The sequence below is a fragment of the Danio rerio genome, chromosome 2, assembly GCF_049306965.1.
Source record: "Danio rerio strain Tuebingen ecotype United States chromosome 2, GRCz12tu, whole genome shotgun sequence".
Taxonomy (NCBI): domain Eukaryota; kingdom Metazoa; phylum Chordata; class Actinopteri; order Cypriniformes; family Danionidae; genus Danio; species Danio rerio.
In genome coordinates this window covers 14,258,936-14,331,024 of record NC_133177.1, presented here as the reverse complement: position 1 = coordinate 14,331,024, position 72,089 = coordinate 14,258,936, and the positions used below count along the sequence as shown (strand labels likewise).

General features: G+C 37.5%; 2 long non-coding RNA genes across 3 annotated transcripts; both read right to left on the bottom strand.

Moving 5' to 3' along the window:
- Nucleotides 1-31,119: 31,119 nt before the first annotated feature.
- LOC137496807 (uncharacterized) lies at nucleotides 31,120-34,620 on the bottom strand. The gene is made up of 3 exons (XR_011017404.2): nucleotides 34,368-34,620; nucleotides 33,889-33,993; nucleotides 31,120-31,701 (listed from the first exon to the last, which is right to left on the bottom strand). It is a non-coding gene; the product is annotated as an uncharacterized lncRNA (long non-coding RNA).
- A 15,036-nt stretch (nucleotides 34,621-49,656) lies between these two features.
- Nucleotides 49,657-50,910, bottom strand: LOC137489878 (uncharacterized). 2 transcript variants are annotated; one of them, XR_011009241.2, is made up of 3 exons: nucleotides 50,837-50,910; nucleotides 50,630-50,762; nucleotides 49,657-50,560 (listed from the first exon to the last, which is right to left on the bottom strand). It is a non-coding gene; the product is annotated as an uncharacterized lncRNA (long non-coding RNA). The 2 variants fall into 2 exon arrangements; XR_012391006.1 differs by having other exon boundaries at nucleotides 49,657-49,963.
- Between the last annotated feature and the right edge of the window lie 21,179 nt (nucleotides 50,911-72,089).

The window sequence follows — 72,089 nt, the reverse complement described above, 5'->3', positions numbered from 1 at the left end:
AGAGACATAGATTTTCACTTGCAACTTGCTTTAACAAGTTTAACAGTGCATGAAATGTTGTCTAAAACAAAAAAGAATGATGCATTTTATGGCTGGATCTGTTTTTATCACTTTCTGAATTGGACGTTGAAAATGAGCTTATCTCAGCCAGCAGAGAGGTCAAATCACAGTAATGCAAACTCAGTCAGAGACATAGATTTTCACTTGCAACTTGCTTTAACATGTTTAACAGTGCATGAAATGTTGTCTAAAACAAAAAAGAATGATGCATTTTATAGCTGGATCTGGTTTTATTACATTCTGAATTGGACGTTGAAAATGAGCTTATCTCAGCCAGCAGAGAGGTCAAATCACAGTAATGCAAACTCAGTCAGAGACATAGATTTTCACTTGCAACTTGCTTTAACATGTTTAACAGTGCATGAAATGTTGTCTAAAACAAAAAAGAATGATGCATTTTATGTCTGGATCTATTTTTATCACTTTCTGAATTGGACGTTGAAAATGAGCTTATCTCAGCCAGCAGAGAGGTCAAATCACAGTAATGCAAACTCAGTCAGAGACATAGATTTTCACTTGCAACTTGCTTTAACATGTTTAACAGTGTATGAAATGTTGTCTAAAACAAAAAAGAATGATGCATTTTATGGCTGGATCTGGTTTTATCACATTCTGAATTGGACGTTGAAAATGAGCTTATCTCAGCCAGCAGAGAGGTCAAATCACAGTAATGCAAACTCAGTCAGAGACATAGATTTTCACTTGCAACTTGCTTTAACATGTTTAACAGTGCAGGAAATGTTGTCTAAAATAAAAAAGAATGATGCATTTTATAGCTGGATCTGGTTTTATTACAGTCTGAATTGGACGTTGAAAATGAGCTTATCTCAGCCAGCAGAGAGGTCAAATCACAGTAATGCAAACTCAGTCAGAGACATAGATTTTCACTTGCAACTTGCTTTAACATGTTTAACAGTGCATGAAATGTTGTCTAAAACAAAAAAGAATGATGCATTTTATGGCTGGATCTGTTTTTATCACTTTCTGAATTGGACGTTGAAAATGAGCTTATCTCAGCCAGCAGAGAGGTCAAATCACAGTAATGCAAACTCAGTCAGAGACATAGATTTTCACTTGCAACTTGCTTTAACATGTTTAACAGTGCATGAAATGTTGTCTAAAACAAAAAAGAATGATCCATTTTATGGCTGGATCTGTTTTTATCACTTTCTGAATTGGACCTTGAAAATGAGCTTATCTCAGCCAGCAGAGAGGTCAAATCAAAGTAATGCAAACTCAGTCAGGGACATAGATTTTCTCTTGCAACTTGCTTTAACATGTTTAACAGTGCGTGAAATGTTGTCTAAAACAAAAAAGAATGATGCATTTTATGTCTGGATCTATTTTTATCACTTTCTGAATTGGACGTTGAAAATGAGCTTATCTCAGCCAGCAGAGAGGTCAAATCACAGTAATGCAAACTCAGTCAGAGACATAGATTTTCACTTGCAACTTGCTTTAACATGTTTAACAGTGCATGAAATGTTGTCTAAAACAAAAAAGAATGATGCATTTTATAGCTGGATCTGGTTTTATTAATTCTGAATTGGACGTTGAAAATGAGCTTATCTCAGCCAGCAGAGAGGTCAAATCACAGTAATGCAAACTCAGTCAGAGACATAGATTTTCACTTGCAACTTGCTTTAACATGTTTAACAGTGCATGAAATGTTGTCTAAAACAAAAAAGAATGATGCATTTTATGGCTGGATCTGGTTTTATTACATTCTGAATTGGACGTTGAAAATGAGCTTATCTCAGCCAGCAGAGAGGTCAAATCACAGAAATGCAAACTCAGTCAGAGACATAGATTTTCACTTGCAACTTGCTTTAACATGTTTAACAGTGCATGAAATGTTGTCTAAAACAAAAAAGAATGATGCATTTTATAGCTGGATCTGGTTTTATTACTTTCTGAATTGGACGTTAAAAATGAGCTTATCTCAGCCAGCAGAGAGGTCAAATCACAGTAATGCAAACTCAGTCAGAGACATAGATTTTCACTTGCAACTTGCTTTAACATGTTTAACAGTGCATGAAATGTTGTCTAAAACAAAAAAGAATGATGCATTTTATGGCTGGATCTGTTTTTATCACTTTCTGAATTGGACGTTGAAAATGAGCTTATCTCAGCCAGCAGAGAGGTCAAATCACAGTAATGCAAACTCAGTCAGAGACATAGATTTTCACTTGCAACTTGCTTTAACATGTTTAACAGTGCATGAAATGTTGTCTAAAACAAAAAAGAATGATGCATTTTATAGCTGGATCTGGTTTTATCACATTCTGAATTGGACGTTGAAAATGAGCTTATCTCAGCCAGCAGAGAGGTCAAATCACAGTAATGCAAACTCAGTCAGAGACATAGATTTTCACTTGCAACTTGCTTTAACATGTTTAACAGTGCATGAAATGTTGTCTAAAACAAAAAAGAATGATGCATTTTATAGCTGGATCTGGTTTTATTAATTCTGAATTGGACGTTGAAAATGAGCTTATCTCAGCCAGCAGAGAGGTCAAATCACAGTAATGCAAACTCAGTCAGAGACATAGATTTTCACTTGCAACTTGCTTTAACATGTTTAACAGTGCATGAAATGTTGTCTAAAACAAAAAAGAATGATCCATTTTATGGCTGGATCTGTTTTTATCACTTTCTGAATTGGACGTTGAAAATGAGCTTATCTCAGCCAGCAGAGAGGTCAAATCACAGTAATGCAAACTCAGTCAGAGACATAGATTTTCACTTGCAACTTGCTTTAACATGTTTAACAGTGCATGAAATGTTGTCTAAAACAAAAAAGAATGATCCATTTTATGGCTGGATCTGTTTTTATCACTTTCTGAATTGGACGTTGAAAATGAGCTTATCTCAGCCAGCAGAGAGGTCAAATCACAGTAATGCAAACTCAGTCAGAGACATAGATTTTCACTTGCAACTTGCTTTAACAAGTTTAACAGTGCATGAAATGTTGTCTAAAACAAAAAAGAATGATGCATTTTATGGCTGGATCTGTTTTTATCACTTTCTGAATTGGACGTTGAAAATGAGCTTATCTCAGCCAGCAGAGAGGTCAAATCACAGTAATGCAAACTCAGTCAGAGACATAGATTTTCACTTGCAACTTGCTTTAACATGTTTAACAGTGCATGAAATGTTGTCTAAAACAAAAAAGAATGATGCATTTTATAGCTGGATCTGGTTTTATTACATTCTGAATTGGACGTTGAAAATGAGCTTATCTCAGCCAGCAGAGAGGTCAAATCACAGTAATGCAAACTCAGTCAGAGACATAGATTTTCACTTGCAACTTGCTTTAACATGTTTAACAGTGCATGAAATGTTGTCTAAAACAAAAAAGAATGATGCATTTTATGTCTGGATCTATTTTTATCACTTTCTGAATTGGACGTTGAAAATGAGCTTATCTCAGCCAGCAGAGAGGTCAAATCACAGTAATGCAAACTCAGTCAGAGACATAGATTTTCACTTGCAACTTGCTTTAACATGTTTAACAGTGTATGAAATGTTGTCTAAAACAAAAAAGAATGATGCATTTTATGGCTGGATCTGGTTTTATCACATTCTGAATTGGACGTTGAAAATGAGCTTATCTCAGCCAGCAGAGAGGTCAAATCACAGTAATGCAAACTCAGTCAGAGACATAGATTTTCACTTGCAACTTGCTTTAACATGTTTAACAGTGCAGGAAATGTTGTCTAAAATAAAAAAGAATGATGCATTTTATAGCTGGATCTGGTTTTATTACAGTCTGAATTGGACGTTGAAAATGAGCTTATCTCAGCCAGCAGAGAGGTCAAATCACAGTAATGCAAACTCAGTCAGAGACATAGATTTTCACTTGCAACTTGCTTTAACATGTTTAACAGTGCATGAAATGTTGTCTAAAACAAAAAAGAATGATGCATTTTATGGCTGGATCTGTTTTTATCACTTTCTGAATTGGACGTTGAAAATGAGCTTATCTCAGCCAGCAGAGAGGTCAAATCACAGTAATGCAAACTCAGTCAGAGACATAGATTTTCACTTGCAACTTGCTTTAACATGTTTAACAGTGCATGAAATGTTGTCTAAAACAAAAAAGAATGATCCATTTTATGGCTGGATCTGTTTTTATCACTTTCTGAATTGGACGTTGAAAATGAGCTTATCTCAGCCAGCAGAGAGGTCAAATCAAAGTAATGCAAACTCAGTCAGGGACATAGATTTTCTCTTGCAACTTGCTTTAACATGTTTAACAGTGCGTGAAATGTTGTCTAAAACAAAAAAGAATGATGCATTTTATGTCTGGATCTATTTTTATCACTTTCTGAATTGGACGTTGAAAATGAGCTTATCTCAGCCAGCAGAGAGGTCAAATCACAGTAATGCAAACTCAGTCAGAGACATAGATTTTCACTTGCAACTTGCTTTAACATGTTTAACAGTGCATGAAATGTTGTCTAAAACAAAAAAGAATGATGCATTTTATAGCTGGATCTGGTTTTATTAATTCTGAATTGGACGTTGAAAATGAGCTTATCTCAGCCAGCAGAGAGGTCAAATCACAGTAATGCAAACTCAGTCAGAGACATAGATTTTCACTTGCAACTTGCTTTAACATGTTTAACAGTGCATGAAATGTTGTCTAAAACAAAAAAGAATGATGCATTTTATGGCTGGATCTGGTTTTATTACATTCTGAATTGGACGTTGAAAATGAGCTTATCTCAGCCAGCAGAGAGGTCAAATCACAGAAATGCAAACTCAGTCAGAGACATAGATTTTCACTTGCAACTTGCTTTAACATGTTTAACAGTGCATGAAATGTTGTCTAAAACAAAAAAGAATGATGCATTTTATAGCTGGATCTGGTTTTATTACTTTCTGAATTGGACGTTGAAAATGAGCTTATCTCAGCCAGCAGAGAGGTCAAATCACAGTAATGCAAACTCAGTCAGAGACATAGATTTTCACTTGCAACTTGCTTTAACATGTTTAACAGTGCATGAAATGTTGTCTAAAACAAAAAAGAATGATGCATTTTATGGCTGGATCTGTTTTTATCACTTTCTGAATTGGACGTTGAAAATGAGCTTATCTCAGCCAGCAGAGAGGTCAAATCACAGTAATGCAAACTCAGTCAGAGACATAGATTTTCACTTGCAACTTGCTTTAACATGTTTAACAGTGCATGAAATGTTGTCTAAAACAAAAAAGAATGATGCATTTTATAGCTGGATCTGGTTTTATCACATTCTGAATTGGACGTTGAAAATGAGCTTATCTCAGCCAGCAGAGAGGTCAAATCACAGTAATGCAAACTCAGTCAGAGACATAGATTTTCACTTGCAACTTGCTTTAACATGTTTAACAGTGCATGAAATGTTGTCTAAAACAAAAAAGAATGATGCATTTTATAGCTGGATCTGGTTTTATTAATTCTGAATTGGACGTTGAAAATGAGCTTATCTCAGCCAGCAGAGAGGTCAAATCACAGTAATGCAAACTCAGTCAGAGACATAGATTTTCACTTGCAACTTGCTTTAACATGTTTAACAGTGCATGAAATGTTGTCTAAAACAAAAAAGAATGATGCATTTTATGGCTGGATCTGGTTTTATTACATTCTGAATTGGACGTTGAAAATGAGCTTATCTCAGCCAGCAGAGAGGTCAAATCACAGAAATGCAAACTCAGTCAGAGACATAGATTTTCACTTGCAACTTGCTTTAACATGTTTAACAGTGCATGAAATGTTGTCTAAAACAAAAAAGAATGATGCATTTTATAGCTGGATCTGGTTTTATTACTTTCTGAATTGGACGTTGAAAATGAGCTTATCTCAGCCAGCAGAGAGGTCAAATCACAGTAATGCAAACTCAGTCAGAGACATAGATTTTCACTTGCAACTTGCTTTAACATGTTTAACAGTGCATGAAATGTTGTCTAAAACAAAAAAGAATGATGCATTTTATGGCTGGATCTGTTTTTATCACTTTCTGAACTGGACGTTGAAAATGAGCTTATCTCAGCCAGCAGAGAGGTCAAATCAGAGTAATGCTAACTCAGTCAGAGACATAGATTTTCACTTGCAACTTGCTTTAACATGTTTAACAGTGCATGAAATGTTGTCTAAAACAAAAAAGAATGATGCATTTTATGTCTGGATCTATTTTTATCACTTTCTGAATTGGACGTTGAAAATGAGCTTATCTCAGCCAGCAGAGAGGTCAAATCACAGTAATGCAAACTCAGTCAGAGACATAGATTTTCACTTGCAACTTGCTTTAACATGTTTAACAGTGTATGAAATGTTGTCTAAAACAAAAAAGAATGATGCATTTTATGGCTGGATCTGGTTTTATCACATTCTGAATTGGACGTTGAAAATGAGCTTATCTCAGCCAGCAGAGAGGTCAAATCACAGTAATGCAAACTCAGTCAGAGACATAGATTTTCACTTGCAACTTGCTTTAACATGTTTAACAGTGCATGAAATGTTGTCTAAAACAAAAAAGAATGATGCATTTTATGGCTGGATCTGTTTTTATCACTTTCTGAACTGGACGTTGAAAATGAGCTTATCTCAGCCAGCAGAGAGGTCAAATCAGAGTAATGCAAACTCAGTCAGAGACATAGATTTTCACTTGCAACTTGCTTTAACATGTTTAACAGTGCATGAAATGTTGTCTAAAACAAAAAAGAATGATGCATTTTATGTCTGGATCTATTTTTATCACTTTCTGAATTGGACGTTGAAAATGAGCTTATCTCAGCCAGCAGAGAGGTCAAATCACAGTAATGCAAACTCAGTCAGAGACATAGATTTTCACTTGCAACTTGCTTTAACATGTTTAACAGTGTATGAAATGTTGTCTAAAACAAAAAAGAATGATGCATTTTATGGCTGGATCTGGTTTTATCACATTCTGAATTGGACGTTGAAAATGAGCTTATCTCAGCCAGCAGAGAGGTCAAATCACAGTAATGCAAACTCAGTCAGAGACATAGATTTTCACTTGCAACTTGCTTTAACATGTTTAACAGTGCATGAAATGTTGTCTAAAACAAAAAAGAATGATGCATTTTATAGCTGGATCTGGTTTTATTACTTTCTGAATTGGACGTTGAAAATGAGCTTATCTCAGCCAGCAGAGAGGTCAAATCACAGTAATGCAAACTCAGTCAGAGACATAGATTTTCACTTGCAACTTGCTTTAACATGTTTAACAGTGCATGAAATGTTGTCTAAAACAAAAAAGAATGATGCATTTTATGGCTGGATCTGTTTTTATCACTTTCTGAATTGGACGTTGAAAATGAGCTTATCCCAGCCAGCAGAGAGGTCAAATCACAGTAATGCAAACTCAGTCAGAGACATAGATTTTCACTTGCAACTTGCTTTAACATGTTTAACAGTGCAGGAAATGTTGTCTAAAATAAAAAAGAATGATGCATTTTATAGCTGGATCTGGTTTTATTACAGTCTGAATTGGACGTTGAAAATGAGCTTATCTCAGCCAGCAGAGAGGTCAAATCACAGTAATGCAAACTCAGTCAGAGACATAGATTTTCACTTGCAACTTGCTTTAACATGTTTAACAGTGCATGAAATGTTGTCTAAAACAAAAAAGAATGATGCATTTTATGGCTGGATCTGTTTTTATCACTTTCTGAATTGGACGTTGAAAATGAGCTTATCTCAGCCAGCAGAGAGGTCAAATCAAAGTAATGCAAACTCAGTCAGGGACATAGATTTTCTCTTGCAACTTGCTTTAACATGTTTAACAGTGCGTGAAATGTTGTCTAAAACAAAAAAGAATGATGCATTTTATGTCTGGATCTATTTTTATCACTTTCTGAATTGGACGTTGAAAATGAGCTTATCTCAGCCAGCAGAGAGGTCAAATCACAGTAATGCAAACTCAGTCAGAGACATAGATTTTCACTTGCAACTTGCTTTAACATGTTTAACAGTGCATGAAATGTTGTCTAAAACAAAAAAGAATGATGCATTTTATAGCTGGATCTGGTTTTATTAATTCTGAATTGGACGTTGAAAATGAGCTTATCTCAGCCAGCAGAGAGGTCAAATCACAGTAATGCAAACTCAGTCAGAGACATAGATTTTCACTTGCAACTTGCTTTAACATGTTTAACAGTGCATGAAATGTTGTCTAAAACAAAAAAGAATGATGCATTTTATGGCTGGATCTGGTTTTATTACATTCTGAATTGGACGTTGAAAATGAGCTTATCTCAGCCAGCAGAGAGGTCAAATCACAGAAATGCAAACTCAGTCAGAGACATAGATTTTCACTTGCAACTTGCTTTAACATGTTTAACAGTGCATGAAATGTTGTCTAAAACAAAAAAGAATGATGCATTTTATAGCTGGATCTGGTTTTATTACTTTCTGAATTGGACGTTGAAAATGAGCTTATCTCAGCCAGCAGAGAGGTCAAATCACAGTAATGCAAACTCAGTCAGAGACATAGATTTTCACTTGCAACTTGCTTTAACATGTTTAACAGTGCATGAAATGTTGTCTAAAACAAAAAAGAATGATGCATTTTATGGCTGGATCTGTTTTTATCACTTTCTGAATTGGACGTTGAAAATGAGCTTATCTCAGCCAGCAGAGAGGTCAAATCACAGTAATGCAAACTCAGTCAGAGACATAGATTTTCACTTGCAACTTGCTTTAACATGTTTAACAGTGCATGAAATGTTGTCTAAAACAAAAAAGAATGATGCATTTTATAGCTGGATCTGGTTTTATTACATTCTGAATTGGACGTTGAAAATGAGCTTATCTCAGCCAGCAGAGAGGTCAAATCACAGTAATGCAAACTCAGTCAGAGACATAGATTTTCACTTGCAACTTGCTTTAACATGTTTAACAGTGCATGAAATGTTGTCTAAAACAAAAAAGAATGATGCATTTTATGGCTGGATCTGGTTTTATTACATTCTGAATTGGACGTTGAAAATGAGCTTATCTCAGCCAGCAGAGAGGTCAAATCACAGTAATGCAAACTCAGTCAGAGACATAGATTTTCTCTTGCAACTTGCTTTAACATGTTTAACAGTGCATGAAATGTTGTCTAAAACAAAAAAAAAATGATGCATTTTATGGCTGGATCTGGTTTTATTACATTCTGAATTGGACGTTGAAAATGAGCTTATCTCAGCCAGCAGAGAGGTCAAATCACAGTAATGCAAACTCAGTCAGAGACATAGATTTTCACTTGCAACTTGCTTTAACATGTTTAACAGTGCAGGAAATGTTGTCTAAAACAAAAAAGAATGATGCATTTTATGGCTGGATCTGTTTTTATCACTTTCTGAATTGGACGTTGAAAATGAGCTTATCTCAGCCAGCAGAGAGGTCAAATCACAGTAATGCAAACTCAGTCAGAGACATAGATTTTCACTTGCAACTTGCTTTAACATGTTTAACAGTGCATGAAATGTTGTCTAAAACAAAAACGAATGATGCATTTTATAGCTGGATCTGCTTTTATTACATTCTGAATTGGACGTTGAAAATGAGCTTATCTCAGCCAGCAGAGAGGTCAAATCACAGTAATGCAAACTCAGTCAGAGACATAGATTTTCACTTGCAACTTGCTTTAACATGTTTAACAGTGCATGAAATGTTGTCTAAAACAAAAAAGAATGATCCATTTTATGGCTGGATCTGTTTTTATCACTTTCTGAATTGGACGTTGAAAATGAGCTTATCTCAGCCAGCAGAGAGGTCAAATCACAGTAATGCAAACTCAGTCAGAGACATAGATTTTCACTTGCAACTTGCTTTAACATGTTTAACAGTGCATGAAATGTTGTCTAAAACAAAAAAGAATGATCCATTTTATGGCTGGATCTGTTTTTATCACTTTCTGAATTGGACGTTGAAAATGAGCTTATCTCAGCCAGCAGAGAGGTCAAATCACAGTAATGCAAACTCAGTCAGAGACATAGATTTTCACTTGCAACTTGCTTTAACATGTTTAACAGTGCATGAAATGTTGTCTAAAACAAAAAAGAATGATGCATTTTATAGCTGGATCTGGTTTTATTACATTCTGAATTGGACGTTGAAAATGAGCTTATCTCAGCCAGCAGAGAGGTCAAATCACAGTAATGCAAACTCAGTCAGAGACATAGATTTTCACTTGCAACTTGCTTTAACATGTTTAACAGTGCATGAAATGTTGTCTAAAACAAAAAAGAATGATGCATTTTATGGCTGGATCTGGTTTTATTACATTCTGAATTGGACGTTGAAAATGAGCTTATCTCAGCCAGCAGAGAGGTCAAATCACAGAAATGCAAACTCAGTCAGAGACATAGATTTTCACTTGCAACTTGCTTTAACATGTTTAACAGTGCATGAAATGTTGTCTAAAACAAAAAAGAATGATGCATTTTATAGCTGGATCTGGTTTTATTACTTTCTGAATTGGACGTTGAAAATGAGCTTATCTCAGCCAGCAGAGAGGTCAAATCACAGTAATGCAAACTCAGTCAGAGACATAGATTTTCACTTGCAACTTGCTTTAACATGTTTAACAGTGCATGAAATGTTGTCTAAAACAAAAAAGAATGATGCATTTTATGGCTGGATCTGTTTTTATCACTTTCTGAATTGGACGTTGAAAATGAGCTTATCTCAGCCAGCAGAGAGGTCAAATCACAGTAATGCAAACTCAGTCAGAGACATAGATTTTCACTTGCAACTTGCTTTAACATGTTTAACAGTGCATGAAATGTTGTCTAAAACAAAAAAGAATGATGCATTTTATAGCTGGATCTGGTTTTATTACATTCTGAATTGGACGTTGAAAATGAGCTTATCTCAGCCAGCAGAGAGGTCAAATCACAGTAATGCAAACTCAGTCAGAGACATAGATTTTCACTTGCAACTTGCTTTAACATGTTTAACAGTGCATGAAATGTTGTCTAAAACAAAAAAGAATGATGCATTTTATGGCTGGATCTGGTTTTATTACATTCTGAATTGGACGTTGAAAATGAGCTTATCTCAGCCAGCAGAGAGGTCAAATCACAGTAATGCAAACTCAGTCAGAGACATAGATTTTCTCTTGCAACTTGCTTTAACATGTTTAACAGTGCATGAAATGTTGTCTAAAACAAAAAAAAAATGATGCATTTTATGGCTGGATCTGGTTTTATTACATTCTGAATTGGACGTTGAAAATGAGCTTATCTCAGCCAGCAGAGAGGTCAAATCACAGTAATGCAAACTCAGTCAGAGACATAGATTTTCACTTGCAACTTGCTTTAACATGTTTAACAGTGCAGGAAATGTTGTCTAAAACAAAAAAGAATGATGCATTTTATGGCTGGATCTGTTTTTATCACTTTCTGAATTGGACGTTGAAAATGAGCTTATCTCAGCCAGCAGAGAGGTCAAATCACAGTAATGCAAACTCAGTCAGAGACATAGATTTTCACTTGCAACTTGCTTTAACATGTTTAACAGTGCATGAAATGTTGTCTAAAACAAAAACGAATGATGCATTTTATAGCTGGATCTGCTTTTATTACATTCTGAATTGGACGTTGAAAATGAGCTTATCTCAGCCAGCAGAGAGGTCAAATCACAGTAATGCAAACTCAGTCAGAGACATAGATTTTCACTTGCAACTTGCTTTAACATGTTTAACAGTGCATGAAATGTTGTCTAAAACAAAAAAGAATGATCCAGTTTATGGCTGGATCTGTTTTTATCACTTTTTGAATTGGACGTTGAAAATGAGCTTATCTCAGCCAGCAGAGAGGTCAAATCACAGTAATGCAAACTCAGTCAGGGACATAGATTTTCACTTGCAACTTGCTTTAACATGTTTAACAGTGCAGGAAATGTTGTCTAAAACAAAAAAGAATGATGCATTTTATGGCTGGATCTGTTTTTATCACTTTCTGAATTGGACATTGAAAATGAGCTTATCTCGGCCAGCAGAGAGGTCAAATCACAGTAATGCTAACTCAGTCAGAGACAGATATTTTCACTTGCAACTTGCTTTAACATGTTTAACAGTGCATGAAATGTTGTCTAAAACAAAAAAGAATGATGCATTTTATAGCTGGATCTGGTTTTATTACATTCTGAATTGGACGTTGAATATGAGCTTATCTCAGCCAGCAGAGAGGTCAAATCACAGTAATGCAAATTCAGTCAGAGACATAGATTTTCACTTGCAACTTGCTTTAACATGTTTAACAGTGCATGAAATGTTGTCTAAAACAAAAAAGAATGATGCATTTTATGGCTGGATCTGTTTTTATCACTTTCTGAATTGGACGTTGAAAATGAGCTTATCTCAGCCAGCAGAGAGGTCAAATCACAGTAATGCAAACTCAGTCAGAGACATAGATTTTCACTTGCAACTTGCTTTAACATGTTTAACAGTGCATGAAATGTTGTCTAAAACAAAAAGAATGATCCATTTTATGGCTGGATCTGTTTTTATCACTTTCTGAATTGGACGTTGAAAATGAGCTTATCTCAGCCAGCAGAGAGGTCAAATCACAGTAATGCAAACTCAGTCAGAGACATAGATTTTCACTTGCAACTTGCTTTAACATGTTTAACAGTGCATGAAATGTTGTCTAAAACAAAAAAGAATGATGCATTTTATGGCTGGATCTGGTTTTATTACATTCTGAATTGGACGTTGAAAATGAGCTTATCTCAGCCAGCAGAGAGGTCAAATCACAGAAATGCAAACTCAGTCAGAGACATAGATTTTCACTTGCAACTTGCTTTAACATGTTTAACAGTGCATGAAATGTTGTCTAAAACAAAAAAGAATGATGCATTTTATAGCTGGATCTGGTTTTATTACAGTCTGAATTGGACGTTGAAAATGAGCTTATCTCAGCCAGCAGAGAGGTCAAATCACAGTAATGCAAACTCAGTCAGAGACATAGATTTTCACTTGCAACTTGCTTTAACATGTTTAACAGTGCATGAAATGTTGTCTAAAACAAAAAAGAATGATGCATTTTATGGCTGGATCTGTTTTTATCACTTTCTGAATTGGACGTTGAAAATGAGCTTATCTCAGCCAGCAGAGAGGTCAAATCACAGTAATGCAAACTCAGTCAGAGACATAGATTTTCACTTGCAACTTGCTTTAACATGTTTAACAGTGTATGAAATGTTGTCTAAAACAAAAAAGAATGATGCATTTTATGGCTGGATCTGGTTTTATCACATTCTGAATTGGACGTTGAAAATGAGCTTATCTCAGCCAGCAGAGAGGTCAAATCACAGTAATGCAAACTCAGTCAGAGACATAGATTTTCACTTGCAACTTGCTTTAACATGTTTAACAGTGCATGAAATGTTGTCTAAAACAAAAAAGAATGATGCATTTTATAGCTGGATCTGGTTTTATTACTTTCTGAATTGGACGTTGAAAATGAGCTTATCTCAGCCAGCAGAGAGGTCAAATCACAGTAATGCAAACTCAGTCAGAGACATAGATTTTCACTTGCAACTTGCTTTAACATGTTTAACAGTGCATGAAATGTTGTCTAAAACAAAAAAGAATGATGCATTTTATGGCTGGATCTGTTTTTATCACTTTCTGAATTGGACGTTGAAAATGAGCTTATCCCAGCCAGCAGAGAGGTCAAATCACAGTAATGCAAACTCAGTCAGAGACATAGATTTTCACTTGCAACTTGCTTTAACATGTTTAACAGTGCAGGAAATGTTGTCTAAAATAAAAAAGAATGATGCATTTTATAGCTGGATCTGGTTTTATTACAGTCTGAATTGGACGTTGAAAATGAGCTTATCTCAGCCAGCAGAGAGGTCAAATCACAGTAATGCAAACTCAGTCAGAGACATAGATTTTCACTTGCAACTTGCTTTAACATGTTTAACACTGCATGAAATGTTGTCTAAAACAAAAAAGAATGATGCATTTTATGGCTGGATCTGTTTTTATCACTTTCTGAATTGGACGTTGAAAATGAGCTTATCTCAGCCAGCAGAGAGGTCAAATCACAGTAATGCAAACTCAGTCAGAGACATAGATTTTCACTTGCAACTTGCTTTAACATGTTTAACAGTGCATGAAATGTTGTCTAAAACAAAAAAGAATGATGCATTTTATAGCTGGATCTGGTTTTATTAATTCTGAATTGGACGTTGAAAATGAGCTTATCTCAGCCAGCAGAGAGGTCAAATCACAGAAATGCAAATTCAGTCAGAGACATAGATTTTCACTTGCAACTTGCTTTAACATGTTTAACAGTGCATGAAATGTTGTCTAAAACAAAAAAGAATGATGCATTTTATAGTTGGATCTGGTTTTATTACTTTCTGAATTGGACGTTGAAAATGAGCTTATCTCAGCCAGCAGAGAGGTCAAATCACAGTAATGCAAACTCAGTCAGAGACATAGATTTTCACTTGCAACTTGCTTTAACATGTTTAACAGTGCATGAAATGTTGTCTAAAACAAAAAAGAATGATGCATTTTATGGCTGGATCTGTTTTTATCACTTTGTGAATTGGACGTTGAAAATGAGCTTATCTCAGCCAGCAGAGAGGTCAAATCACAGTAATGCAAACTCAGTCAGAGACATAGATTTTCACTTGCAACTTGCTTTAACATGTTTAACAGTGCATGAAATGTTGTCTAAAACAAAAAAGAATGATGCATTTTATAGCTGGATCTGGTTTTATTACATTCTGAATTGGACGTTGAAAATGAGCTTATCTCAGCCAGCAGAGAGGTCAAATCACAGTAATGCAAACTCAGTCAGAGACATAGATTTTCACTTGCAACTTGCTTTAACATGTTTAACAGTGCATGAAATGTTGTCTAAAACAAAAAAGAATGATGCATTTTATGGCTGGATCTGGTTTTATTACATTCTGAATTGGACGTTGAAAATGAGCTTATCTCAGCCAGCAGAGAGGTCAAATCACAGTAATGCAAACTCAGTCAGAGACATAGATTTTCTCTTGCAACTTGCTTTAACATGTTTAACAGTGCATAAAATGTTGTCTAAAACAAAAAAAAAATGATGCATTTTATGGCTGGATCTGGTTTTATTACATTCTGAATTGGACGTTGAAAATGAGCTTATCTCAGCCAGCAGAGAGGTCAAATCACAGTAATGCAAACTCAGTCAGAGACATAGATTTTCACTTGCAACTTGCTTTAACATGTTTAACAGTGCAGGAAATGTTGTCTAAAACAAAAAAGAATGATGCATTTTATGGCTGGATCTGTTTTTATCACTTTCTGAATTGGACGTTGAAAATGAGCTTATCTCAGCCAGCAGAGAGGTCAAATCACAGTAATGCAAACTCAGTCAGAGACATAGATTTTCACTTGCAACTTGCTTTAACATGTTTAACAGTGCATGAAATGTTGTCTAAAACAAAAACGAATGATGCATTTTATAGCTGGATCTGCTTTTATTACATTCTGAATTGGACGTTGAAAATGAGCTTATCTCAGCCAGCAGAGAGGTCAAATCACAGTAATGCAAACTCAGTCAGAGACATAGATTTTCACTTGCAACTTGCTTTAACATGTTTAACAGTGCATGAAATGTTGTCTAAAACAAAAAAGAATGATCCAGTTTATGGCTGGATCTGTTTTTATCACTTTTTGAATTGGACGTTGAAAATGAGCTTATCTCAGCCAGCAGAGAGGTCAAATCACAGTAATGCAAACTCAGTCAGGGACATAGATTTTCACTTGCAACTTGCTTTAACATGTTTAACAGTGCAGGAAATGTTGTCTAAAACAAAAAAGAATGATGCATTTTATGGCTGGATCTGTTTTTATCACTTTCTGAATTGGACGTTGAAAATGAGCTTATCTCGGCCAGCAGAGAGGTCAAATCACAGTAATGCTAACTCAGTCAGAGACAGATATTTTCACTTGCAACTTGCTTTAACATGTTTAACAGTGCATGAAATGTTGTCTAAAACAAAAAAGAATGATGCATTTTATAGCTGGATCTGGTTTTATTACATTCTGAATTGGACGTTGAATATGAGCTTATCTCAGCCAGCAGAGAGGTCAAATCACAGTAATGCAAATTCAGTCAGAGACATAGATTTTCACTTGCAACTTGCTTTAACATGTTTAACAGTGCATGAAATGTTGTCTAAAACAAAAAAGAATGATGCATTTTATGGCTGGATCTGTTTTTATCACTTTCTGAATTGGACGTTGAAAATGAGCTCATCTCAGCCAGCAGAGAGGTCAAATCACAGTAATGCAAACTCAGTCAGAGACATAGATTTTCACTTGCAACTTGCTTTAACATGTTTAACAGTGCATGAAATGTTGTCTAAAACAAAAAAGAATGATCCATTTTATAGCTGGATCTGGTTTTATTACATTCTGAATTGGACGTTGAAAATGAGCTTATCTCAGCCAGCAGAGAGGTCAAATCACAGAAATGCAAACTCAGTCAGAGACATAGATTTTCACTTGCAACTTGCTTTAACATGTTTAACAGTGCATGAAATGTTGTCTAAAACAAAAAAGAATGATGCATTTTATTGCTGGATCTGGTTTTATTACAGTCTGAATTGGACGTTGAAAATGAGCTTATCTCAGCCAGCAGAGAGGTCAAATCACAGTAATGCAAACTCAGTCAGAGACATAGATTTTCACTTGCAACTTGCTTTAACATGTTTAACAGTGCATGAAATGTTGTCTAAAACAAAAAAGAATGATGCATTTTATGGCTGGATCTGTTTTTATCACTTTCTGAATTGGACGTTGAAAATGAGCTTATCTCAGCCAGCAGAGAGGTCAAATCAAAGTAATGCAAACTCAGTCAGGGACATAGATTTTCTCTTGCAACTTGCTTTAACATGTTTAACAGTGCGTGAAATGTTGTCTAAAACAAAAAAGAATGATGCATTTTATGTCTGGATCTATTTTTATCACTTTCTGAATTGGACGTTGAAAATGAGCTTATCTCAGCCAGCAGAGAGGTCAAATCACAGTAATGCAAACTCAGTCAGAGACATAGATTTTCACTTGCAACTTGCTTTAACATGTTTAACAGTGCATGAAATGTTGTCTAAAACAAAAAAGAATGATGCATTTTATAGCTGGATCTGGTTTTATTAATTCTGAATTGGACGTTGAAAATGAGCTTATCTCAGCCAGCAGAGAGGTCAAATCACAGTAATGCAAACTCAGTCAGAGACATAGATTTTCACTTGCAACTTGCTTTAACATGTTTAACAGTGCATGAAATGTTGTCTAAAACAAAAAAGATAGATGCATTTTATGGCTGGATCTGGTTTTATTACATTCTGAATTGGACGTTGAAAATGAGCTTATCTCAGCCAGCAGAGAGGTCAAATCACAGAAATGCAAACTCAGTCAGAGACATAGATTTTCACTTGCAACTTGCTTTAACATGTTTAACAGTGCATGAAATGTTGTCTAAAACAAAAAAGAATGATGCATTTTATAGCTGGATCTGGTTTTATTACTTTCTGAATTGGACGTTGAAAATGAGCTTATCTCAGCCAGCAGAGAGGTCAAATCACAGTAATGCAAACTCAGTCAGAGACATAGATTTTCACTTGCAACTTGCTTTAACATGTTTAACAGTGCATGAAATGTTGTCTAAAACAAAAAAGAATGATGCATTTTATGGCTGGATCTGTTTTTATCACTTTCTGAATTGGACGTTGAAAATGAGCTTATCTCAGCCAGCAGAGAGGTCAAATCACAGTAATGCAAACTCAGTCAGAGACATAGATTTTCTCTTGCAACTTGCTTTAACATGTTTAACAGTGCATAAAATGTTGTCTAAAACAAAAAAAAAATGATGCATTTTATGGCTGGATCTGGTTTTATTACATTCTGAATTGGACGTTGAAAATGAGCTTATCTCAGCCAGCAGAGAGGTCAAATCACAGTAATGCAAACTCAGTCAGAGACATAGATTTTCACTTGCAACTTGCTTTAACATGTTTAACAGTGCAGGAAATGTTGTCTAAAACAAAAAAGAATGATGCATTTTATGGCTGGATCTGTTTTTATCACTTTCTGAATTGGACGTTGAAAATGAGCTTATCTCAGCCAGCAGAGAGGTCAAATCACAGTAATGCAAACTCAGTCAGAGACATAGATTTTCACTTGCAACTTGCTTTAACATGTTTAACAGTGCATGAAATGTTGTCTAAAACAAAAACGAATGATGCATTTTATAGCTGGATCTGCTTTTATTACATTCTGAATTGGACGTTGAAAATGAGCTTATCTCAGCCAGCAGAGAGGTCAAATCACAGTAATGCAAACTCAGTCAGAGACATAGATTTTCACTTGCAACTTGCTTTAACATGTTTAACAGTGCATGAAATGTTGTCTAAAACAAAAAAGAATGATCCAGTTTATGGCTGGATCTGTTTTTATCACTTTTTGAATTGGACGTTGAAAATGAGCTTATCTCAGCCAGCAGAGAGGTCAAATCACAGTAATGCAAACTCAGTCAGGGACATAGATTTTCACTTGCAACTTGCTTTAACATGTTTAACAGTGCAGGAAATGTTGTCTAAAACAAAAAAGAATGATGCATTTTATGGCTGGATCTGTTTTTATCACTTTCTGAATTGGACGTTGAAAATGAGCTTATCTCGGCCAGCAGAGAGGTCAAATCACAGTAATGCTAACTCAGTCAGAGACAGATATTTTCACTTGCAACTTGCTTTAACATGTTTAACAGTGCATGAAATGTTGTCTAAAACAAAAAAGAATGATGCATTTTATAGCTGGATCTGGTTTTATTACATTCTGAATTGGACGTTGAATATGAGCTTATCTCAGCCAGCAGAGAGGTCAAATCACAGTAATGCAAATTCAGTCAGAGACATAGATTTTCACTTGCAACTTGCTTTAACATGTTTAACAGTGCATGAAATGTTGTCTAAAACAAAAAAGAATGATGCATTTTATGGCTGGATCTGTTTTTATCACTTTCTGAATTGGACGTTGAAAATGAGCTCATCTCAGCCAGCAGAGAGGTCAAATCACAGTAATGCAAACTCAGTCAGAGACATAGATTTTCACTTGCAACTTGCTTTAACATGTTTAACAGTGCATGAAATGTTGTCTAAAACAAAAAAGAATGATCCATTTTATAGCTGGATCTGGTTTTATTACATTCTGAATTGGACGTTGAAAATGAGCTTATCTCAGCCAGCAGAGAGGTCAAATCACAGAAATGCAAACTCAGTCAGAGACATAGATTTTCACTTGCAACTTGCTTTAACATGTTTAACAGTGCATGAAATGTTGTCTAAAACAAAAAAGAATGATGCATTTTATTGCTGGATCTGGTTTTATTACAGTCTGAATTGGACGTTGAAAATGAGCTTATCTCAGCCAGCAGAGAGGTCAAATCACAGTAATGCAAACTCAGTCAGAGACATAGATTTTCACTTGCAACTTGCTTTAACATGTTTAACAGTGCATGAAATGTTGTCTAAAACAAAAAAGAATGATCCAGTTTATGGCTGGATCTGTTTTTATCACTTTTTGAATTGGACGTTGAAAATGAGCTTATCTCAGCCAGCAGAGAGGTCAAATCACAGTAATGCAAACTCAGTCAGGGACATAGATTTTCACTTGCAACTTGCTTTAACATGTTTAACAGTGCAGGAAATGTTGTCTAAAACAAAAAAGAATGATGCATTTTATGGCTGGATCTGTTTTTATCACTTTCTGAATTGGACGTTGAAAATGAGCTTATCTCGGCCAGCAGAGAGGTCAAATCACAGTAATGCTAACTCAGTCAGAGACAGATATTTTCACTTGCAACTTGCTTTAACATGTTTAACAGTGCATGAAATGTTGTCTAAAACAAAAAAGAATGATGCATTTTATAGCTGGATCTGGTTTTATTACATTCTGAATTGGACGTTGAATATGAGCTTATCTCAGCCAGCAGAGAGGTCAAATCACAGTAATGCAAATTCAGTCAGAGACATAGATTTTCACTTGCAACTTGCTTTAACATGTTTAACAGTGCATGAAATGTTGTCTAAAACAAAAAAGAATGATGCATTTTATGGCTGGATCTGTTTTTATCACTTTCTGAATTGGACGTTGAAAATGAGCTCATCTCAGCCAGCAGAGAGGTCAAATCACAGTAATGCAAACTCAGTCAGAGACATAGATTTTCACTTGCAACTTGCTTTAACATGTTTAACAGTGCATGAAATGTTGTCTAAAACAAAAAAGAATGATCCATTTTATAGCTGGATCTGGTTTTATTACATTCTGAATTGGACGTTGAAAATGAGCTTATCTCAGCCAGCAGAGAGGTCAAATCACAGAAATGCAAACTCAGTCAGAGACATAGATTTTCACTTGCAACTTGCTTTAACATGTTTAACAGTGCATGAAATGTTGTCTAAAACAAAAAAGAATGATGCATTTTATTGCTGGATCTGGTTTTATTACAGTCTGAATTGGACGTTGAAAATGAGCTTATCTCAGCCAGCAGAGAGGTCAAATCACAGTAATGCAAACTCAGTCAGAGACATAGATTTTCACTTGCAACTTGCTTTAACATGTTTAACAGTGCATGAAATGTTGTCTAAAACAAAAAAGAATGATGCATTTTATGGCTGGATCTGTTTTTATCACTTTCTGAATTGGACGTTGAAAATGAGCTTATCTCAGCCAGCAGAGAGGTCAAATCAAAGTAATGCAAACTCAGTCAGGGACATAGATTTTCTCTTGCAACTTGCTTTAACATGTTTAACAGTGCGTGAAATGTTGTCTAAAACAAAAAAGAATGATGCATTTTATGTCTGGATCTATTTTTATCACTTTCTGAATTGGACGTTGAAAATGAGCTTATCTCAGCCAGCAGAGAGGTCAAATCACAGTAATGCAAACTCAGTCAGAGACATAGATTTTCACTTGCAACTTGCTTTAACATGTTTAACAGTGCATGAAATGTTGTCTAAAACAAAAAAGAATGATGCATTTTATAGCTGGATCTGGTTTTATTAATTCTGAATTGGACGTTGAAAATGAGCTTATCTCAGCCAGCAGAGAGGTCAAATCACAGTAATGCAAACTCAGTCAGAGACATAGATTTTCACTTGCAACTTGCTTTAACATGTTTAACAGTGCATGAAATGTTGTCTAAAACAAAAAAGATAGATGCATTTTATGGCTGGATCTGGTTTTATTACATTCTGAATTGGACGTTGAAAATGAGCTTATCTCAGCCAGCAGAGAGGTCAAATCACAGAAATGCAAACTCAGTCAGAGACATAGATTTTCACTTGCAACTTGCTTTAACATGTTTAACAGTGCATGAAATGTTGTCTAAAACAAAAAAGAATGATGCATTTTATAGCTGGATCTGGTTTTATTACTTTCTGAATTGGACGTTGAAAATGAGCTTATCTCAGCCAGCAGAGAGGTCAAATCACAGTAATGCAAACTCAGTCAGAGACATAGATTTTCACTTGCAACTTGCTTTAACATGTTTAACAGTGCATGAAATGTTGTCTAAAACAAAAAAGAATGATGCATTTTATGGCTGGATCTGTTTTTATCACTTTCTGAATTGGACGTTGAAAATGAGCTTATCTCAGCCAGCAGAGAGGTCAAATCACAGTAATGCAAACTCAGTCAGAGACATAGATTTTCACTTGCAACTTGCTTTAACATGTTTAACAGTGCATGAAATGTTGTCTAAAACAAAAAAGAATGATGCATTTTATAGCTGGATCTGGTTTTATTACATTCTGAATTGGACGTTGAAAATGAGCTTATCTCAGCCAGCAGAGAGGTCAAATCACAGTAATGCAAACTCAGTCAGAGACATAGATTTTCACTTGCAACTTGCTTTAACATGTTTAACAGTGCATGAAATGTTGTCTAAAACAAAAAAGAATGATGCATTTTATGGCTGGATCTGGTTTTATTACATTCTGAATTGGACGTTGAAAATGAGCTTATCTCAGCCAGCAGAGAGGTCAAATCACAGTAATGCAAACTCAGTCAGAGACATAGATTTTCTCTTGCAACTTGCTTTAACATGTTTAACAGTGCATGAAATGTTGTCTAAAACAAAAAAAAAATGATGCATTTTATGGCTGGATCTGGTTTTATTACATTCTGAATTGGACGTTGAAAATGAGCTTATCTCAGCCAGCAGAGAGGTCAAATCACAGTAATGCAAACTCAGTCAGAGACATAGATTTTCACTTGCAACTTGCTTTAACATGTTTAACAGTGCATGAAATGTTGTCTAAAACAAAAAAGAATGATCCATTTTATGGCTGGATCTGTTTTTATCACTTTCTGAATTGGACGTTGAAAATGAGCTTATCTCAGCCAGCAGAGAGGTCAAATCAAAGTAATGCAAACTCAGTCAGGGACATAGATTTTCTCTTGCAACTTGCTTTAACATGTTTAACAGTGCGTGAAATGTTGTCTAAAACAAAAAAGAATGATGCATTTTATGTCTGGATCTATTTTTATCACTTTCTGAATTGGACGTTGAAAATGAGCTTATCTCAGCCAGCAGAGAGGTCAAATCACAGTAATGCAAACTCAGTCAGAGACATAGATTTTCACTTGCAACTTGCTTTAACATGTTTAACAGTGCATGAAATGTTGTCTAAAACAAAAAAGAATGATGCATTTTATAGCTGGATCTGGTTTTATTAATTCTGAATTGGACGTTGAAAATGAGCTTATCTCAGCCAGCAGAGAGGTCAAATCACAGTAATGCAAACTCAGTCAGAGACATAGATTTTCACTTGCAACTTGCTTTAACATGTTTAACAGTGCATGAAATGTTGTCTAAAACAAAAAAGAATGATGCATTTTATAGCTGGATCTGGTTTTATTACTTTCTGAATTGGACGTTGAAAATGAGCTTATCTCAGCCAGCAGAGAGGTCAAATCACAGTAATGCAAACTCAGTCAGAGACATAGATTTTCACTTGCAACTTGCTTTAACATGTTTAACAGTGCATGAAATGTTGTCTAAAACAAAAAAGAATGATGCATTTTATGGCTGGATCTGTTTTTATCACTTTCTGAACTGGACGTTGAAAATGAGCTTATCTCAGCCAGCAGAGAGGTCAAATCACAGTAATGCAAACTCAGTCAGAGACATAGATTTTCACTTGCAACTTGCTTTAACATGTTTAACAGTGCATGAAATGTTGTCTAAAACAAAAAAGAATGATGCATTTTATGTCTGGATCTATTTTTATCACTTTCTGAATTGGACGTTGAAAATGAGCTTATCTCAGCCAGCAGAGAGGTCAAATCACAGTAATGCAAACTCAGTCAGAGACATAGATTTTCACTTGCAACTTGCTTTAACATGTTTAACAGTGTATGAAATGTTGTCTAAAACAAAAAAGAATGATGCATTTTATGGCTGGATCTGGTTTTATCACATTCTGAATTGGACGTTGAAAATGAGCTTATCTCAGCCAGCAGAGAGGTCAAATCACAGTAATGCAAACTCAGTCAGAGACATAGATTTTCACTTGCAACTTGCTTTAACATGTTTAACAGTGCATGAAATGTTGTCTAAAACAAAAAAGAATGATGCATTTTATAGCTGGATCTGGTTTTATTACTTTCTGAATTGGACGTTGAAAATGAGCTTATCTCAGCCAGCAGAGAGGTCAAATCACAGTAATGCAAACTCAGTCAGAGACATAGATTTTCACTTGCAACTTGCTTTAACATGTTTAACAGTGCATGAAATGTTGTCTAAAACAAAAAAGAATGATGCATTTTATGGCTGGATCTGTTTTTATCACTTTCTGAATTGGACGTTGAAAATGAGCTTATCCCAGCCAGCAGAGAGGTCAAATCACAGTAATGCAAACTCAGTCAGAGACATAGATTTTCACTTGCAACTTGCTTTAACATGTTTAACAGTGCAGGAAATGTTGTCTAAAATAAAAAAAGAATGATGCATTTTATAGCTGGATCTGGTTTTATTACAGTCTGAATTGGACGTTGAAAATGAGCTTATCTCAGCCAGCAGAGAGGTCAAATCACAGTAATGCAAACTCAGTCAGAGACATAGATTTTCACTTGCAACTTGCTTTAACATGTTTAACAGTGCATGAAATGTTGTCTAAAACAAAAAAGAATGATGCATTTTATGGCTGGATCTGTTTTTATCACTTTCTGAATTGGACGTTGAAAATGAGCTTATCTCAGCCAGCAGAGAGGTCAAATCAAAGTAATGCAAACTCAGTCAGGGACATAGATTTTCTCTTGCAACTTGCTTTAACATGTTTAACAGTGCGTGAAATGTTGTCTAAAACAAAAAAGAATGATGCATTTTATGTCTGGATCTATTTTTATCACTTTCTGAATTGGACGTTGAAAATGAGCTTATCTCAGCCAGCAGAGAGGTCAAATCACAGTAATGCAAACTCAGTCAGAGACATAGATTTTCACTTGCAACTTGCTTTAACATGTTTAACAGTGCATGAAATGTTGTCTAAAACAAAAAAGAATGATGCATTTTATAGCTGGATCTGGTTTTATTAATTCTGAATTGGACGTTGAAAATGAGCTTATCTCAGCCAGCAGAGAGGTCAAATCACAGTAATGCAAACTCAGTCAGAGACATAGATTTTCACTTGCAACTTGCTTTAACATGTTTAACAGTGCATGAAATGTTGTCTAAAACAAAAAAGAATGATGCATTTTATGGCTGGATCTGGTTTTATTACATTCTGAATTGGACGTTGAAAATGAGCTTATCTCAGCCAGCAGAGAGGTCAAATCACAGTAATGCAAACTCAGTCAGAGACATAGATTTTCTCTTGCAACTTGCTTTAACATGTTTAACAGTGCATGAAATGTTGTCTAAAACAAAAAAAAAATGATGCATTTTATGGCTGGATCTGGTTTTATTACATTCTGAATTGGACGTTGAAAATGAGCTTATCTCAGCCAGCAGAGAGGTCAAATCACAGTAATGCAAACTCAGTCAGAGACATAGATTTTCACTTGCAACTTGCTTTAACATGTTTAACAGTGCATGAAATGTTGTCTAAAACAAAAAAGAATGATCCATTTTATGGCTGGATCTGTTTTTATCACTTTCTGAATTGGACGTTGAAAATGAGCTTATCTCAGCCAGCAGAGAGGTCAAATCAAAGTAATGCAAACTCAGTCAGGGACATAGATTTTCTCTTGCAACTTGCTTTAACATGTTTAACAGTGCGTGAAATGTTGTCTAAAACAAAAAAGAATGATGCATTTTATGTCTGGATCTATTTTTATCACTTTCTGAATTGGACGTTGAAAATGAGCTTATCTCAGCCAGCAGAGAGGTCAAATCACAGTAATGCAAACTCAGTCAGAGACATAGATTTTCACTTGCAACTTGCTTTAACATGTTTAACAGTGCATGAAATGTTGTCTAAAACAAAAAAGAATGATGCATTTTATAGCTGGATCTGGTTTTATTAATTCTGAATTGGACGTTGAAAATGAGCTTATCTCAGCCAGCAGAGAGGTCAAATCACAGTAATGCAAACTCAGTCAGAGACATAGATTTTCACTTGCAACTTGCTTTAACATGTTTAACAGTGCATGAAATGTTGTCTAAAACAAAAAAGAATGATGCATTTTATAGCTGGATCTGGTTTTATTACTTTCTGAATTGGACGTTGAAAATGAGCTTATCTCAGCCAGCAGAGAGGTCAAATCACAGTAATGCAAACTCAGTCAGAGACATAGATTTTCACTTGCAACTTGCTTTAACATGTTTAACAGTGCATGAAATGTTATCTAAAACAAAAAAGAATGATGCATTTTATGGCTGGATCTGTTTTTATCACTTTCTGAACTGGACGTTGAAAATGAGCTTATCTCAGCCAGCAGAGAGGTCAAATCACAGTAATGCAAACTCAGTCAGAGACATAGATTTTCACTTGCAACTTGCTTTAACATGTTTAACAGTGCATGAAATGTTGTCTAAAACAAAAAAGAATGATGCATTTTATAGCTGGATCTGGTTTTATTACTTTCTGAATTGGACGTTGAAAATGAGCTTATCTCAGCCAGCAGAGAGGTCAAATCACAGTAATGCAAACTCAGTCAGAGACATAGATTTTCACTTGCAACTTGCTTTAACATGTTTAACAGTGCATGAAATGTTGTCTAAAACAAAAAAGAATGATGCATTTTATGGCTGGATCTGTTTTTATCACTTTCTGAATTGGACGTTGAAAATGAGCTTATCCCAGCCAGCAGAGAGGTCAAATCACAGTAATGCAAACTCAGTCAGAGACATAGATTTTCACTTGCAACTTGCTTTAACATGTTTAACAGTGCAGGAAATGTTGTCTAAAATAAAAAAAGAATGATGCATTTTATAGCTGGATCTGGTTTTATTACAGTCTGAATTGGACGTTGAAAATGAGCTTATCTCAGCCAGCAGAGAGGTCAAATCACAGTAATGCAAACTCAGTCAGAGACATAGATTTTCACTTGCAACTTGCTTTAACATGTTTAACAGTGCATGAAATGTTGTCTAAAACAAAAAAGAATGATGCATTTTATGGCTGGATCTGTTTTTATCACTTTCTGAATTGGACGTTGAAAATGAGCTTATCTCAGCCAGCAGAGAGGTCAAATCAAAGTAATGCAAACTCAGTCAGGGACATAGATTTTCTCTTGCAACTTGCTTTAACATGTTTAACAGTGCGTGAAATGTTGTCTAAAACAAAAAAGAATGATGCATTTTATGTCTGGATCTATTTTTATCACTTTCTGAATTGGACGTTGAAAATGAGCTTATCTCAGCCAGCAGAGAGGTCAAATCACAGTAATGCAAACTCAGTCAGAGACATAGATTTTCACTTGCAACTTGCTTTAACATGTTTAACAGTGCATGAAATGTTGTCTAAAACAAAAAAGAATGATGCATTTTATAGCTGGATCTGGTTTTATTAATTCTGAATTGGACGTTGAAAATGAGCTTATCTCAGCCAGCAGAGAGGTCAAATCACAGTAATGCAAACTCAGTCAGAGACATAGATTTTCACTTGCAACTTGCTTTAACATGTTTAACAGTGCATGAAATGTTGTCTAAAACAAAAAAGAATGATGCATTTTATGGCTGGATCTGGTTTTATTACATTCTGAATTGGACGTTGAAAATGAGCTTATCTCAGCCAGCAGAGAGGTCAAATCACAGAAATGCAAACTCAGTCAGAGACATAGATTTTCACTTGCAACTTGCTTTAACATGTTTAACAGTGCATGAAATGTTGTCTAAAACAAAAAAGAATGATGCATTTTATAGCTGGATCTGGTTTTATTACTTTCTGAATTGGACGTTGAAAATGAGCTTATCTCAGCCAGCAGAGAGGTCAAATCACAGTAATGCAAACTCAGTCAGAGACATAGATTTTCACTTGCAACTTGCTTTAACATGTTTAACAGTGCATGAAATGTTGTCTAAAACAAAAAAGAATGATGCATTTTATGGCTGGATCTGTTTTTATCACTTTCTGAATTGGACGTTGAAAATGAGCTTATCTCAGCCAGCAGAGAGGTCAAATCACAGTAATGCAAACTCAGTCAGAGACATAGATTTTCACTTGCAACTTGCTTTAACATGTTTAACAGTGCATGAAATGTTGTCTAAAACAAAAAAGAATGATGCATTTTATAGCTGGATCTGGTTTTATTACATTCTGAATTGGACGTTGAAAATGAGCTTATCTCAGCCAGCAGAGAGGTCAAATCACAGTAATGCAAACTCAGTCAGAGACATAGATTTTCACTTGCAACTTGCTTTAACATGTTTAACAGTGCATGAAATGTTGTCTAAAACAAAAAAGAATGATGCATTTTATGGCTGGATCTGGTTTTATTACATTCTGAATTGGACGTTGAAAATGAGCTTATCTCAGCCAGCAGAGAGGTCAAATCACAGTAATGCAAACTCAGTCAGAGACATAGATTTTCTCTTGCAACTTGCTTTAACATGTTTAACAGTGCATGAAATGTTGTCTAAAACAAAAAAAAAATGATGCATTTTATGGCTGGATCTGGTTTTATTACATTCTGAATTGGACGTTGAAAATGAGCTTATCTCAGCCAGCAGAGAGGTCAAATCACAGTAATGCAAACTCAGTCAGAGACATAGATTTTCACTTGCAACTTGCTTTAACATGTTTAACAGTGCAGGAAATGTTGTCTAAAACAAAAAAGAATGATGCATTTTATGGCCGGATCGGTAACACTTTATTTTGATGGTCCCCCTTTAGATAGTCTGTTGACCATAAGTTACTTTTCAAGTTCTTATCTGTTTACTCTCAACTGGGTAGTATCTGTAGATTGTCTTTTAAATGTTTCTAGGCAATCATTACAATGTCTACAACATGTAAACATTTATTAAACTTTTGGTAAGTTAAGTGTTACCAATATAGGTTCTAGATGGTCAACAATGTATCAGTAGGTATGTAACAAATCTTCAACAGATGTTCAACAGAGTATCAGTAGATAAGCAACAAATCCTCAGCATTAAGGTTCTAGATGTTCAACAATGTATCAGTAAATATGTAACAAATCTTCAACAGATGTTAAACAGAGTATCAGTAGATAAGCAACAAATCCTCAGCATTAAGGTTCTAGATGTTCAAGAGTGTATCAGCAAATATGTAACAAATCTTCAAAAGATGTTCAACAAAGTATCAGTAGATATGCAACAAATCCTCAACATTTATTAAACTTTTGATAAGTTACGTGCTACCAAATTAGGTTGTAGTGTATTACAGTGTATTAGTAGATATGCAACAAATCTTCAACAATTTTTTAGTACATTTACCATCAAGATTTTTTTGTTGTCAGTGTCTGCATGTAGATGTTAATCAGTTTATGAATAGACCTTCAGTAAACATTCAGATGCCTATAAGTAGCAACGCAACATAATTTAAAATGAACTTTAATCAAATATAAAGTTAGGATTAGGTACAAATTTCATTCATGTATTTGCAAAAGTGTTCAACTAACTATTCGTTGCATTTAACCTAACTTTCAGTAGACAGTTAGTTTACTTTAAGTTACATTTATCTGCTAATCTGTTGTCACACTAGGCCCATCAAAATGAAGTGAAAACCTAAGAAATGCTGTTGAATGACTGTAAGGAGCCAACATTACAGACAGCATGGTACTATTACTATTCTGTAAATGTTCAGCAGATAGTCAACAGACAGGTAGTAGCAACACTGGTGCAAGTATTTGAAGACACACAACAGCACCACACATACAAAAACATAAAAATAAATACCAGAGTCATTAGTTCGTTCAACTGCTTTTAATGTATTGCTATCAAAAATTTCAGTAAACACAACTGAACATTAAATGGCTCTTACTCGCTCTCTCTTTCTTTATATATATATATATATATATATATATATATATATATATATATATATATATATATATATATATATATATATATAAACAAACATATATTGTATAACGATGTTTATATATATATATATATATATATATATATATATATATATATATATATATATATATATAAACAATTCTGTCTGGTTCTTGAATCTGATTGGCCGTGATATATTTACGTAATAATTACCCTTTGTGTATTACTCCGCCCACATACAGCCAGCAGAAAGCAGACACTACAGATCTAAAATTTAAAACATGCTTGCTCAACTGTTTAACTGTCAGCTTATGATTTGAATCCAATGCGGAAGAAAGTAGTTCCTCATACAAAAAGGTTTTTGAGACTCACCATGTTTGATTTAGTTTTTATATCCACAATTATGCCATCAAACTGTTGTATAAACGCAATATCACACTCGTAGCACTGCGATATGGCTGTATATCGGCACTGGTGGGGACACTAACGCTACTCGTGTGATATTGCTCATATAAATATATATATATATATATATATATATATATATATATATATATATATATATATATATATACACATATACATACACACACACACACACAGTTGAAATAAAGTCAGAATTATTAGCCCCCTTTTGATTTTTTTTTCTTTTTTAAATATTTCCTAAATGATGTTTAACAGAGCAAGGAAATTTTCACAGTATGTCTGATAATATTTTTTCTTATGGAAAAAGTCTTATTTGTTTTATTTCGGCTAGAATTAAAGCAGTTTTTAATTTTTTAAAATCATTTTTGGGACAAAATTATTAGCCCCTTTAAGCTATTTTTTTTCTGATAGTCTGCAGAACAAACCATCGTTATACAATAACTTGCCTAAGTACCCTAACCTACCTAGTTCACCTTATTAACCTGGTGAAGCCTTTAAATGTCACTTTAAGCTGTATAAAAATGTCTTGAAAAATATTATTTATTATATTATTATAAAATTATTATATTATTTACTGTCATCATGGCAAAGATAAAATAAACCATTTATAAGAAATAGGTTTTTAAAACTATTAGGCTTAGAAATGTGCTAAAACAATCTTCCCTCTATTAAACAGAAATTGGGGAAAAAATAAACAGGGGTGCTAATAATTCAGGGGGGCTAATAATTCTGACTTAAACTGTGTGTGTGTGTATATATATATATATATATATATATATATATATATATATATATATATATATATATATATATATATATATATATCTGTTTAATGGAGGGAAGATTTTATCAACATATTTCTTAACAAAATAGATTTAATAACTCTATTTATCTTTCCCATGATAACAGTACATAATATTTGACTAAATATTTTTCAAGACACTTCTATACAGCTTAAAGTGACATTTAAAGGCTGAACTAGGTTAATTAGGGTAACTAGGCAGGTTAGGGTAATTAGGCAAGTAATTGTATAATGATGGTTTGTTCTGTAGACTATCTAAAAAAATATATAGCTTAAAGGGGCTAATAATTTTGACCTTGAAATGGATTTTAAAAATTAAAAACTGCTTTTATTCTAGCTGAAATAAAACAAATAAGACTTTCTCCAGAAGAAAAAAATATTATTAGACATACTGTGAATATTTCCTGAATCTGTTAAAACATCATTTTGAAAACATAAAAAAAAAAAAAAATCAAGGGGGGGCTAATAATTCTGACCTTAACTGTATACACACACACTGGTAGAGCTGACTGATGTCATGTATAAGCCTTCCAAGAATCCCTTGTTTGTGTTTCCTACCCAACCAATAAGTCCATTCTATATATATTAGATGGTTTTTCAGCGACTTTTCTGTCCGGTTTGCACGCAGTCTCCATACTTCCCTTTTGTAGTTTGCCTATGCCTTTTCAATGTATTGTGTATGTACCCGTGATGATGGAATAACAAAACTAATGCTGTAGTTCACTGTGTGATGTAGGTATCCTCTCTGAAAAACTTGAGTGTGCACGCCATTCATCACTATGAATGATGCTGCCTTTCTTGAAATGTTTTGCTATGATTGGTATAAGGGTCTTCTTGTCCCGTTTGTCCACCAGCTGGAAAACAGGTTTTCGGGAAGGCAAAATTTCAACCATTCCAAATAACCAGCATTTCCTTTTCCACAGACCTCCAAAACGCCCTCTGCCATACTGAAAAAATAGAAAAGAAATTTAAGTTAAACCTTTTCAAAAACTCTGAATAGTCAAAAGCCATGCAGCCTTAAAATAAAGTCAAATATTGTGAGTCTATAAAAATACTTGTGGCAATTTAATTTGTTAGAGCAATGGAGCAATGTTAATTTTTTTTATCTACATGTATAAACACTACACAAATTCCATTTAAAAAATTGCATACTTTTCCTGAATCAAATTTTCAGACTTGTCTAGGGATTTTTCACTCTGTAATTAACTTTAAAAAAAATGCTGCATTATTAGTTAGAATCTCTTGGCTAAATTCTTGTAGTTAAACTATAGCTCATTTACCACCAAGTTTAAGTTCAAAGCACACCATTTTGTTAAACTGCAATGCTAAAATGGTGCAAATTCATTCATTCTTGTCATGACAATTTTAATTATCAAACTTTAAACCCTACAAAAACAGAAGGGATGTTTATGTACAAATTACTAGGCAACAGATTTAAATTCCTCTCACTTGTATTCACTGGCTGTTAGCAATCGGAAACTGTTTAATAAATATTTATAAATAAAAGTTTTATCTTACGCATTAAAATAAAGCATTTTGTTATCATGTTTAAAAACATTACATATATTACGATATTACATAATTTACTTACCCACATTAAGTTGCAAACTCAAAGGCTTTTGGTCATCCTAAATTTTAAAATAACTATGGTATATTTTAGGCACTTCTCTAATACTTCATAACAAAAATATTTTATGTGTTCATAAGATTAATTAATTTACCAAAAATGGGTTGCAGCTGGAAGGGCTTCTGCTGCGTAAAAACATGCTGGATAAGTTGGCGGTTTATTCCGCTGTGGAGATCCCGGATTAATAAAGGTACTATGCCGAAAAGAAAATGAATGAATGAATTAATTTCTTTTAGATTTGGAATGAGATTAGGGGTAACAGTTACCTCAAAAATTTTAATCGTCTTTAAGCTGCTACTACTATAATATACAGTAATATGAAGTATCAAATACATTTCAGTAGTTCAGTACTTTCTCCTTGTGTCATTCCATTGTTATTATCCACTTATGTAACTAATATATATGTAAATATATATATATATATATATTGATTCATTCATTCATTTTCGTCGGCTTAGTCCCTTTATTAATCTGGGGTCGCCACAGTGGAATGAACCGCCAACTTATCCAGCATATGTTTTACGCAGCGGATGCCCTTCCAGCCACAATCCACCCATTCACACTCATACACTACGGTCAATTTTAGCATAGCCAATTCACCTGTACCACATGTCTTTGGACTTGTGGAGGAAACAGGAGCACCCAAAAGAAACCCACGCAAACACGAGGAAAGCATGCAAACTCCACACAGATATGCCAACTGACTCAGCCGAGGCTCGAACCAACCCCCTTCTTGCTGTGAGGTGAACATGCTACCCACTGCGTCACCTATATACACGGTTAAAGTCAGAAATATTAGCCCCGTTTATTTTTTTCACCAATTTCTGTTTAACAGAGAGAATATTTTATCAACACATTTCTAGACATAATAGTTTTAATAACTTATTTTTAATAACTGATTTATTTTATCTTTGCAATGATGACATAAATAATAATTTACTAGATATTTTTCAAGACTCTTCTTACAGCTTAAAGTGACATTTAAAGGCTTAATTAGGTAAATTGGGTTAACTAGGCAGGTTAGGGCAATTAGGCAAGTTATTGTATAATGATGGTTTGTTCTGTAGACTATCAAAAAATAAAAAATAAAAATACATATATAGCTTAAAGGGGCTAATAATTTTGCCAATAAACTGTATTTTAAAATATTAATAACTGCTTTTATTCTAGTGGAAATAAAATAAATAAGACTTTCTCCAGAAGAAAAAAAATATCAGATATACTGTGAAAATGTCCTTGCTCCTTTAATATTTCAAAAAGAAAAAAAAAATTCAAAGGGGGGCCAATAATTCTGACATCAACAGTATACATATTTATATTATGTATATACACACAATGGTAACATCATATCCACTTGTCGCATATGGAGACCTTGTGAAATCTAAATAATGCAATGTTATATTACAGTAAAAAAAAACTGAATGAAAAAAATGTATACGTAGAATACTAGAGAACAGGCTACTAGAGATCATAGAAAATATGCTGTAGAGATCATATGAAAACTTGCCTGTAAATACACTTCATCCAACTGAAATGACTTGCATGGGAATGGAAAAATATAGACTTCGTCCTTACACTTTTCCAAATTCGTCTACATGACTTCTTTCACTGCCTGCAAATAAGTAGTAAAGTTATTCATAAACATGTATTACCTTTGGCAATGCAAACAAACAAACACACAAACAAATAAATAGACAAGTTAAAATAATCTGTCTCAATTATAGTCATCTTATTTTAAGTTTGAGAACTGCTTCTATATTGAATAAAACAATGGTTTAAAGTAATTTAAAAGTTGAAAGCATTGAAAGAAAATCAAATTTTAAAAGGTTTTAAACATTTACAGTACTATAAGAGGGTGAAACTTGTAAGTGCTTAAAATAATTGTTAATCTTGAAGCAAATATGCTATAATAGCCCAATAATAACTTACTTTTATTGATGTTATTTTCTGAATAGGATATGGATAAAATAAATATAATATACTTACCAGATGTAGCGGTCTTTACAAGATGTCACAATTTTCATGCTTTTCGTTGTCTTTTTCTTTGCATTCACTGTATTAATTTCAGACTTGTTTCACTAATATAAACTGTCTCAGAGTTATCTTAACAAAGTGCTCATCTACACATCTGATTAAACCTATTATTTTTTACTAATTTACATTCGCGAAAATACATTACCTAAACTGCTACAGCAGAACTCATGAATTTAGATGCAGCATAATGCTCTGTTGGCGCGGAAAAGACAACTCCGGAAATGGGCGGGACTTGGAGGCCCAGATATTTAAAATTATTATGTTCTTTGCGGTTTGAATTTATAATATTAATCTAATGAGAAATCTTCATGAAGTTTATTATTTTTATTATATTTATATCGGCTTTTAAAGTCATTGGTCCCAACTGTTTGGGGTACTAACTTATGTCGATGTCACAGGGTACCTGTTACATTTCTAAGCGCTGTCATCACATAGTCATTTCCGATGATTCAAAAAACTTTATTTAATAATTTTTTAAATGTTAGCTGGACCATTTTGATTTGTACATGATATAGCTAGATGTAATATGACTCGTTTTTATAAAATATGAGTGTTTTTAATCTTTCCCATAAAACTCGACTTCAAATTATGTACAGCTAAGCGCCCTCTACAGGAAAACTACATAAAAGGCGCTTAAAAAGGATTGCCGCCTAAATAAAGCTCCCTTAACAAAAGGAACGCAAATTTGTTCTCCGTGATCAACCCAAATGCAACTACCGTGGAAGAAAAGGTACGTGTGAAGTTTTGACCAAATGTTACTTGTGATTTTACTGTGTTACTGTTTCAAGTAGGCCCAATGGAAAGTGATCAGCTCGCATCAACATAGTTTCTTAGATCCATTTCAACTTAGCCTGTATAGTAGTTAGTTGTTATAAAACTCGATTTAAAAAGCATAATTCTGTTTTCAAGTTCAGATGGAGTGATAAAGGCAAAAACAATTTACTTGGCCACTTAATCACCATTTGTCATGAAAACTTGTATAAATTTCAAGAAATTTTGCATGTTTTAATAATGTGTCTTTAGACTAGGTGTGTATTACATGCTTAATAATCAATTTTTAGACTGTGTGTGTGTGGGCCTATTATTATTTAAAATAAAATATTAAAATAAAAATGATTATATTATGTAAAAAATATAATATAAAAATAAAACCAAAAAGTAAATAACTGTTTTGTCTGACAAGTTTTCAGGACATAGCAAATTTCAGCACAACACTAACTGACTAGTCTCACTCACACACACACACACACACACACACACACACACACACACACACACACACACACACACGTGTACACACTCTCACTAACACACTCACTCTTGTACATGCTCTCTCTCACACACACCTACATTCTATCTCAATTCAAGTCAGAATTACTTTTTAAGCCTGACTAAATGATACAATGTTGCCAACACAAACACATAGACATCTCACAGACACATGTACATGCTCTCACTCACACACACACTTCTACATGCTCTCTCAAAAACATGTACTGGCTCTCTCTCTTACACACCCTAGCACATGCTGTCTATCATACACACACACGCACGCACGCACACACACACACACGCACACAAACAAATGTGCATGTTAATGATACTTATTTCTATAATTTTACGTGCTCATTAGGCTTACGATAGGTGGTTGCATTGTGATTATTTGGTCATGAAGGTATTAATGTTTTAAATTGTTTTTCAGCTGTTCTTGATGTCATACATTGCTACAAAAGGCTTTTGAAGTGGACAAGACGTGGACCAACCATGACCAGAGCGTTTCAGAGAGAAGGTGTCTCTCAAAATGCAGTGGCTCAGCTTGCTGCAATTGCAGAGCTGTACTTTGCTAACAGGGAGGGATTTAACAGCATCAGCTTCACACCAGGGCAATTAACAGTTCGCTCAAAAGTGTAGAGAGTTCATTTTTGGAGATTTTTGCATAAATGTTGTATCAATAAAAAGGAAGGGTTCACTTTTGTCTTTTTATCTGAATAAGTGATTAGAGTAGATTTGCTATGTCACTTATTGTTGCCATGTTTATTGTACAGTATGTTTCTTTGTTCAATAATGCTCCTGTTTACTGTTGGTAAAATGTAGAAGCAAAAACTTACAGCACAATAAACTTAGCTTATAATGGCAAAAAAAAAAAAAAAAAAAAAAAAAAAAAATATATATATATATATATATATATATATATATATATATTTAAATCAGATGCAAAAACTATTAAATTCCGACTAAATTAATTAATTTTCTTTTCACCTTAGTCCATTTATTAATCTAGGGTTGCCACAATGGAATGAATCATTCCATGTTTTACACAGCAGATGCCCTTCAAGCTGCAATGCATCACTGGGAAACATCCAAACACACACATATTTGAGCCTACTCAATTTACCTGTACCGCATGTCTTTGGACTTGTGGAGGAAACCGGAGCACCCGGAGGACACCCACGCGAACACAGGGAGAACATGCAAACTCCACACAGAAATGCCACCTGACCTAGCTATATGGTGCCTGCATTGTCTTGCCTGCAGCAAGAAAGTCACTGGTTCGAGCCTCGGCTGGGTCAGTTGGTGTTTCTGTGTGAAGTTTGCATGTTCTCCCCATGTTCGCGTGGGTTTCCTCTGGGTACTCTGGTTTCCCTGACAACTCCAAAAACATGTGGTAATGCCTAATATCCGATGTCAGAAAGTGATTCATTTTTTTTATTGTTATATTTTTGGTATTTGTTATGCAGCAAGCCCAGAGATTGTTGTGTACACTATGATTTTATATAAAATTGACTTTAATGTGTGATAGGAATAAAACGTGATCATAAACGAATGATTTCTCCACTCAAATGAATGGCGACTTGGACCCGGAAACAGTATTACATATGTCATCACTTAACAAGCGGATATGGTTTTGCATCTAAACTCTTCAAATGTAACAATTGTTTTTAGTTGTCCTGAAGTTAGTTTTCTTTAGCTTAATTATCTGGGCTGTTATTTTTTTTTTACAGCAATACATTAAAAGCAGTTGAACGAACTAATGACTCTGGTATTTATTTCATGTTTTTGTATGTGTGGTACTGTTGTGTCTGTCTTCAAATACTTGCACCAGTGTTGCTACTACCTGTCTGTTGACTATCTGCTGAACATTTACAGAATAGTAACCATGCTGTCTGTGATGTTGGCTCCTTACAGCCATTCAACAGCATTTCTTAGGTTTTCACTTCATTTTGATGGGCCTAGTGTGACAACAGATGAGCAGATAAATGTAACTTAAAGTAAACTAACTGTCTACTGAAAGTTAGGTTAAATGCAACGAATAGTTAGTTGAACACGTTAGCAAATACATGTATGAAATTTGTACCTAACCCTAACTTTATATTTGTTTAAAGTTCATTTTAAATTATGTTGCGTTGCTACTTATAGGCATCTGAATGTTTACTGAAGGTCTATTCATAAACTGATTAGCAACTACATGCAGACACTGACAACAAAAAAATCTTGATGGTAAATGTACTAAAAAATTGTTGAAGATTTGTTGCATATCTACTAATACACTGTAATACACTACAACCTAATTTGGTAGCACGTAACTTATCAAAAGTTTAATAAATGTTGAGGATTTGTTGCATATCTACTGATACTCTGTTGAACATCTTTTGAAGATTTGTTACATATTTACTGATACATTGTTGAACATCTAGAACCTTAATGCTGAGGATTTGTTGCTTATTTACTGATACTCTGTTGAACATCTGTTGAAGATTTGTTACATATCTACTGATACATTGTTGACCATCTAGAACCTATATTGGTGACACTTAACTTACCCAAAGTTTAATAAATGTTTACATGTTGTAGACATTGTAATGATTGCCTAGAAACATTTAAAAAACAATCTACATATACTACCTAGATGAGAGTAAACAGATAAGAACTTGAAAAGTAACTTATGGTCAACAGACAATCTAAAGGGGGACCATCAATATAAAGTGTTACCCCAATGGGTTATGTTTTGTAAACTTTGTATCTCATTTCTGACTTTTCTTACCTGTGTAACCTCTCTTATAACCTGCATGTTTCCTTTAGGCCTTTGTAAAGCATAAATATTGTAAGGATATGAAAAATTATGTTGATGTACTTTAAACCCCCCATGTTTGGTACCGATGGGTTTCTGCTGACATCTTACAACACATGATGCATAGAGCAAGACCATAACTCACATTGCTTTATTCATTAAAGCCCTGTATTAAATGCCTGTCCGCATGCTTAAGGCGGACACTTAAATTTGCATACGAGCAGCCTCGAGACAAAGGAAGGTTCGCGTGCAAACTTTCCCCTGAAATCATTGGTCAGAATGCTGTACGGGTTGTCACGTGACCCGCAGGTATAACCAGACCTTTTGCCAAACATCTGGGCAGAAAGAGAACGTCCTAAAAAGGAACATCATTGACGGTGGTCCCTTTAAGGGCCACACGGCTCTTCACAGCCGCATGGACTTTCCCGCCACGTTTTCTTTATTTTCCGGCAAAAGTAAACTCAGTTTAAAGTTGCGATCGTGTTCGTCCGAATTGCATTACAAACTCCATGCATCAAGAAGGACATCAAAAGGAGTTTCATCACGACGGAAGAGAGACGCATAAAAGAGACCTCCAGACATGAAAGACCAGGTGATTTTAGTTATGCGATTAAGCTGTGCCCCTTTTATCAAAAAGGTCTTTTTTATAACCTTGGTGGTCCGTAATGGTGCGTGTGGAACTGAAAGTTTTGTCACTCTTTTATCTGAAATCTATATTTCCTAGCTTTACTATTTCTCTTTGCTGTTACACGTTCTATAGACCCGATATCTCCACGTGGTTTACCTTTGTTTTGTGTTTAATGTATGTTTGTGCGTTTGTTTGTTCGTTACGTCTGACTAGTCAATAAATTCCATTATAATCAAATGAATTGTATTGTTTGCCTCACGAGAAAATGTCACTGAAATACAGATTCCCCTGCCTAGCTATTATAAGTTGTTTAAAACTTTTGAATGATTAATCTACTTCACAAGAAGTAGCAATTAAATTCCCTATTTCTAAATGAATAGATTACCGTGTCCGCTCGGAAGAGCGGCGGCTCTGCTTGTGTTCGTTTGGTCAAATTAACAATAAATTGATCCGGAATATTAATGGTTAATAATAATTCGTTATTGTTGATAATTAATATTCATAATCTGGGAATCCGCTCGGTCGCGCGAGCATGATCATATAGCTACAATCATATGTTTGTTTGACCAAACTGACTGAAGCTTAAGCCGGAATATTAATAATTAAGAATAAACCGTTATTGTTGATTATTAATATTCATAAAATGAGCTAATTTCATGTTACAATGTTGTATTACGTTTCTTTGTTTATGTTACTTGTAGGCAAAAAACTGAAGAGTCACAAGAGTCATAATAACCAGAAATATGTTGCCTTTCTTTGTTATAAACTGCATTATGGTATGTGCTGTTATGCTTTTTTGTGTGTTTTTCTGGTCAGTTTGGATGTTACTTTGGACTTATGGAGAAATAACACAATAAATATTTGTAAATGTAACCTGTTTTGAGTAATTATTTAATATATATCTAAGAACAAAAATGTGATTATATTAAGCAAATAACAAAAACATTAGAAATGAGTAAAGTTTATGTAATATACAAGCATAAAACAGAGTACAGCAGTTGTCATAAAATTTATTTAATTCAATTCACATGTAATCTGAACATAAAGAGGTTAAGCTTAAACTAATGTTAACTTTTACGTTGGATTTATGTAATTAAATTGGATGAAAAATTGACATCCAATTGAATTACATAAAGTTAAACTTTTTGGGTTAAATTTTTTTTTTTGAGTGTAGGCTGCTTGGCTGGTTTTAACTGGTTGACCAGCCTGGTTTTAGAGTGGTTTTGACCATTTCCAGGCTGGTTTTCTGCCATTTCCAGCCTGGTCTTAGCTGGTCAGGCTGGAAAATTACCAGATTAATCCAACTAAAACCAGCTTGACCAGCCTGGTTTAAGATGGACATAGCTGGTTTTGGCTGGACTCCCACCCTGGCTAGGCTGGTCAAGCTGGTTTTAGCTGGTCATCTCCCAGCCTGACCAGCTAAGAACAGGCTGGAAATGGCTGGAAACCAGCCAAAACCCCTCTAAAACCAGGCTGGTCGACCAGCTAAAACCAGCCAACCAGCCTAGGCTGGTTTAAGCTGAATTTTTCTGTAGGGCAGCAGTAGGCTACATAATAGCATATGTCTATATGCATGGTCCTGTGTGTTTTTTCATTTACTCTCCGACCGATCTGTTGGCATCGTGCAACGAGTGGTCTCCGTTAATAACTTGTTATAAAATTTGTTTTATAACATCCTCATTTAGATAGACGCAGTCAAAAATTCACCCCAAATGCTCTGGAGAGACCTAAATCATATACATTTTTCCTTATAGGCTTTATGACACTTATTTCATATTTAAGTGATCTTAAGGAAAGTGTTAAGTATTTCAGCACATAAGAGCAAGTAATAAAATATATTTCAGCAGCTTTTTACTAATAAAACTCCTCATGTAAATTTCATTTTTCAATTTAAGCTTGTCATATAAAAACATCAACACTTGTTTGGGGACACAGAACACACTTAGTTTTACAGTTTTCCCCAATGAGTTTTTAAAGTGGCACTGCACAGCTGGATAACAGAAAAAAGGTTGCAGTTTCTGCTTTCACTCTCCCCAAAAATGCTCTGTTTTCACGATTTGATTATAAGCATCGTATCCAAATACTTTAAAAATAATATTTTTAAACCTTCTCTGGTGTTTGATTTTAGAAAATATCTAAAATCTTTTTTTTCAGATAGGCCTTTACAGAGATGTATAGTAACGAAGTAGAACTACTTCACTCCTGTACTTAAGTACTAAAAGGCAGTATCTGTACTTTGCTGAAGTATTGTTTTTTTCTCCTACTTCCACTTTTACTTAAGTACATATGGGTGTCCCGCCATGGGTGAACAGCGCTTATATTTCGAAATCCCTTTGTGTTGAGGACAATAACCAATCATAGGTGTGTAAGACCTCGCCTGTCAGCACTCAAAAAGCAGGCGGGATAATATTGCCATTAGTTTATTTGCTGTAAATGCTCATGCTGTCTTCTATGCATGAGTTTTGTTTGATACATTCAGAAAGAGTGTTTTCTTTGAGCAGGTCAAATTCAGGGCACAGTTCGTATATCTGACTGCTGTATTAAAGAACAAAATTGTATTACAAATAACTATTTAACTGTCACACCAAGACAAAAGCAATATAATTTTTTTGATTGCATTTCGTAACTCCTAATGTCGCTAGTTAACACAATCAATGCATTTTTTTTTCCAACATATCCCATAATTTCTAAAATATCAGCCTCTACCAAATTGTTGAGAAGTTGGTGTATGGTAAAAGTACCATTAATAAATAATAAATAATTAATAAATAAATAAATAAAAACCATCCAAAAAAAAAATTTTTGAATACAAAACCATAGCCATAAGCCATTAAATATTTCAGATTTTCATTTAACACAGTAATATACATGTTTTCCTGTTTTTTTTAAATCAAGTGAATTACAGTTTTTCTTGTTTGCTTTGACCTGGTTAAAGACACTAGGTTCCACTTCATTTTCATTATCACTATCCCAGCAGAGCAGAAGACCGGTCCTGCAAATGTGTAAACCCTTTCTCATTGGGTTGACACATGTTCCCCAACATTTTTCAAAACAGATAACACAGATGTCATTCAAGCAGTCCAAACTTCATTGTTTTAGCTATGGTAACCAAACAGAAACTGTCTATTCCTAGCCGTTAGAAACGTTCGAGGTTACAGAAGTAACCCTTCGTTCCCCGAGAAGGGGAACGGAAGTGCTATAGAGTGGATTTGATTTGAAATCCACAAAATCCCAGCATATAAGCACACCTGGAGCATGCAAACGCCATCCTTTTAAGCTGAAGAGACTTTCAAACAGCTAAGGGACAGTCATTATGGTGACGGAGTATAGCACTTCCGTTCCCCTCCTCGGGAAACGAAGGGTTACTTCTGTAACCTCGAACGTTCCCCTTCGGTTGGGGAACTTCAGTGCTATAGAGTGGATTTAATTTGAAATCCACGAAATGGAAGAACTATGGAAAGCGCCATAATGATTGCACCTTACCAACGCCCCCGATGACGGGATAGTCAAGCAAGCGTGACGCACCCACATCATGGGAGGCGCGGTCCTCCAACCTGTCCCTGGCCCTAATTTATCCTACTTCAACAGAAGTCTTACGGATTTAGATATATTTTTTGAGAAGTCGTGAGCATCTAGATAATTCTAGGAAAATACGACAGTACGTTGGGAAGCGTGCAATCCCGATAGGGAGGACGCTGCAGAGGCCATCCGTTACCCAAGGGGGGATAGATGGCAGAATTTACATATGGACTAGCCCTATAAAGGGGGAGTACGCATAGCAAAAGAGTGGTTAGTGGAGAGGGAAGACCCAGGGGGGGGACTTAACCGTGGCGGAATAAGCATATGGGATTGCCTAGTGGGGATCACGCATAACAGGCACCTATACCCAAAACGCAGGCTGACCAGCGGGCAGACCTACAACGTAGTGGGCCAGCAAGTGACTCCTCCGCTGAGTCAGTGCTGGGGGCCACGGAGGAATCTGCAGGGCTCACCTGATGGGGAACTTTACTGACAGATAAAAAGGCGCACGTATCTCCGTGTTAGGAAAAATGGTGCAGCAAGCGTGTCTCAACACCATACCGAGTTGTTTCCTCAATCACCAAAGGGTTACCTAATACCCTTGAGGAAACCGGCTCCACTCCCAGATTGTAAAACCTTGCAAATATGTTGGGTGTCGCCCAGCCCGCAGCTCTACAGATGTCTGTTAGAGAGGCAGCGCGTGCACGCGCCCAAGAGGATGCAACACTCCGAGTGGAGTGTGCACGCACTCCCAAGGGACACGGCTGACCTCGACTCGAATAAGCGGGTGAAATGGCATCCACAATCCAGTGGGATAATCTTTGTTTCGATACGCCACTTCTCTGCTGCCGACCGCCATAACAGACAAAAAGCTGCTCAGATGATCTAAAATTCTGAGTACGGTCCACATAAATGTGCAGAGCGCGAACTGGACAAAGTAAAGAAAGGGCTGGGTCTGCCTCCTCCGGGGGCAGCGCTTGCACGTTCACTACCTGATCTCTAAAGGGGGTGGTAGGAACCTTGGGCACATAACCCAGGCGGGGTCTCAGGATGACGTGAGAGTAATCCGGCCCGAATTCCAGGCACGAGTCACTGACCGAAAATGCCTCCAGGTCCCCGACCCTCTTGATGGAGGCCAACGCAACCAGCAGGGCTGTCTTCAGGGACAGAAATCTTAGAGATACTGATTTGAGTGGCTCAAAGGGATCAGCTCGCAAACTCGTGAGAACGAGGGCGAGATCCCAAGAGGGCATGAGAGGGGGGCGAGATGGATTAATTCGCCTAGCACTCCTAAGGAACCGGATGATGAGGTTATGCTTTCCCATGGTGCCGCCAGCTACCGCGTTATGATAAGCAGAGATGGTGGCCACGTAAACCTTGAGAGTGGAGGGCGACAGCCTGCTGTCCAATTTCTCTTGAAGGAAAGAGAGCACAACACTAATCTGGCAGTTTCGGGGGTCTTCTCTGCGAGAGAGGCACCATTCAGTGAATAGACTTCACTTCAGGGCGTAGGCGTGCCTCGTGGAGGGGGCTCTAGCCTGAGTGATGGTATTAACCACTGCAGTCGGTAGGTTACCTAAGTCTTACTCGCATCTAAGGACCACACGTGGAGGTTCCAAAGATCGGGGCGAGGGTGCCAGATGGTGCCCTGTCCCTGAGAGAGTAGGTCCTCTCTCAAAGGGATCCGCCAGGGGAGGGTCGTCGTGAGGAGTGAGAGCTCTGATATCCAGGTCTGGTTGGGCCAAAGGGGTGCAACTAGCAGAACCTGTTCCTCGTCCTCCCTGACCTTGCACAGTAACTGTGCGAGCAGGCTCACTGGGGGAAATGCATACTTGCGCATGCCCCGAGGCCAGCTGTGGGCCAGTGTATCCGTGCCGAGAGAGCCCTCGGTCATGGAAAAAAACAACTGGCAATGAGCGTTCTCGGGGGAAGCAAACAGATCGATCTGGGCCTCCCCGAATCACGCCCATATCAGCTTAACAGACTCGGGGTGGAGTCTCCATTCTCCAGGGCGTAACACCTGTCATGAGAGCGCATCGGCTGCACGATTGAGCATGCCTGGAACGTGAATGGCGCGCAGCGATTTCAGCCGCGGGTGACTCCAGAGGAGCGAGCTAAAACATGCGGCGAGAGCGCATACTCCCCATGCGGTTGATATACGCCGCCGCCGCCGTACTGTCCGTCCTGACCAGCACGTGTTGCCGCTCCAGCACCGGTAAAAAGCGGTGGAGAGCGAGGAACACTGCCAACAGCTCTAGGAGATTGATATGCCAATGCAACTGGGCACTCTTCCACAGGGCAGCCGTATGCCCGTGACACACGGCCCCCCAACCCGTGTTGGAAGCATCTGTTGAAACAACAACATGGCTGGACTCCTGTCCTAGAGGCACACCGGCCTGTAGGAACGAGGGGTCGCTCCAAGGGCTGAGGGTGTGGCAACACATCGCAGTAACAGAGACCCGGTGTGTGCCTGCGTGCCATGCGCGTCTTGGGACCCGATCATGAAGCCAGTGCTGAAGTGGTCTCATATGGAGAAATCCGAGCGGCGTGACGGCGGCTGCGGATGCCATATGCCCCAGGAGCCTCTGAAAGAACTTCAGTGGGACAACTAGTTTGCTGTCAAGCTCCCTCAGACAGTTCAGCAACAGGCGAGCGCGTTCCTCGGAGAGGTGCGCTACCATGGTGATCGAGTCCAGCTCCATCCCGAGAAAAGAGATTCTCTGCACGGGGGCGAGTTTGCTCTTTTCTCGGTTGACCTGAAGCCCCAGTAGGCGTAGATGCCGAAGCACCTTGTCCCTGTGCACATTCAATTGCTCCCGTGAGTGGGCTAAAATTAGCCAGTCGTCGAGATAATTGAGTATGCGGATGCCCGCGAGCCGAAGGTGCGCTAAGGCACCCTCCGTGAGTTTGGTGAAGACCAGCGGAGACAGAGAGAGCCCGAAGGGGAGGACCTTGTACTGCCAGAAATTGGCGGTGGCGTGGAAGAATGGAGACATGGAAATACGTGTCCTTCAGGTCTATGGCTGCAAACCAATCCCGAGGACGAACGCATTGGAGTATGCGCCTCTGCGTGAGCATTCTGAACGGCAGCTTGTGCAGACAGCTGTTCAAAACGTGCAGATCTAGGATTGGTCGTGACCCACAGCTCTTTTTGGGTACGATGAAGTATGGGCTGTAACACCCACTCTTCATTTCGGCTGGAGGAACTGGCTCGATTGCACCCTTCGCCAGGAGAGCAGCAATCTCCTCTCGCAAGACAGGGGCGGACAAGGGGTTGACCCTGGAGAAATACACGCCCGTGAACTTGGGGGGCCGTTTCGCGAACTAAATCGCGTAACCGAGTCTGATTGTGGGTATGAGCCACCGCGAGGGGCTGTCCCGCGCTAACCAGGCAGGCAGAGCCCTCGCTAATGGAGTCATCGCAACAATCGCTGACGTACCAGCGGTGGGGCAGCGCGGAGTGGGTGTGCTGATCCGGGAAGCACGAGGGTCCCGCGAAAGAGCTGGAGGAGAGCGATTCGCTCTGGCTCCGCACCCTGACTCCGGAGAGGGGGCTGGAGGGCTGAGGGAAGTCAGACTGTCCCCCCAGTGCTCGTGAGCCACTGGCGAAGCACGTAGAATCTGCGAGCTGGAATGCAGCGCGTCCCGGAATGGAAGAAATCTTGCTGTCACATCCGGGGAAGGGGAAAAGTTCTCTTTGATTGATGTTTTGGTGGCACTAAAAAGTACCGTTGTTATCGGGGCCCCGCCCTCCAGCAGGGAAAGAGCAAGTTTCCTCTTCTCCGGATGGCCTGTCTCAGGGATGCTTCGCGGTCCGTTTGCCGGACTTAACGGCGCCCTGGGCAGGGGGGGCTGCCTGCTTTCGGGGTGTATGCCGCGCCCGCTTGGCCGGAGCCGATAGATGACATTGCCCATCACATCCGACTGCTCTTTCACCGCCTTAAATTCCTGGGTGAATTTACCGACGGTGTCGCCGAACAGGCCAGCCTGGGATATGGGCGAGTCAAGAAAGTGAACTTTGTCAACATCGCGCATATCGGCCAGGTTTAACCAGAGGTGTCATTCCTGAACCACAAGTGTGGACATAGTCCTCCCCAGCGCACACACGGCGGACTTAGTAGTCCGAAGAGCATAGTCGGTCGCGGTGCGCAGCTCATGTAATAAGCCTGGGTTAGACCTGCCCTCGTGCAGCTCGGCCAGCGCCTGCGCTTGGTAGCGCTGGTAGGTGGCAATCGCGTGCAAAGCAGAAGCAGCCTAGCCCGCAGCCTTATAAGCTCTGGCCCCGAGGGAGGCAGACAACCTACAGGCTTTGGACGGGAGGCGGGGCAAACCCCGCCACATAGAGGCACCACGCGGACAAAGATTGATCGCAATAGCGCACTCCACTGACGGGATCGCCTCATACCCTCTGGCAGCTCCGCCGTCAAGGGCAGTGAGGGCGGAGGGACACGCAGCACGGGCAGAGAAAGGTGTCCTCCAAGACTGCGTGAGCCTACTGTGCACTTCCGAGAAGAAGGGGACGAGAGGCTTTGAAGGCTTCGCCTTCTGGTCTTCTACGTAGCACTCATCTAGTCGGTCCGGCCGCAGAGCTGGGGGTTGAACCAGCTCCAACCCCACGAAGCAACCCGGGAAAGCACGGCTAACATGTCCGCTTCAGGATCCGATTTGACGGCGCTCACCTGCCCGGAGGGGGCGAGCGGGTCCGGATCCTCATCGGACAGTGAAAGCCCACCCTCCGATGCCACGGAGGACATCTGATCTCCGGTGTCAGCGAGCATGAGAGCTACCATCTGGTTAGACAGATCACTCCCACTGCCCGAAGCTAGGATGGAGCGCCGTGAGGAGCAAGAGGTCCGCGAGCCCATGGGCGGCGGATTATCTCCCACTGGAACCCTCAGATCTGCCCGAGCGCCCGCTGCTTTTTTAGAACAGAAGGCAACTGGGGTGGCTAGCTCTCTTACGAAAGTTAGCCGCGATCTTAACTGTGCAATGGTCATGGCATCGCAATGACGACATGAACCGCCCGTGAGCACCGCATAAACACGCTGGACCCCCAGACATGCAATTCAGTGATCGTGTCCATCATCCGGAGCCAGGAAACCCCTGCATCCAGAAACGCACAGTCGGAGCGCCATCCTAAAAAAGGACGTGCTGCACGACTGTGTTGCTCTTTTAGGAAAGTTTCAACAATATGCACCGCTCTGGAGGACCGTACCCAAAGAACCGCAGGCAAGGGAGAAACCCAGCTCGACCGTCTGCCGCCGCAAAAACCCACTCTGGACCGGGAGACACTCGTTCGCTCTGAAGTGTTGAATAGCAAGAAGAACCCTCATCCACTCACTCAGAAAGGATCTGAAGCGAAAAGGATGGCGTTTGCTCGCTCCAGGTGTGCTTATATGCTGGGATAATTGGCGATGCAGCACACCTGCGCAAGCTTACACTGCCAAATCATTTCATTCATTGGCCCGTTCAATACTCTCCAGACAAGCGGCTTCTGATCCGAATCCTTCCATTCCGTGGATTTCAAATCAAATCCGCTCTATAGCACTGAAGTTCCCTAACCGAAGCGGAACTACCAAGATCAGTATGAATTCACTGAAGCACCGGTTTGACACTCCTTCACCAAATCTTCACCTAGCAATCAGTCTGCAAACATTAAAAATGGTGGAAGGTCTGTGTTGTTCTGTGCCAGCATGGATGGAGGAGGTCAATAGTGGCTATGTCCTATACTCCTAATAGATTTGACTGTATATTGGTATACATGTGTTTTTCTAATATTTACAGTATTTTATATATTTTGTTCTTTTTTCTGCTTTTTAATTTATATATATATATATATATATATATATATATATATATATATATATATATATATATATATAWTTTTTTTTTTTTTTTTTTTTTTTTTTTTTACGTTATTTCAGTTTTTAGCCACAGTTTGAAAAATGTTATGAATTCAATATAAGTTTAATCAAAGCATTTCTTATTCTGGATCCAATTCTTTGCAAAAAGGCAAATTTGACAGCCCAAATAGACTTCACACAGAACTTCACACTGAGTTCTGTATTTTGTTTTTTGTTGTCCATTGTCTAATGATTACAGCTTTTCTTGTTTGCTTTGACCTGATTAAAGAAACTAGGATCCACTTCATTTTCATTTTCACTATCTCAGTAGAGCAGAAGACAAGTCTTGCAAATGTGTAAACCTTTTCTCATTGGTTTGACACATTTTCCTCACCATTTTTCAAAACAGTTAACACAGATGTCATTCAAGCAGTCCAAACTCCATTGTTTTAGCTATGGTAACCAAACAGAAACCATCTATTCCTAACCATTAGACACTACCAAGATCAGTTTGAATTCACTGAAGCAGCGGTTTGACACTCCTTCACACAAATCTTCAAGTAGCAATCAGTCTGCAAACCTTATAAAAACGATGGAATGTCTGTGTTGTTCTGTGCCAGCATGGATGGAGGTCAATAGTGGCTATGTCCTATACTCCCAATAGATTTGACCGTACATTGGTTTAAATGTGTTTTCTTTATATTTATAGTATTTTATTACTTTTGTCTGTTTTTACAGAATTTCAGTTTTCAGCCACAGTTTGAAAATTGTCATGAAATGAATGACAATGATGAATTTTTTAATCAAAGCATTTCAAATTTTGGATCCAATTCTTTGCAAAAAGGCAAATTTGACAGCTCAAATAGAAAGACAACAAATGGCACTGGCAATAGGCTACAATGACAAGCAATGGTGGTGCACTGACTTCTATATTTTGTATTTTGTTGTCCATTGTGTAATGATTAACTGAAAGAGCTCATATACCTGTTTGCAAGTTGTGTTGTTTGAAGGTAAAACTAGCTTTTGTTTCATATTTTAAATGTTTTGACACAATATGTGCCTTTTGCAAGTGTAGCGGAGCGGTAAGTTGGGAGAAAAATACTAAATTAAAGCTGACTACGCCACCCTGATCACAGGGAAATTAACAGGTTCTTTGTGTGAAGAAAAGGCATGAGACGTGAATACCAAAAATACAAAAATACTTTATTTTCCTTAATTATCCAATATAAATCACTTTTAAAAAGCTTGATAGCTGAAAGTAGCCGCACAATCACATAAATAACAACAAGAGGAGGAGTAGAGGCTTACCAGTGGCAGGTAAGCTAGTTACGTAGCACCAAACTCTACAAAATTACAAATGGTCTTACCGCAAGTGCACCACACACACGCACACAAGCATACGTGAGCACACAACACACACACTGCACTCAGTGTCGTATCCCACCACCGCACGATGGACAACTAACGGCCTGCCTGGAAGCCTCAGCTCCTACAAAACAAAAATGACAATTAACAATTGTAAAGTCACAATCTCACACAAAAGAACACAGAAATTCCCCAAGAGAGATTCATAAAAATCTCCTTGCAATAGAAACTCAAAAAAACAGTAATATTAATAATAATAAATCAATTAACTCAAAAAGAATAAATTTCCCACAGGAAGCACAAATCAAACAATGAATTAGGTACAAAAAGAAAAATAATGAAACCCAGAAAGCACAAAATGAATCCACGCACTAAAAATGTATCGGCTACTACTCGTGTGCAAGTACTCCATGTGAAGGCAATTTGAGTCTGTTATTCACAGCACTATAGTAGGCATCTTTACGTTGAGGCTCGCACATTAATCCGGCATCAGAAAAAGGGAAGCACACAGCAAACGGACTCCAAGCAGCAATATGCAGCCGTATCAAATCAGCGATCAATAGTGGTTTAAAAAGAAAGCAGTGGTCTGTAAAGCGGCAGTATGAAGCAGCAGTTTATAAAGCAGCAATATAAAGCAGCAGTCTAGAAAGCAGTCGTCTGTAAAAAAACAGCAATATCACTAATGTTGCTCCCTCGGCGTGCCCACATGCAGTTATTCTTCCTAAAAAGGACAAGACATTAAGTCGCTGGACAGATCGGTGCATAATTCTTAAAAGCGTAACGTACATACCTCTAGTATGCAAGTCACTTAGCAACCCGCGCTCACGGACGCAGTTGTAGATTAAAACACAGCCCAGGAATTACAAAAGCGATCCAGCTGGGGTGACAGCAACACAGGTTACAGCCAATCTGATCCGCAGATGCTAAGAAATTAAATACAGCCAGTTAAAAACCACTACGCAACCCGACGCTAAAGGGAAAGCAAAACAATGTCTACCTGCAGGAACGGAAGGGGCAGAGGCGGGACCAGCGGGACTCCGGTAGTGACGCACAAGCGGTGCTTCAGTACACAACACACACCCAAATCCTGGATGGCCAAAATGGCGTCATGGTGGATAGCCGTGTGATTTTCGTTCTGGCGGTAGTGGTAGTAATGTGATTAATCAGTTAGCATTAATCTTTGTTTTTTGTTCGTTTTCGGTATCTGCTTAATATAGTTTCTGCATTGTTGCACCGATTTTCTCTTAAATGGGAAGGAGAAGACGTGATTTAGCTAAAGTCATGGATGTCGAAGTTGGCGCAGAGGTTGAAGTCGGCCTGAGCAACAGATTCGAGGCACTTGCTGATCACCCTGCTCCCTTTGATCATGAAAAACTTGGTTTGGCGACACCCCTGCCTGCGAGTCCAGCAAAAAGTCCTCCACCTAAAAAACCCAAGAAGAAGCCTGAAATTAGTGGGGAGTTCACCGACATTTTGAATGCCATCCATACATTGTCTGTTAAACAGGACGCTACTTTACAGAAATTGACCGCTATTGAGACTTCGGCTGATGCTACAACGAAAGCCGTCGACAATCTGTCGTTGGAGGTGCATAAGCTTGTTTCTGATGTCAAGGAACAATCGGAAAAAATTTGCAAAATTACAAGTGACATTACAGAGCTTCAGACTTCTGATAAGGATGTCAGATCTCGAATTGAGCAGCTTGAGAGATACAGTCGGCGCTGGTGTTTAAAAGTGCATGGGGTTCCCGAAACCAAGAATGAGAATCTACACCCTATTGTTTTGAATATTCTGGAACGTGTGGCACCTGACATTGGCGGCAAGCTCAGCGATGCATTAGATGTTATGCACCGTGTCGGGAGACGTAACCAGGACGGAGGTCAGCGAAGCATCATTATCAGGTTCTCTACAAGATCAATCCGAGACAACGTCTGGAAGGCGGCGAAGGACAACGCATATTTGAAAGAATCTCGCTTACGCCTTTCAGAAGCATTGATTCCCGTAGATGCTGCTGCGCGTGCAAAGTTATGGCCAATCGTCAAAAAAGCAAGAGAGGAGGGTAAGAAAGCATCCTTCTCTGGTCCCTTTGCGTTCATTGATGGACAGAAGATTGAGGCCTCATAAACTGTAAATTGAATGAAGTCCGTGAGACTTTTTTTTCTTCCCTTAATTTGCATAATGCAGTTTAAATTTATTTTTTATTTTTTGGATACCATGGAAACGTTACCGATTAATCACCTTCTACCCTGTTCAAAGGAGTTTAGTCAGCTTCTTAGCCAAAGAACTCTTACTGTTGCCAGCGGTTCTGCTGGTTTTTGTTGCACTGCATTGAATTCTCTTGTTTGTTATGTGTTCCTTTGAATTTTCTTCGTTTACTCTAGCCTCTCTTAATGTTCGTGGTTTAAGAGATCATACGAAAAGGAAAGCTTTATTTTTGTATTGTAAGCGTACTAATGCAGATTTTATTTTTGTCCAAGAAAGCCATTCTGTTGAGTCAGATAAAAAATTTTGGCAAACGCAGCGGGGAAATGTAATTTATATGAGTCATGGTTCTAACCGTTCAGCTGGTGCTTTAATTTTGACTCACAAATTTAAAGGTGACATTTTAGAATATTTAATATCTGATGAGGGTAGATGGATCGTCTTAGTTTGTAAAATCGAAAATGTGATTTTCATTTTATGTAATGTTTATGGACACAACACAAGAAGCGCCAATGTATTTATGTTCAAACAATTGGGTACCAAACTTATTAATATTCAGAGGCGTTATATTAATGCTTATGTTATTATAGCTGGTGATTTTAATGAAACTCCAGATGACCTTCAAGACAGATTTCCTTCTAGAACAACAACTAACGCTGATAATATTATTTTTTGGTTATGTGAAAATATTTCAGTTGTTGATGTATGGCGTTTTTTCAATAATGACAGGAGTGGCTTTACTTGGTCCAACAAATCTGGATCACTTAAGGCCAGAATTGATCTCTTTTTAGTTTCCCATGCTATTTTAAAAGATGTTTTTTCTGTTAATCATCGCTTTTCTCCGTTTACTGATCACATGTTAATTTATCTGGACCTTAAACAAAATAGGATGCCCAACAATACAAGAGGCTACTGGAAATTTAATAATTCCTTATTGGAAGACACCCCATTCAATGATTATGTATCTCAGCTGGCTAAGCGTACTTTAAGTAATATGGAAAAAGATCCTTGCTCTAGCTGGGAGCTTTTTAAATTTAAAGTTAGAGACTTTGCCATAAACAGGAGCAAACAAATTAAAAAAGAAAAAAATAATGAAGAATTTCAAATTATTCATAAATTAGGTGTGTTAAAGCAGAAAAATAATCTTAGTAAAGAAGATGAGATAGAATATAGCATTTGTGAAGTGAAAATTGAAAATATGTATTCAGAAATTGTCAAAGGTGCTTTCATACGCTCTAGAGCAAAATGGATTGAAAAGGGCGAAAGAAATACTGATTACTTTTTTGCTCTTGAAAAAAGAAACAGAAAAAAAACGTCTCTTTCTTCTTTAAAGGTTGATGGGGTTCTTTGTACAGATCCTAATATTATTTCATCCTTTGTATACAATTTCTATAAAAAATTATATACTTCTGAGTTTTCTCAAGAAAAATGTGATGGCTTCTTTGTATCTGTCCATGATAAAGTTCCTAGTATTAGTGAGGATTTTAAGTTGCTATGTGACGCTGATATCTCTATTTCTGAAATAGAAGGTGCATTAAGATCTATGAAAAAAGGAAAATCTCCAGGTAATGATGGTTTGTCTGTTGAATTTTATTTACACTTCTGGAATATTTTAAAGCAGCCTTTATATTTTATGTTTAAAGATTGTATTAAAAAAACTGAAATGACACCCACAATGAAGCAGGGTCTCATTTCTTTAATTCCCAAATCAGATAAAGATAGACTTTTAATTGAAAATTGGAGGCCGATTTCTTTGTTAAATATAGATTATAAGCTACTTGCCTTAACTCTTGCAATTCGTTTAAAATCTGGTCTTCACAGTATAATTGGTGAAACACAAAATGGTTTTATGAATAATAGACATATTAGCTCTAATATAAGATTAGTACTTGATCTTATTGACTACTCAGAGAACATTGACTCAGAATCTATAATTTTGTTTTTAGACTTTTATAAAGCATTTGATTCATTAGAGCATAATTTTTTATTCAACTCTCTCAGAGCTTTTGGTTTTGGAAATAACTTTGTTAATATGGTGAAAATGCTTTATAATGACATTAACTCCTCGGTTTTGGTTAATCTGCAAACCACTAAACGTTTTATTTGTGATAGAGGTGTGCGCCAAGGCTGCCCCATTTCCCCATTCCTTTTTCTTTTAGCCGTTGAACTGTTATCTCTTAATATCCTACAAAATCCAAATTTGAAAGGTCTCACTTTGTTTGACAAAGAATTTAAAATTTCTCAACTTGCTGACGATACCACTTTATTTCTTAAAGATCAAACTCAAATTCCTTTAAGTCTTAGTATTATTCAATCTTTTTCTGAAGCCTCAGGATTATATTTAAATCTTACAAAGTGTGAAATTTTTTGTCTCTATGATACACAGCAATCTCTTATACACAACATACCTGTTAAAGATTGTGTGAAGTACCTGGGGATTTTCCTTACCAAAGACAAATTATCTCGTCAAAATCTGAATTTTTCACCTAAAATTTCAAAAACTAGAATTATCTTTAATTCATGGCTTCAACGTGACTTATCCATGTAAGGCAGGGTACTTATATCCAAAGCTGAAGGGCTGTCTCGTTGTGTTTATCCTGCGATGTCTCTTTTTATCAGTGACAAAATTGCTGATAATGTAAATAAAGTGTTATTGAACTTCATATGGAAGAATAAAACCCATAAAATTAGAAAATCAGTCTTATCTAATAGGCGCTCAGAGGGTGGATTAGAGGTTTTAAATTTCAAAGATTTAATTAGCTCATTTAGAATAAATTGGCTACAAAGATGTCTCCGTAGTAATAATTCAATTTGGTACCATATCCCCAATGTTATATTTGATAAATTAGGTGGTTTAGACTTTCTTCTAAAATGTAATTTCATCCCTTCTAAATTGCCAATCTCCCTCTCTAACTTTCACAAACAAGCTTTACTTGCTTGGAAATTGTGTTACGTGCACAATTTTTCCCCACACAAAGAAATTCTTTGGAACAACTCTAATGTCTTAACTCGTGGGAAATCTCTTTTTATTGATAAGTGGTTTGAAAGAGGAATAGTTTTTGTTTTGGACTTATTTAAAAATGATGGCAATATTTGGAATATGAAGAATTTATGACATTGTATAACTTCCCTTTGCCAGCTAAATCCTTCAACTGTGTTATAAAGAGTTTGTCACAAAGTTATGTGCATTTATTTAAAACGTTTCTTTACTTTAATGAGAGGGAAACAATTATGCCTAAACTTTTTTTGGATGGAGTGTCTTTTTTTGATAAAAAATGTGACAACAGACATGTAAGACGATTGTTACATTACTCTGTATATACCACCCCAAGATGTAAATTTTTTTGGACCAACTTCTCTGACTGCATTCAATGGAAGAGAGCATGGTTATTACCTGAAAAGTTCAGCATATCCAACAAATTAAGAGAGATACATTTTAAGATCTTGCATAATGTTTATCCTACAAATTCCCAAATTGCTAATTATTTTGATATATCTAATTTGTGTACTTTCTGCAATACACATGAAGAGACTTTATTTCACTTATTCTATAGTTGCACTCACATTAAACATCTTTGGAATGACATTACTTTTTATTTATCATCCATTTTTAAACACGATTTAAATTTGTCTATAAAAGATATATTTCTGTATTTCTCGGATAATGATCATGCTCTCGATCTTATTGTAAATTTTTTTGTGTTACACTGTAAATTTTTTATACACAAAAATAAGTTTCTAAAAACAATACCTGTTTTTAATACTTTCCTTGTTGAAATTTCATATAATATTGAATCTCTTAAGCTTATTAATAATAAGAAGAATAATAAGTTTCTTAAAGCTTATGACAATCTTTTTTATTAATGTTTGAGGCTGTGTATTTTTTTTTTCTCTCTCTGTCTTTCTTATTTTTTGTCATTGTATTTTTTCTTCAATGCAGTGATGTTATTATTCTTGTATTCAATAAATAAATTAAAAAAAAAAAAAAAAAAAAAAAACACACCCAAATCCTCCCTTATATACACACCCAAGAGTTATACGATTGGCTAATAGAAAAATCACTTGTTTTTTTTTTCAGAAAGAACTACACATAATTTCCTGTGAAGGTTGGGTTTAGAGATTGGATTTGGGGTTAGAGCAATCAAAAGTATAGTTTGTAGAGTATAAAACAATTGTAACCTGTAAAAAGTGCACAAGGCATGTCATTACCCTAAATAAGTTTTTATACTTGATCGAACTCAAAAAACATCATTTTGTGTCCAGCCATTAGAGTTATGTAAAAAGTATTGTTGATTTAAATTAAAAGTAAGACTTGTTCATGTAAAGTAAACACAATACTTTAAATTAAGTTAAAAAAATATTGCTTCCCATTGTCACGTGACCTCCAACATCACCCCTGGTTGTACGTGTCGACGTTTAGCTTTCCGCCATTTTGTTACACTGCATGGAGGGAGAACTCGGCGTGGTGAAACGGGAATCAAGGAAATTGGTAAGTAATTTTGAACATACAATGGACGTATTATTGATATAATACATGTATGATTTCTTAAAATTGTATGGTGTAGTGTTGTTTCATATACAGTTAGTATTAGTAGTTTCACCATTCAAACTCGGCTAGAAGGCTTATAAGTTTCCCCTCATCACAATGTTAAAATGAGGGAAAATAAAAGAATAGTAATAACGTTACAAGTAAACTGCTTGTGGTGCGATGAATTGATATCGAAACGTGTTAGACTGTTTCGAGCCGGGGGAGCGTGATAATGTGCGGCGCCATCAGCCCGCATGTACTCTGTGTTAACGTTAACTGACATGGTGCCTTCGTGTATAAAGTGCATGCACGCATCAGATGCTTTGTGTGGGCTTAACGTAACGATGGATTATTGTGATAATGCGTCTTATTGATTTATTATAAAGTTCGCGTTCATTAGGGATTCAGTCTCTTGACTTGTCTGGTTTCTGTTTTGATCAACTTTACACGTTACGATAGCTTTTTAATGCTTAGTTCTAACAAGTCTTTCTTTGTCTTGTATGAAACTTGTGCCTAGCGATTGCATAGCTTGGTTTTGACTGTCTTCTCACAGCAGGGAAAATGTTGTGTTTTAAAATTGTGGTCAAGCCAGCCGTGCTTTAAAGATCTTAGCCCAGCTGCTGTGTTTGGGCGGTGCTGTGCATCTAATCGCGCACTTAGGGTAACTTGGTGCTGCCAGTGGTCAAAATGCAGGTAGAGAGGCTGTCAACGGCGTTTGCTTTCCTGCTTTCCTCATGACTTAAAAATATTGCTTTTGTTTGTGAATCAAAATGTCACTTCATTAAATGTATTTAACCCTAAAAGTACTATAAAGGAACATCAGACTATTTTTATTTTTGCTATATATGTATATATATATATATATATATATATATATATATATATATATATATATATATATATATATATATATTTATATATATATATATATATATATATATATATATATATATATATATATATATATATATTTATATATATATATATATATATATATATATATATATATATATATATATATATATATATATATATATTAGAGCTGTCAAAATTAGTGCGTTAACGCGTGCGATTAATTTTAAATAATTAACGCGTTAAAATTTTTTTACGCAATTAACGCAGTTGCAGGTTTTTTTACTTCCTGTTGTGGTGGACGTGTGTTCAACATGCAAGAAATGTGTATAAGACCAAGGAAGCACTTTGTGAAGGCAAGTTTCAGTATAAAACAATTAGTCGAGACACTCTACCCACTTGGTGTACTGGCATATGAGTTCAAGGGGAAGAGAAAGCGAAGGAGAGAAAAACACACACACAAAAAAATTGTTGCTCCTTTTGAGCCCATGGAAGTGTCCCGCCCGATCCATCTGGGTGTCTGATCATGAGAGGATGGTTCCTCTGTGTTGCTGTGGTGCTCGGTAAATCAGCGCCCTGGGCATGTTTTGTTGTGTGCTGGGTCAGTACATTAGCATTACCCTCCCTGTGGTGTCGTGGGGTCTTCAGGGACAACCCAAAAATGATTCACACGCACCCGTTTTTTTTTTTTTAAGATGTAGGAGGTGTTGAGTGACATCTGCGCTGAAGCTGAGGTCAGACAGAAGGATCGGGTGGTAGGTGGGGTAAGTAGTGGAAAAAAAAAAACAAACAAACAAAAAGACAAAGTAAAAGTAAAGATAAACCTGGTCTGACATGAGGAGTCAGACGCCTACGTGTTCGCAATGTTTGTCGAAATTTGTCGGGCTGGTGAGATTGGATGTGGCAGCTGTGTTCGGTTAGGCAGGGTTCTTAGCTGCCGCTTACAGCTGCCAGATCTCTTGGTTTTGGTTGGGTGGTGACCATGGTCCACCGTGTGATGCACCTTCTTGGTAAGGGCATCTGTCTGGTCATTCAGGTCCTCGTCAGTGCCTGAAAGTTTGAAATGTTGTTATCTTTTTTCAGTAGACGACCATGATGTGGTTGTCAGTGTTGTGGTTGCCTACTTGGAAAAAGAAAAAGTGTTGATGTTTCACGGGCTTGTGGTTGGTAGTTCTGAAGCCCTTTGTTTCCACCCTGGGAGGTGGAACCTAGCAATTTGCAATTTTGTCTAGCAATTTGGAGTCTGTGCAGCTAAGTGCACTCTGATGTCATGGGCTGCTGTGCTTTGAAGAGTTGCAATGATGACTGCCATTTCTGCATACTGCGATGTTTGTGGGAGCATCCTTCGACATGGGCTGTGGGCATACCTTGGCAAGCATTCTCATCCTAGTACTTGGAGTACTTGAATGCCAGCAGGGCAGAGGTGGCTGGGGTCCATCCTCTAAGGCGTTGCAAATGGTCTGTCAGTTGTATAGTCTTGGTAAACAGCTAGGCCGTTGCCTAGCATGGGTTTGTGGCTTAAGATGTAATGCGTGTCAATACAGTGGCCCCGGGGGGCCATCGGCCGCATGGCCGTACTGGCGTTAGTCTTTATGCCATGCCGGATGTGCTGACTGTTCAGTAACATGACAGGTTGGTGGCAGGTGTCTATGATGGCTTTTGTGCTCCAAAGAAGTTGGAGAATAGCTGTTGAAATGGCCCCACTGGGCACAGCGATGTTATTTCACAGTCTGTGTTAACTGTGTTAAGCCACAGTTAACTGTTCTAGGACAGGGTCTGTCTCCTTTGAGTGGCCAGACACGGTGGTACTTTTATTAAGTATGTCATCAACGTAGATGAGGTTGCCTCTAACATAAGCATCGGGATATGCTTTGTTCAGGAGGGTGTTGCTTTCAGCTGGTGAGTTGGCCTAGCCGACGGGGCACCTCATGATCGTTTAGTGTCTGTCATTCAAGGTGAAAGCTAGCTTATGCTGGTCATTTGGATGTACAGATATTGTCCAGAAGGCGGGGACCACATCAAGCGTTGAGAAGATAGTTGGTCCTTGAATTCTGGGCAATTTCTGTTCTAGTGGTGTCATTGGCCCTTGTGACAATGGCATTTGCTGATTTAGCTTTCTATAGTCAGGCACCCTTTGACGTTTGGCTTGAGGACGGCCCAGATGGGTGCCGAGTAGTGTTAGTGTTGTTGCGTAGACAGATGTCCTTTTCCCAGGATGGAGTTGAATATTTCCATGTGAAGGTCAGTGGGACTGGCAGTCTAAAGAGTCTTTAGCGAGGGCACCGTTGTAGTCGTACAGGATGTGCTGACGTTTGTCGGTTGACATCATCCTGCGTGGCCTCAGCATGTCCGTTCTGTTGAGGAAAGTGCCATGTCTTCATCCATGTTAATGATGGGGTGACAAGTGGCTGGGCACACTGCAAGGAGTTAGTCCTCGGTGAGCTCACTTCTGCCTACCTGTTCTTTGTTTACTGGTAAGACAGACGTGAGTGTGACGAGCTTAAATGGAACAGTATAGTCTGTGTTTCCTACGCTCCCCTCTGGTGTCGTTGCATGTAGGGTGAGGCCAATAATCGGCCCAAGAGTTCAAAGTCATGGAACTCGTAGCTGACAAATCATCCCAGTCTGTAGTCTTTGGGGATTTTTATGTGAGTTGCCATGCAGCTACTACACAAGAAACATACTGTTCATGAGGACCGTTCAATTTAGGGTATGGCTTCCAGGTTGAGGCCCAGTTTTAGGCCTTCTGTTGTTGGTTGGAAGAACAACCCAATGTATGGTTTAGAGTTTGGCCTTTCGTATGGAGAGCCATATAGAGCACCTGTTTGTATAGGCTAGCACCACAGAGTCTTGTTTGCTGATGACGGAGCAGACCTCTGGCATTGTCTGGCCTGAGTGGGTGAGAGCCATAGATGTTGGCCGTGAAAAGTGTGGGTGCCTATATGTATGCCTGAAGATGTTTCAGGCTATCAGCTTCGATGTGAACATTGTGCGGTGGGGCCATGAGAGTTAGGATGGGATGGCTCAACCATCCACCGTTCCGGTTCAAGTTCAATGTGCAAATGCTGTTGGCAGTTGTCATGTATGAGAGTTCAGTATTTGGCTAGTAGTGTGTATGCTTGTTAGTTGAACACAGGTCTGGGGTGTGTTCAGGTGGAGTGTCGCACCGTGCGAGGCTCTTTACCAATCAGCAGCAGGTATGTGCCCATTGGCGACAGGTACACGGGGTGCACTGCAGTCATGGGGACAATAGTTACTTGAATGGGAGTGATGTGTGTAAGTTGAACCTTAGAAGTAGGAGTGCGTGTCGTCGCCTCCAGCAGGGTTTGGGGTGAAAGTTGGCATTTCCCTGGCCAGCTGGTTCAAGTCTTTGGTTGACAGATGGTGTCTGTCGTGGGGGACCCCTTTAAAGGGAGTCCTGGCCCTGTGTTGCTGACGGGCGTTGCTGGAATGCTGGCGGGGCAGTATTAGTTGGATTCACCCCCCTCTGCTGGTCTATCCAGTCTTGCCTTTTGGGGATGACGGCGGCACTTCCCCTTTCGGGTAGTCACATTTATTGTAGGAATGTGACAGTTCTGGGTGAACTCTGTCAAGTTCATGCTTAAAGTCTCTTGGTTGGGTTCCATGTTGGAATTTTGCTCGGGCCCTCAGCCGTTGACTTTAGAGGCTTTGACCCGAGCTTCACTGTCTTTAGTTCTGCTCTTTACAATAGTGTTTCAGCTTGTAGCTTTACACTCAGTTCATCTTTGGCTTTCTCCTTTCGTCGCTCCTTGTGTCCGTTGTCCGCTTGTAGCTCCATCGGGGCGCGCTGTAGTCTGTCCATTTGCTCCAGAAGTTTGGCGTCCTTTTCCCTCGTCGTCTTGCAGGCATCCTGGGCTTGACGCTCCAGCTGGTTGTGACCCTTTCCTATGGATCAGGCCTGTGCAAGGGTGAGGTGTGTCAGGGCGCTGGAGAGTTGAGTCTGGGCTTGGCTGTTATGGTTCCAGGCTAGGTCGTTCGCCCTCAGAGGATTATTGCGGATGTCCAGCTGTTCTCTGCTTGGCCGCTGCAGCTCCATGGCGTCGTTGGGCAGGAGGTTGTGGGTTAAGCACTTAACCAGGCCTCCAGTTGGTCCCAGTGAGCAGCGGGCTGGACGCACTTGACATGCTGGTCTGTTGGGTAAGACAGAGATCACAAGGTAGAGAAAGAGAGAGACCCACATGGCAAATTCGAGTGTATGTTAGCACTGTGCTATATTATTAGTCTGACAGGGTTGTCAGCTAGGGGGTATGTGCCGGCTAGACGTTGGTCCTTCTAAGGATCCACTGGGGGCTGGACAATTCGGATGTCGAATTGGGGTGGCTAGATAATAGTTGATATCTACGTACTGGCCTCAAGGCTTTTAGTCATGCGCCAGGCTGTGCAAATTATCAATCAATTATTTAGATCACCCTTATTTAGAAAGAAAAATAATACTAATAATGGATATCAGTAAACATGAATAAAAATAAAAAATAAAAGACAGACAAGGATGAGAAGGGAGAGAGAGACAGAGAGAGAGAGAGAGAGAATAGCAAAACCTATGGGCATGTCTAAAACGTTCGTTTTATAGTCCTGTTGTGGGTTAAGTTTAGACTAGGTTTTACATGCTATTTACACTTGGTGGTGAGTGAAAGGCATTAAGATGAAGATCGCAAGAGCATGCTATCTGGCTAGACTTTCCCCAACTCCTACTGCAGTTGCTATCGGATCACTTGCCCATAATGTGACTCGGTTGTGAACTCACACAGCGTAGGCTGTTAGCGCAATACGTAGCACTCAAGGAAGTCAATGACTGCCTGGCATGATTCAAAATTGGGTTTTGCCTGATGATTCCGGTGCCGCTCTAGGCCTATAGAGTGAGTTGGCCAATCTCACTCAGGCGGGCACGTGTGTGGAATCATGACAGGGTAATTAACCAAGACTGACCGTATGCCAGATAACACAGACGGTGCTTCTTGGAGTACGATTGCTGATGCCACTGCGATCCACACAAGTGGCAAAACGCCAAGGTATCTAACACATTCTTTAGCAGGGGTCAGTTACGTCAGACAAATGAACCCAATCTTTTGATCAGCAACCTGGATAACCTGTACGCTTAACCACACAAGCACAGAGGACTCAGGTCCGGATACTGGCAGTACTATGGATCTACTATTCTGGGCGAGCCAGTTGGAGAAGGAATCTTAGTATGCTGTAGTATCTGATGGATAGAGAAGGTTATCACCCTGTGATGGAGGGAGGCTAAAGGAAAATGAAATCGGCATAAAAGAATTTAAAAGAATAATCATAATAATCCCCTATAGGTAAAAGCAGTACAGGAAAAAGGCTTAGAAAAAGTAGAAAGAGTGCTTAAGTATTCAGGGCCATCTACAAACATTAATGGGTTAGCCCAAAATGTTTTGATCAGATGTGGGATCTATAGATCGATATCTCTGAATTTAGCAGAGAATTAGCAATTCTCCTAATACTTGAGCCTTAATGTAAAATAATACTTTCCCTATAATCTAACCGGTGAGGGAATAAATAAGGCATGAGGAAAAGATGGAATAAAAATCAAAAGGGAAGAAAAATAATGATATTAATGATAATAATAACAGAAAGATTAAAGGCTATACCCCAAATAGCAAAAATCAACAAAAATAAAATTAAATATGACCTAAGTTTAGAATAGATTATTGGGAACTTGATTTAAAATCAAATATTAACAAAACACACTGGACAACGGTATTAAAATGAAAAAGACAGAAGGCAGAAAATTAATTAAAAAAATTGAAAGTAACAAAATAATAAATAATACCAAAAGAAATAAAAACAGACCAATAATCTATACTTAGGTAACTAAAATATTGTTTGGATAAAATGATAACAGGGAAACTGAAATGCTTAATCGAAATTAAAACAAATTAACTCCAAACTATTTGACCATTTCAGACCACATGAGACACAATGGTGGGCGGAACTGATGTAAGAGCAGAAGGAGACAGAGGGGAGATGTTTCCGAGTTGCACTTCACATTCGGTTAGCCTTGTGCTAAAGTTTGTTAATGTTACAAGACGTGAAGGGTTAGTTGGCTTAAGCATTAGCTGGCGTTAGCCGCTAGCAAGTTGTTACGAGTTACGCTTCACATCCGGTTAGCCTTGTGCTAACAGTTTGGTAAATATTAAGACGCGAAGGGTTAGTTTACTAAAGGCTAGTTGTTAGAAGCTAGCGAGTTATTTTGCCCTGTGACTAAGCCGAAGGCGGGTCTGATGCTTTAGGGTGGTGGCTACGTCATTCACGCATGCGTGCGTGCACACGAGTCATGTGGACAAGGAGCCAATGAGCGCTCGAAGAACGGTTTCATTCATAAAAGGAGCTTTCATTCATAACTTGGTATGCGGCTGACTTCACAAAGGGCAAAGCGCGAACCACTAAGATTCGCATAAACGGTCATTTCTTATATCATGTTGCAGTAACACTGAATATGATATCTGACCATTACAATTAGACAAACAAACATAAAATGCGAGACGTCTCTAGAGGCGGTGCACGTTTGTACACAGATTTGGTCTGGACGAACATAATTGAAATATGAGAATTCACATCCATATCAGATTTTTGGTACCATTTAAAAACACGCTTATGATTTTGAGAATTATTTTTGTCAGAAAGCGGTTAATAGGCAAGCTTGCAGCTCCCAAATACATTAATTTAGAACCGTCCAGCAGTTCTGAAATTAATTTTGCACAGCGGCAAAGCAGAGAGGTTAAACCTTAGACAGCTAAACTAACTGTTTGCAACCACGGGAGAAAATAGTCTAGAATTTTTCTAGCTATAAGAAGGCCTTTTAAACGGACAGATTTGGGGTTTCCAAAACTGTCTTACAAGCGCTGAGGGAAGTCTCTTTTCCAACAGGCACAATAATTTATTTAAATGATTTGTGGAACGTGCGTCTTTGCAAAATCGATTTAAAATATTATGAACTGCAGTTTAAATCATTACACTCAACACGGGGCAGCTCTCTGCTGTGTTAGTGAACAGAAGGGCTGGGGGAGGCTTTCGTCTCCCAGCTTTGAAGAAAAGAAAATGCTTCTCGCTGTCCTTTTCTTCTAGCGCGCTCCACAAATCACAATGAATTGGAAAGTTTGTCTCAAAAAATGTTTGGAAATCTGCCCACATTCTCTCCACCAATATGTAACAGAAATTAGCTCATTTTATGAACATTAATAATCAACAATAACGATTTATTCTTAATTATTAATATTCCGGCTTAAGCTTCAGTCAATTTGGCCAAATGAACATATGATTGTATATGATCCTGCCCGCTCGACCGAGCGGACTTTCAGATTATGAATATTAATTATCAACAATAACGAATTATTATTAATCATAAATATTCTGGATCAATTTATTGTTAATTTGACAACACAAACACAAGCAGAGCCCTCGCTCTTCCGAGCGGACACGATAATGATCTATTCATTTAGAAAAAGGGAATTTAATTGCTACTTCTTTTTTACAAAGAAGTTAACATTGATTTCCATGTTGGATTCTAAGTGGAGTGCAAAAAAAGTCAAAATACAAGAATTGCAGATATGGAAAATGAAAAATTATAATAATAAACTATAGAATACAAACAGTTGCACTCATTGTAAAGTTTTATTGTTGTGAGTTGAGAACATTAGTTATAGAGTAGAAACAATTTAGCTTAATCCTCCTTTACATTCATCAAGTTGCTAAGACTAGCAGTATCCCGCAAGTGCACAGAGACTCCCGGATGCCCGCAAATGAATGATAATTTCTCGCAAACCGGTCGGTAAATACATTTGCACACCCCTCTCCCCCGCATCCCTCCTAGCTCTTTAGGTAGCCTATGTCGCCCGCAACTCACCCCCACCGTCCTTCAGGTACGTCTCGCGCGCACACGCCCCAACTCAGATACATCGCTCACTCCACCCCTGACACCCCTCAACGGGCCTGACACAGACACACACACAACGGGCTGCAGACGTTTTGGCCCCAACGGCCTTCCATACTGGAACAACTACCCTCAGATTCAACGCGCATGATCACATTCATCAAATTTGCTTAAACTAAGCGTCCTAAAGTATTACTGTATTTCACAAGGATTCTGACACAACAACGCGAAGCATAAGCTTTCGTTGCGTTTATTGAGGAAACACGCTAAACTTGGAGGGCTCATGCTGAAAGGCAGAGTAATGCCCTGTCTTTGACAGCTCGCGACTTCAACTGAGACTTTCTACATTCACATAAAACACCAATACTCCGATTTTAATATGATTAAGCATATACTCTTATTAAAATTCTACCGTGTAGCCTAAGCAGTGATTTTATTACCTTAAAGGAACACCTAGTAACCAAATGCGGATAATTTTCTTTCGGTTCGCTATGCGGTATCAACTTACAACAGAAGTCGAAAGTTAAAAATGAAACACCTGAAATTGGATGAAACTTTGGAGAGCCTGGTGATTGAAGTAATTGTTTTATACTGAAACTTGCCTTCAAAAAGTGCTTCCTTGGTCTTATCCACATTACTTGCATGTTAAACACACATCCACCACAACAGGAAGTAAAAAAAAACCTGCAACTGCGTTTTTTTTTTTTTTAACGCGTTAATTATTTAAAATTAATCGCATGCGTTAACGCACTAATTTTGACAGCGGTACTTTATTGGCATTGATTGTTTTGAAATTTAAATGGCATTAACATGCCTGTGTTTTAATTTCTTTAATAAATTTCTTTAACAAGTTTCAGTATTTTAAATGTGATTAATCAAGATAAATTTTTTTAAAAAGGTACGATTAATTATTAATTTTTTTTAATTGATTGACAACACTTATATATATATATATATATATATATATATATATATATATATATATATATATATATATATATATATTAGCGCCGTCAAAATTAAAGCGTTAACGCATGCAATTAATTTGAAATAATTAATGCGTTAAAAACAATTTACGCAATTAACGCAGTTTTTTTTTTTTTTTCCCAATTGTGGCCAGTGCAGACGCCTGCAAGTTTCCTGCTGTTTAGACGTACTTTTTGGGCCGGGCTGATCATCTTCTTATGATCTGATTGGCCCATAAAACACTCAGCAGACTGTCATGTCTTTCTGCCTCAATGATTGAAGGTGCTGTGTGAAATGTCTGTCACGCATTGAAAGTAAGATGTTTCTTTTCAGGACAGAGCCGGGTGACATGATCCGCAGCCCATTGGTTCTTTTCTTTATTGACATTGGGCTGACCCAATCACAATCTTCCATGTTGGGCTCTGTGTAACGTAGCTTTGTATTTGTCAAAATAGCCGAGAGTCACGACTGTTTCTCACGCCGCGGGAGATGAGGCTTTTGCGTCTGCACTCTCCAGCGGGGCACAGATCAATATATTCCTGTCTATTTTATACATTTACATTTTAAAACTTTTAATCTGCACCACGGCCGCGGCAACTTCCTCCTATAATGCTGTTTCCTTAACCTGCAAGTCTTTATTTTACAAATGATAGATAATGTCTGCTTCTCACGCTATATGAAGGGTGCCATTCATGTATTTTAAGATGCACTCGGTCAGAAGACATATGAGATATCATGACATAGTGTTTTTGATTGTCAGCATGATGTAGGCTTATAGTGACAATAATATTTATACTATATGGTTAATATAATTATATTTATAGATGATCAAACTAGTGTGCAACTTAAGCAACTTTTTTTTACATTTAGTTTTGTAGTTCTGCCCAAACAAATATTTGTTGCATTTTTTTATTGTTTAAGATTTTGATTGACAATGTAAAAGCTGTTAGCTACGTTTGATGTTTCATTGTTGAGTTAAAAAAATTTTTAGGGTCTCTGACACATTGCTTGTATTATTTATCTTTATTTTATTAATCAAGATTAACTGTGTGCATCAGTGGGCAGTTTTTGTTATGCTCATTATTTTCTAGGCCCCCTCAAAACACACAGGCACCCACATTTCCAGTGTGGATTATAATTTTATTTTAATAATAAATAAAAAAATGTAGTTTTTTAATTTGTCAACTCTCGTTATTTCCTATATATGGCTTTTGTGCTTTTATAGAATGGGAGTTGGTAAACCTATCCAAGGGCATGCACAGATTTTCAATACTTTATTATTATTATTATAATTTTTTAAAATCATTTTAAAATCTGTGTTACAAGTAAACAAAAATTCTTATAATGAATTATATTTTGAATTTAAATAGTGTTTGTCTTGCGTTTAAATAATTTTACACTCGAATAGCCAAAATTACAAGTTTCAGTCTTTTAAATGCGATTAATTGCGATTAATTCTTTTAATCGATTGACAGCACTAATATATATATATATATATATATATATATATATATATATATATATATATATATATATATATATATATGTGTGTGTGTGTGTGTGTGTGTGTGTGTGTGTGTGTGTGTGTGTGTGTAGATAGATAGATAGATAGATAGATAGATAGATAGATAGATAGATAGATAGATAGATAGATAGGTGTGTGTGTAGATAGATAGGTGTGTGTGTGTGTGAGTGAGAAATTGCTTAAAAAAGGAACATACTCTGATGTCGCTTTATAGTCCTTTTAGAAAAACACATTTAAAGCAAATGCTGTTAACAGCTTCTTTACATTCATTTTGACCAGTGCCAGCACCTACTCCGTTTTGCACAATTAGATGCGCAGCAAAACTTTGGCTAATTTTTTTTACAAATTTTGAAACATTTAAAAAAATAATGTATTGCAAAGCATGACAGACAAAGGACTCAAAATCTATTTCAAATTATATTTCAAATGGTAATAAAATAGGCTTAGAAAAAGGTAAATAGTGGAAAAAGTGGAACAAGCATTCGCCTGCTCTCAGTTTGTGGACGCACAGTGTGTAGGCCAAAAAATAATTAGACACATCAATGTTTAAAAAGTCTTTTTACTTGTAAGCCAAGTTTGTCGTTAGTTAAGTTTGTCATTTCTCTTTATTTTTTGTAGGATGGAATGCTGCTAAACAACAGTTATCACATATTTTGAATAATTCAATGAAATGTAAGTAATTTGCACTTTTAATTGTTGCTTTGGATGGTCAGTTTTTTTATTTTATTTTTCCCCCATTTTCTACCTCATCATTCTTATTGGTAGATAACTCAATGTGGAAATGCAAAGACTGTGGTGTCTCCTAAGCCAATCGTTCGGAAATACTCAAGCATTTTAAACTTGATCATAGGAATTTTGGACGTTGTCATCCTTATCCTTGTGTTTATTCAGACTGTCCTTGCTCATTTAATACTTGGAGTTCTCTGAAGAGCCATGTGTCAAGGAGACATCCTCAGAATCTCCATCAAAAAGATGCACTGACAACTTATAAATGCTTGCTTTGTGACTACAAACACACATCATCGTTTAAAGACTACTTCCATCACATTGGGGCAGCACTTGAAGAATAATGAAACGGTTGCTTGTGTTTTTTAGTAGGTGCTCATACAAAACCAATATTTATGGATCATTTAGAACACACAAGGCAAGAAAACACAAGTCATTTTCTGAAGAGGACTTAAAGCCTGGTATTATTGCCAGTGCCAGTTATTATTTTTTGCAGAAGATGATATTGAATCAGACGAAGATGTCTCACTTGATGAACCTACATGCTCTGGTGAAAAAACTGAAAATACTGAAGACTTGTCCAAAGCTATAGAACACAAATTAGCCTCAGTCTTATTGAAACTAGAGCACATTTTTCTTGTATCTGTTGTGGCCATTGATGACCTTTTGCAGGAGTTGCAGTATTTATTTAGCACAGTTTCAGTTCCAGTTGTTAAGCAAAATATTCACCAGGTACTGCAGGAATATAATTTGCAGGTTGATCAAGATGTTGTAAAATAGTTAGCCACCTCTCTTTGCTAGTCACATCCAATTCAAACTGCTATCACAGAGCAAGGTCCACTTTCCACTACATGGAAACGTAAGGCATACTACAAATCCCATTTTTCAGTAGTAAAGCCTGTAGAGTATGTGCTTGATCTGAGTGATGGAAGGACATTTCAGTACGTTCCAATTCTACAATCGTTGCAGCAACTTCTGAGCTACTAGCCAGTACTTGATAATACACTTCATTTAAAATCAGCGTATAAAGGAGATAAATCTAAATATACATGTTTTTTTTTATTCACAAAATTTCAAAATGAATGAACTGTTTTCTGAACCTGCTATTTCTTTAATTTTGTATGTTGACGAATTTGAGATATGCAACCCCCTTGGCACGTCCAAGAAAAAACACAACGTTTTTGGAGTTTATTGGGTATTAGGCAATTTACATGAAGAATGTCAGTCATCGTTGTCTGCTATAAATCTAGCTGCTGTAATTAAAAGCAGTGATGTTAAGCGTTTTGGGTATGATAAAGTGCTGGAACCATTAATTGATGACCTTGTCACTTTGGAGAGACAGAGACTTTTCAGTGAAAAACTGGGAAAGACTGTGAAGGGCACAGTTCAATGCATTGTTGCTGATAACCTTGGTGCTCATAGTATTGCTGGATTTGTAGAAAGTTTCTCTGGAAAATATGTCTGTAGATTTTGTACAGCAGAGAAAGAAGAATACCAGACTCGTGAAGTTGGATCTGAAACATTCTGCATCAGAACTGAAGAACTACATTCTGCTCATCTTCAGTTTATAAAAGACAATGACTTGCCTCACCCTTTTGGTGTGAAAGGTGGGTGTGTGTTTTCAGAAAAATTACCACACTTTAATGTTTGCACATGGTTCCCAGCTGATGTTATGCATGATCTCTTTGAGGTTATTGTCCCTTTTGAGATAGCTTTGTCTTTGACAGTCTTTTTATCTAAAAAGTATTTTACATTGGAACACCTAAATAATGCAATTTAGAAATTTCCATTCAAATAGAATGACAAGACAAATTATCCACATACTGTTCCTCTCACATTTTCTGCAAAAAGAAAAGTGGGGGTAATACCCATGAAAATTGGAGCCTGTTGAGGTTTTTTCCTTTTTTGATTGGAGACAGAGTGCCTGCCAATAAACCTGCATGGCAACTTCTAAATGATCTGAAAGATATTGTGGATTTTGTTGTCGCTCCTTCACACACCAATGCTTCCATAGCATATCTGGCCTTCAAGATATCTGAACATAGAATCAGATTCCAAGAGATTTTTCCTGAGACTAAACTTTTTCCCAAACACCACTACTTGGAGCACTATCCTGAGCTCATTCAAAATTTTGGCCCTCTGGTTGCTCTGTGGACAATGCGGTTTGAGGCTAAGCATATCTTCTTTAAGTGAAGTTTATTCATAAACTAATTTCGAGAGGAGCATTAGCATGCATGATCCACAAATCAGGCCATTCCTAAACCCACTAAAAAGAGCCAGGGTTTTTTCACTACAGTCATCTTCGATTTGAAGAATCCCCCCTTCCACCCCTGCCTTTTCACACTTTTAGGGCAGCACGGTGGCCCAGTGACTAGCACTGTCGCCTCACAGCAAGAACGTCACCGGTTCTTCCTTAACAGGCCGGTGGTCGTTTCTGTGTGTAGTTTGCATGTTCTTCCCTTGCATGCGTGGGTTTTCCCCCGGTCCTCCGGTTTCCTCCCACATTCCAAAAACATGCACAACAAGTTAATTGATAAATCTAAATTTGCAATACAGGTAATCTCATAATGCAGCATATCTTTTAATAGCATTCAATTATTAGTCATCAGCAATTATAAAGGGGGAGTTGTCGAGATCTACCTGAGCTCGAGGCTCCCCTCTCTTCCTCCAAACGGGAGGGAGCCCAGGGCTCAAGAACCTTCGAGCTCAGGGCTATTATCAGCTAAGTGTGAACTCTTGAAAAGAGTTGTGCGTCACAGAAACTGCTTAAAGAATGTGGTTCTATCATTGTCACAGAGACATCAGTTTCATATGGCATATCATCTGCATCAGTGCACCTCTCCTGCACCAAGTTTGGAAGTATCACATGTTTCTAATCTTCCCATTGATGTTCTTAATGAAGACACAGGCTGTACAACAGAAACACCCAAACCTGGAGGCTGTGTGCTTGGCCAAGGAAGTAACTATTAAAGGCTTCACCTTCAGAGAAAGTATGGTCATTGCTTATGGAGAATGTTCTGGACTTCCAGAGTTTGGCGAAATTGTGCAGATTATTGTGTTGCAGGACAAACCACTGTTTGTTGTCAAAAGACTTGATGCATGGTATACTGAACATTATAGATCCTATGTCTTGGTCAAATCTTCTGACAAAAAAAATTAGCTTTTAGCGCACTGTGACCTTACAGACCCATATCCACTTGTTCAGTACACAATTGGGGCGAGACGCATGGTGGCTCTGAAGAGATATATACATGTTTGATTAAGGTTAGAATTGTTTTTAAATTCTGAGAAAAGTGCACAAGATGTATTGAACATGTAAATGTCTGGCATTTATCTGTTATTATCATCTGTATCTAATCTTATCCCAAGCCCCCCCCCCCCCCCCCCCCCCCCCCCCCCAAGAATATTTAAGCATGTCAGGAAGATTAGTCAAGCTTTTGGTGATTTGGAGTCGAGATGATTCCAGAAAGTTGCTTCTGCCAGATGGGATTCCTGAACCAGTGGATGAGCTCATTGAAAAAGTTAGGGAAGCT